The sequence below is a fragment of the Carya illinoinensis genome, chromosome 3 (genome assembly GCF_018687715.1).
Source record: "Carya illinoinensis cultivar Pawnee chromosome 3, C.illinoinensisPawnee_v1, whole genome shotgun sequence".
Lineage (NCBI taxonomy): Eukaryota > Viridiplantae > Streptophyta > Magnoliopsida > Fagales > Juglandaceae > Carya > Carya illinoinensis.
This window is the reverse complement of record NC_056754.1, coordinates 208,606-270,886: the sequence shown is the minus strand read 5'-3', so window position 1 is coordinate 270,886 and position 62,281 is coordinate 208,606. Positions and strand designations below refer to the sequence as shown.

At 35.0% G+C, this 62,281-nt stretch overlaps 2 protein-coding genes, 1 non-coding gene and 1 pseudogene across 8 annotated transcripts; 2 read left to right on the top strand and 2 right to left on the bottom strand.

Annotated features, from left to right (window-relative positions):
- The first annotated feature begins 9,604 nt into the window (after positions 1-9,604).
- Positions 9,605-10,051, top strand: LOC122305733. Its single transcript, XM_043118292.1, has one exon. It carries the CDS (start codon positions 9,605-9,607, stop codon positions 10,049-10,051), a length of 447 nt encoding a protein of 148 aa, XP_042974226.1.
- Positions 10,052-13,085: 3,034 nt separating this feature from the next.
- Positions 13,086-15,420, bottom strand: LOC122305730 (annotated as a pseudogene).
- A 3,597-nt stretch (positions 15,421-19,017) lies between these two features.
- On the bottom strand, positions 19,018-36,068 carry LOC122302215. 6 transcript variants are annotated; one of them, XR_006240407.1, is made up of 4 exons: positions 34,678-36,068; positions 23,074-23,283; positions 22,814-22,891; positions 21,963-22,067 (listed from the first exon to the last, which is right to left on the bottom strand). XR_006240407.1 is itself a non-coding variant. In XM_043113354.1 (3 exons), exons 1-3 carry the CDS (start codon positions 35,960-35,962, stop codon positions 19,781-19,783), a joined length of 2,592 nt encoding a protein of 863 aa, XP_042969288.1. In that variant the 5' UTR covers positions 35,963-36,064; the 3' UTR covers positions 19,544-19,780. The 6 variants fall into 6 exon arrangements, 2 of the variants coding, with proteins under 2 accessions (XP_042969288.1, XP_042969287.1); XR_006240405.1 differs by lacking the exons at positions 22,814-22,891; positions 23,074-23,283 and adding an exon at positions 19,018-19,538; XM_043113354.1 differs by lacking the exons at positions 21,963-22,067; positions 22,814-22,891; positions 23,074-23,283 and adding an exon at positions 19,544-21,213 and having other exon boundaries at positions 34,678-35,721; positions 35,848-36,064.
- A 23,189-nt stretch (positions 36,069-59,257) lies between these two features.
- Positions 59,258-59,365, top strand: LOC122305922. The gene has a single exon (XR_006241354.1). It is a non-coding gene; the product is annotated as a small nucleolar RNA R71 (small nucleolar RNA).
- The last annotated feature ends 2,916 nt before the right edge of the window (positions 59,366-62,281 follow it).

Below are 62,281 nucleotides of genomic sequence, written 5' to 3'. Positions count from 1 at the left end.
CACATGATCTCGAAGAAAATGATATCTTATTTCAATATGCTTTGTTCTAGAATGTTGTATTAGGTTCTTTGAAAGATTTATAGCACTTGTATTACACATTTAATTGGAATGTGATTATACATGAGTTTAAAATCTTCGAGTTGTTGCTTCATGTAGAGAACTTGAGCACAATAACTACCTGCAACAACATATTCTGCCTCAGCAGTAGATAGTGCAACAAAATGTTATTTTTTACTAAACCAGAAAACTAGTGCATGACTTAAGAAATGACATGCTCCACTAGAGCTTTTTCGATCTATTTTACAGCAGCATAATCTACATCTGTGTAGCTAATTAGATCGAATGATGTGTGTTTAGGGTACCATAACCCTAGGTTAATTGTACCACTAAGATATCTAAGAATACGCTTAACTACAACTAAATGTGATTCTTTTGGAGATGATTGAAAACGTGCATATAAGCACACACTAAATATAATATCTGGTCTACTGGCTATTAAATATAATAAGCTATCAATCATACCTTGATATATTTTCGAGTCAACTGGCTTACCGGATTCATCTTTATCAAGTTTAGTTGATTGGCTCATTGATATTCCAATTTCCTTAGCACCTTCTATCCCAAACTTCTTCAGTAATTCCTTAATATATTTTGATTGATTGATGAATGTCCCACTTTTTGTTTGCTTAATTTACAATCCAAGAAAGAATGTAAGTTTTTCCATCATACTCATCTTAAATTCTTCCTGCATAGTCTTAGCAAAAACTTGATACATATTTTCATTAGTAGCACTGAATCAAAAGAATATCATTATTTTCATATTTAATGAAAAGAGTTGTATTGATTTTTCCTCTTGAAAAACATTTTTCAATCAAGAAATCACTGAGTCTCTCGTACCAAGTTCTAGGAGCTTGTTTGAGTCCATATAGTACTTTTGTAAGTTTGAAAACATGATTTGGGGAAATATGATTTTCAAAACCTGGAAGTTGCTCAACATATACCTCTTCATTTATAAAACCATTTAAGAAAGCACTTTTAACATTCATTTGAAAAAGTTTGAAATTTTTATAACAAGCATATGCAAGTAGCATTCGAATAGCTTCTAATCTTGCGATTGGTACATATGTCTCATCATAATCGATTCCTTCTTCTTGATTAAAACCTTGGGCTACAAGTCGAGCCTTATTTCTAGTAATGATTCCGGACTCATTTTTCTTATTTCTAAAAGCCCATTTTGTTCCAATAATAGTATGATTTTTGGGTATAGGAATAAGTGCCAAACATCATTTTTTTCAAATTGATTCAACTCTTCTTGCATAGCTAGAATCCAAGATTCATCAAGAAGTGCTTCATCAATATTTTTGGGTTCAATCTGAGATAGAAAAGCAGTATAATTACAAATATTTCTAAGAGATGATCGAGTACTTACACTTCGTGAAAGTTCTCCCAAAATTTGTTCCACTGGATGATCTTTCACAAATTTCTACTGTTTAGTTGCATCTTGTATTAAATTTTGATGATCTTTCCTGATGGCTCCATATTGAACTTCCTCTATTGTGTTCTCTTTGTTGAGATTGAGACTTTCCGTTATTTATACCTTCTGTTTTTTTATCAATAGATTTCTTGGAGAGTGGAGAATTAGATTCATCAAATACTACATGCATAGATTCTTCTACAGTTAAAGTCTTTTTATTGAATACTCTATAAGCTTTACTATTAGTAGAATACCCGAGAAAGATACATTTATCAGATTTTGCATCAAATTTACTTAAATTATCCCTGTCATTCAAAATAAAATATTTGCATCCAAATACATGAAAGTAACCAATGTTAGACTTTTTCTCATTCCAAAGCTCATAGGGGGTTTTATCTAACTTAAACCTTAGCATAACTCTATTTATAACATAACATGCAGTACTTAACGCTTCGGCCCAAAAATAACTAGACAAGTTATTCTCATTAAATATTGTTCTTGCCATCTCTTGAAGAGATTTATTTTTCCTCTCTACTACCCCATTTTGTTGAGCAGTTCGAGGAGCAGAAAAATTATACACAAAGCCATTTTCATCACAAAATGTTTCAATATTTTTATTAACAAACTCTTTTCCCCTATCACTTCGGATACTTGAAATAGTATAACTCTTTTCATTTTGAGTTCTCTTGCATAACTTAGTAAGGGCATTATGTACCTCATCTTTATGAGTAAGAAATGTGACACAAGTATATCTAGAGAAATCATCAACAATAACAAATGCATAATATTTTCCTCCTAAACTTGCAACTCTATTTGGTCTAAAAAAATCTATGTATATCAGTTGCAATGGTCTAGTAGTGGAAATATGTTTTTTGATTTTAAAAGAAGTTTTTGTTTGTTTACCATTTTGTTTGTTTACCAAATTGGCATGCATCACAAATTTTGTCTTTAAGAAAATTTGTTTTTGGTAAACCTCTCACAAAATCATTTTTTGAAAGTTTGGAAATAAGTTCCATGTTGGCATGACCTAATCTTCTATGCCATAGCCAACTAGTTTCATTTTGAGCTGAAAAGCAAATAGCATCTTGTGAGGTAATTTTTTTAAAATCGATTGTATAAACATTGTTGCTTCTAAAAGCAATAAAACAAATATTATAATCATGATCATTCAAAATAATGCACTTATCCATTTTGAAAGTAACTGTAAATCCTTTATCATATAATTGACTTATGCTCAAAAAATTATGTTTTAAACCTTCAACAAGTAGAACATTTTCAATTATGAGAAAAGATTTATTACCAATTTTACCTATTCCCACGATCTTCCCTTTCGAGTTATCTTCAAATGTCACGTGTTCTTCTTCTTTAGATCTAAGATAAAAAAAATTTAGTCTTGTCTCCTGTCATGTATCTTGAATATCCATTATCTACAAATGTTTTTGCTTGTGGATGATTTCATGTATACCTATAAAAACAATTAAAATGAATTTTCTTGGTACCCAAGTTCTTTGGGTCCTTTATTTATTAGTATTAAAAGAAACAAAATTTTTAGGTACCCACATGGCCCTAATAGTCATTGTATGATTTCTTCTAATAAGACAAGTATAATAATTATGACCATTTCTATTACAAAAATTGCAAATAACATGTGGCATATATGAAGAACTTGAGTGATTATAATAATATCTTTTTTTGACAAAATTAAAAATAATTTTGAATATTAGATTTTGATGTAGAAGAATTATCAAAGAAGTTTTTATAAGATTTGTATTTTTGTTTTGTCATATATTCCAAACCTGCCTTATCAAAAACACATCTTTGACTACCAAGAAGTTTTTCAAAATTTCTTTTTCCATTTGTAAAGTTTTCAACAATATTTTCTAAATCAGTTTTCTTCTTCTTCAACTCAAGATTTTTATCTTTCAAAACAATACTTTCTTTTCTTAAAATATCAATTTCGTTTGTTAAAAAAGAATTTTTCTTTTTCAAATCTGTATACTTGATACCCAATTTTTCAAATTCCTCATATACCTCTTCTAAAACATTTTGCAATTCTTCATATGAAGGATTTTCAATATTATCAAGATTTGTTATCTCAATGTCATCTTTAGCCATAAGACAAAGATTTACTGATTTTTCATTGCTTGCTTCACTATCCGAGCTATTTGAATCATCATCCCATGTAGCTATCATTGCTTTCTTGCCCTTGTTTCGATCTTTCTTTAGCAGAAGACAATCTGACTTGATATGACCAGGCTTATTGCATTTATAACAATTAAAGTGTCATTTCTACGTGAATCTTTCTTGGAAAACTTTTTGAAAGATTTCCTCGGAGGAGTTTTATTTTTCTTTAAGAACCTTTGAATTTTTCTTGTTATCATTGCAACTTCTTTATCTTTGTCGTCATTTTCCTCATCTTCATCACTTTCATTTTCATGAGGAACAACTTTAAGTGCCAAGCTCTTCTTTGGCTTTCCTTTTTCTTCTCCTCTTTTCAATGTATACTCATGGGTAATAAGTGACCTGATGAGTTCATTCACTTCGAGCTTCTTGAGGTCTTTACCTTTAAGAATCGCTGTTACTTTTGATTCCCAGCGTTTTGGTAGAGAGTTGAGAATTTTTTTTACTATCTCCACCTTAGAATAAACTTTGCCAAGAGCTGTCAAACTGTTTATGATGTTAGTAAAACGAGTGTGCATACTAGAAATAGATTCATCATCATTCATTTTAAACATTTCATATTCATGGGTAAGAATATAAATTTTTGATTCCTTAACTTACGAAGTTCTTTCATAAGTAACTTCTAAGTTATCCCAGATTTGTTTTGCCGTAGCGCAAGTCATTATTCTATTAAACTCATTTTCATTGAGAGCATTAAATAATAAATTCATAACAGTTAAATTCAAAGTATAAAGTCTATCGTCTTCACGATCAAACTCTTCTTCTTCCTTTTTGACCTTTACTCCATCAACTACTTTTGTTGGAATATAAGGTCCATTTACAATGCATTTTCAGATTTCTCGACCTTGAGCATGAAGAAATATTCTCATTCTAACTTTCTGGAATGAGTAATTGTCTCCACAAAAGAGTGGAGGCCGACTGCTAGATTGACTTTCACCAAATGAAGCTGCAATGTTAGCTATAAGATCTTAATTCAAAAGATAGTTAATCTTATAATAGAGCTCTTAGCTCTGATACCAATTATTGCCCAGATGACTAAAACAAGATGTGGTGTGAATTGAGTTGTATTTAAAAAAGTAACAATTATAAATCAAATATACAATATAAAATATAAACAAAATACAAAACAGTAATAAATATAAAGAGTAAGGGTAAGAGATAAGCAAACTCAGTATGTTAACGAAGTTCGGCCTCACTGCCTATGTTCTCGCCTCAAGCTACCCATTGAGGATCTCCAAATTTACTATTCAAACTCATTCAGGTGGAGATAGAAACCTATTACACTTTTGAACAACACCGCTACAAAGGATTCATATAAAACACTCTCTACACTTGCAATCACCTTACACGTGGTGATTCAACTATTTCCTGTGTAGAACACTTTCTACATGCACAAGGGTTATACACATCCTTTTACTGATACAAGAGTTGATAGTGGGTAAGTTATCAGAAAATACTCATTAATGAGTGAAATAAGAACAATACAGCGCAAACTATATTTCTCTCAAAATGAACAAGGATTAAAGCTCAATGCATAGAGAAGAGAGAATGAAAGCTTTGAATGACTGTTGTATGCTCTGGATGTTGTAAATGTGAAGCTCTCAAATGATCTATTTATAAGCATACGAGACTTCATATTTAAATTTAAAAAAATTCACATGTCTAAGACAATATTATTCACTTTTTTCAAAAAATTCAAATAAAAGGTTCTTCTTTTTCAATTATCAAAAATAACATCATTCATTTTTAAAAAACTTCAAACCTAATTTTTTACTTTTGGCATATGACAAAAGGAGCACACTTTACTTTTCAAAAAATTCAAACCTAATCTTTTACTTTTTGCATATGACAAAAGGAGCACACTTTACTTTTCAAATTTTTCAAACAAAATTATCTACCTTTTGCATAAGTCAATAAAAGTATCAATTACTTTTGAAAATATTCAAATAAAACATACACATGTGAAATATGACAATCAATCATCTTTAATATTTTCAAAATTCAACCATTTAATCAAGGCATGCACATGTGAAAGATGACAATCAATTATCTTTCAAAATTTTCAAATTTAATTTTCAAAATATTCATGCACATGTGGAAAATATATTTTAATGCTTTATGATAAAATATTAATTTTGAACCTTAATCCTAATTTTGAATTTTTAAGAGATTTACAACATTACTCTATGATTTTAATGTAAACTTGTTCCCTTCTTGCTTATATTTGTTTCCTTGATGTGCTTGACTTCATTGTATAGACAACTTGAGTTTGAGATTCCTTTATTCTTTGAATTCATTTGTTATCATCAAAATTTATATGTAGATATATAATTATACAAATCTTGAAATATTAGGTTCAACAGAATTAGTAAAATCCCAAGGGCCCTGTCGGCCCATAAACCACCATGATTACTTCAGTTCCTTAGTTTAGGGTTACTTAGTCCAACTTCACCCTTCACTTCAGTCCCAAACCCTAGGTCCCCTATTTCTTTGGTGGTACCTTGGTAACCCCTAGCGATGATGGAGCTTTAGAGTGTAAGAATGCCTCCCCCTTAAAACATCTTGCCCAAGTGTTTTAACTTTCCCATGTCGCGTCTTCTAGCCCCTACCCTTGCCAATGCACCAACAGCTCTGTCACGGGTCTATTGTTGAGAGGCCTCATCCTTCTGCTCAAAACGTCCTCAGTGTCTGGTTGAATGCTCCTTGAGTGTTCATTGAAGGTATGTTGTTGCTGGTACCACCCATTCTCCTAGCTTCCTCTTGAGTTGAGAGATATGGAATACATGGTGGATTTGGGAAGTCGGGGGTAACCTCAATCGATACGCCGCTTCTCCAACTTGCTATTTCACTATTTCACCACAAAAGGCCTGTAATAATGCCAGGCCAGCTTTAATTCCCGACGCTATGACGATGAAGTTTGCTTATATGGTTGGAGCTTGAGGTAAACTAGATCCCCCACTTTAAATTCTTGATCTTTCCTTTTCTGATTAGCATATCGTGCCATTCTGTCTTGTGCCTTTTTTTGATTACTACGTAGTAATTGAGAAATTTATTCCCTTTTTTGAGTTCTGTGTCTACTGCTTCTACTCTAGTAGTCCTTGGTATGTAAGAAACCAACCTTTTTTTTTTGGGGGGGGGGGGGGGGGAAGGGGGATAATCATAAAGGGTGTGAGCTTAGTTGCTATATGACGGGTTTATTATACCACCATTCAGCCAATGGTATCCACCTAACCCAGTCCTTAGGCCTACCTCAACAAAGCATCTTAGGTAGGTCTCTAGGCACTTATTCACTGCCTTAGACTGCCCATCAGTCTGATGATGGTATGCAATGCTGAACTCTAGCTGTACACCTTGAGCCTTGAAAATTTCCCTCCAAAAAAGACTCATGAAAGTACCATCCATGTATGAAACTATGGACTAGGGTAGTCCATGCAACTTGAATACATATTTGATAAAGAGTTGAGCTATTGACTTAGCCGTGTAAGGATGTCCCAAAGTTATGAAGTGGCTATACTTGGTCATTCTATCAACTACAACCCTCAGAGTACTGAATCCATTAGAGGTAGATAATCCCTCAATAAAGTCCATGGTTATATGAGTCCATAGTTTTGAAGGAATGGGTAGGGGCTGTATCAATCTGACTCGCTCAAAATTGAGTAGCACAAAGACTTTCCTAAGTGCAGGAGGATGTCGCGTAATAATTAAGAATAAAATTTCAAGATCGACTCCACAATGAAAGCTTACTTAAAATCAAAGCCATATAAAATGGTGAAAATATTCACAAAGAGAAAATGAAAGTAAGAATGGTGATATATATAATAAATGGAAGAGTGCAACGGAAATGAAAAATATACTGGTCGTAAACTAGATTCATATTTTTTGAATTTTTGAGTGTCACGAAGAAAAGAAAAAGGCTAAATGTGGAGGAAGAGAAATGGGCAACAACAGTGTGGCCAAGGAGTTCTACAACTATGCTGAACGGTGGAATTTGGGGGTTGGCTGAAAACAAGTCTACAACCCTCTAACAAGCGTCCGTTCTCTCCTCTCATTCTCACAAAATAAACTGGAAAAAAAACTACAAATAGAGGAGGAAGGATGGGTAGCAATAATTGGGCTATGGGGCTCTACAACTGCGCTACCATCTCCCTTTCCTCACCTAAGTTCTCTAAAAAACTAAAGAAAAGCTTAGAGCTAAAAAAAAAAAAAAAAACAACTACATTACACTACGCTGTGGCTCTACTCGACCGAATGATCGAGGGCCCCTTTACACTACTCCTACTCTCTCCTTCATAGCTATTTTGCATGTGTGTCCGTCCAAAAGTAAGAGAGGGCTGCATCTTACGTGAACCAAGAAAATAATTTGCAAGGTGTGTGTCAGCATGGCTTTTTGCCTTTCATCAGATGTCTGCTTTGCGTGTGTGAGGTTGTGTCCAAACGAGAGCTAAAAAAAAAGTCTCCTGAATCCAGCTGAAAGCATGCTAAAAGCTGTAGCTAGTTGAAAAGGTACTGATTTATTCCCTTTCCGTGTGCAACATCCATCAAAGCTCCTGCTGCTCTCAACGAAAAAGCCAGTCAATCCAACGTCAAGTCCTTTTTTTCTTCTTTAGAGCCCTGCATTTCTTGCATACTGAAAGCCCCTGCAAAAATCTTTTCGTTTGTCAAGTTTTTTATATATTGTGCATGTGAGAAAATATTACCCAATTAAATCATAGGTTGTAAAATTAGACATAAATTATGATATTAATCAATTTAAATTACAACTCGTATTTATGCCTATTAACTATTTTTCTATCTAATACCAATAACAAAATAATAAAACAATTAAAAATATATTGACTTTTAAATATATAAAATATGCAATAATGCAGCTCAATCACTCACAACTAGTTTTTTGCTAATCGTTGAACAAAATAATAAAAATTAATTAAGATGAATATTACATAAAACTCAAAATTTAAACAAAAGCAATCAAACATAACTTTGAATTCTCATAAAATATGACTCATGACTACTCAAGACAAGGCGCTATATCCACCAAGACATTCTCAACAATTTTTTCACATAGAATTGAGGCAAAAATCTCAGAACTCGAATGTGTGTGTGGCTAAACAACTATGTGTTCCTCATTAATAACCATGATTTATCATAAGATTTTTAACATTAAGATTAATCATTGTTGATTCTAACTACCTCAAAGCCCAAGAGACTATAGGTTTCACGCCAACTTTGTTTAAAGGTTGAACATTCAACTCCCAAAGTTCTGGGTAATTGTTTCTAGCCATTTATTTAGGAAAGCTGCCCACTTTCATCTTCTTCTTCTTCTTCTTCTTTTTTTCATATTCTTTTTTTTTTTAAATGCTCGGTAATCCTGCAATTTACTTCTCCTGTGTTAAATCAATGAACATTAATGAGAAACAATACAAGTGCAAGCATGTGCAAAATGTTCTTTTAAAACTTGCAATTCATTCTATTTAAATCATACAAATTCTCATGTGGGCGAATTCTTGTAATGGGAGGTTTTTTGTTAAGAGTGCTTATTTCTTGGATTTTGATATGAGAATACACTCCCATGGGCAGCCTTCAAATGATGGGGTTTGGGATGGTCAATGGAAGAAAGTTTGGCATTTGCAGGTTCTTGGGAAGGTGAAGCAGTTTATATGGAGGGCTCTCAATGATATCCTACCTATGAAGGGTACACTAGCTAGAAAAAAGATTGTGAATGAGGGGTTTTGCCCTGTCTGTACCAAAGAGATGGAGACTGTTTTGCATGTTCTTTGGTCTTGTCCTGTTGCAACAGATGTTTGGGGTGAAGTAACTAGCCCTATGAGGGAGTGTCATACAGTATATGAAGATTTTTCTATCCTATGGAGGGATTTGTCCATAAGACTCGATGATGACCAGTTGGAATAGATTGCTGCAGTGCTATATCAGTTATGGAAAAGAAGGAATATGTGGGTTTTTGATAAAAAATTTCAAAGTCCATCTATGCTATACAAAACTGCTACAGATGATCTTGAAGTGTTCAAGCAAGTGGGTCAGATGCAGAAGCAGCAAATTAATGAGACAGAAGTTCAGCTGCAAGCACGGGTCAAGGTGTTATGGGAACTAGCTGTGGAAACTTTTTACAAGTTCAATTTTGATGCAACTTATATACAAAATGACAGAATTATGGGAATTGGTGGAGTGTTGAGAGACCATAGGGGTGATGCAAAGATGGTGTTATCTGCTCCTAAGGCACATGTTCCTTCTGCTTTTCATGCAGAATGTTATGCACTTATTCAGGCCATGCAATTGTGTCATGAGTTGAGGATCTCTAATATGATCTTTGAGGGTGATGCAAAGCAGGTGATTGATAGTATTAATAGTAATTGTGTAGATTGTTCGTGGAAGGGATAACTGATTGAAGATATTCAGTTCCTACTAGCAAGGCAGGCTAACTGGAGGGTAATGTTTGTAAAGAGAGGGAAATCAAGCAACTCATGCTGCTGCACAATATGCCAAGTTTTTAAATTCAGAAGTAGTCTAGATGGAAGAGGGACCATGGGAGATTATGTCTATTGTTTTGAGAGATAAAGATTGTATTGTTTCTTGATGATTAATGAATTTTCAGTTTCAAAATATATATATATATATATATAGCATCCCGGTGTTTAAAATCACTTATCAACAAGATATGATGCATCATAAATCATAATATATGCTTAGGCTTGAAAATAAATTTTTACAAAATAATTCCGCTCAACTACTCCACCAAGATGCTCAAATTTTACAAAATACTAGAAATGAAGTGTGTGTCAATCATGTGTCTATCAGTGCATATTGCATTAAGGCAAAGTATTGTTTCTCACATGCACACACGCTAATCACTTTTTTTTTGTTTAAAAATTAATGAAACAAAAACAGAAAAGAAATGACTCATTCAAAAGCGGGTTTTCTTATACTCAATATCCTTAAAGAAATATTGCCAAACAAATGGGATAACAGACAAGATAACTACTTTGTCACAGACAAGTCAAAGAAACAACTTAATTTGTGGGAGTCAGATAGCCTATGCAATCTGTTAGAGATGCCTCAAACTCTACCTTATACTCCTCCATAGAACTAGATTGTCTCAACCTAGTTAGATCCTCCATCGGGTTATCATAGGAGCTAGGTCTAAGTCTAACTAGGAAAGCCTTAACAAAAGACTCCCAATCTGTAATAACACCTGTGTTCTCTAGGTGTTGAAACCATACCATGGCCTTCCCCTCCATATGGAAGGAGGTCAACCTCATTTTGTGTTGGGGAAGAGTATTATAAAACAAAAAGAACTGATTAGCCTTATAAAGCCACCCTAAAGGCCCTTGAAAGGAAGAAAAATCAATTCACACTAACCTGGGTATTACCTCCCCATTCACTTCACCGTACCCTTCTTGCCTATGGTTCACCCTTGATGAAGACTCTTCATGATGAGGACTTTCATTTCTTTTTTGTAGCTCCACTATTAATGCTGCTTATTGTTGTACCATTGCATCAGATTGCCTCTTCAAGGCTTAGACCTCTATCTCTAATGTTTTTAACTGGGACTCAGTGGCCTTCTTCAACTCACTCAGTCCTTCCTGTAATTTGTTTTTGCGAGTCCCCTCAGCCATGGTGGTGGTGATGATGCCGAGGATTGACTGGCTCTAATGCCAATTTCTTACACGGCGGTGGGATTAAATGAATGAACAACTCACTTTGAGGGTGAGCATCTCCAGGAGATGAGAGAGAGAGAGAGAGAGAGAGAGAGAGAGAGAGAATTGGAAAAGAATAACCGTTGTATTGATTTTGCATAAGGGAAGAACTTCCCACTACACCTAACTATATGCTCCGACGTAACAAACTCGTAAAGAAAAAGAAAGTGTAGCTATGCTCAATACTTAAGGAAAATAATAGACATGTAAGTGACAACTATTTGCTAATGGGCTTATAAACCCAGAATCATGCACCTTGGGCCTAAGCCATACAATTACTAATTGGCAACCAATGAAAAATAAACAACAGACAGAATTAGTAAAAAGCCCAAGGGCCCTGTTGGCCTATAAACCCCCACGACCACTTCAGTTCCTCAACTACAACCATTTTAGTTCCTTAGCTTAGGGTTACTCCATCCAACTTCACCCTTCACTGCAGTCCCAAACCCTATGTCCCCTTTACTCTGGCGGAGCCCTGGTAACCCCCAATGATGGTGGAGCTCTAGAGTGTAACAAACTCCTGGAGAAATTGATGTTTTTGAGCTGAAATACCCTATATACTTGTTTTAGGTATTGTGACTGGTGCAACTTGTAAAAATTTTGAAGGTGCCACCACATTCGCCCTGTGTTTGAAATGATTTCTTCTACTTGTAAAACGAATGGCATTCCCATTGTTTCCATTTTTAGTAATGAACCGTTTCAGACATATTTGATTCTATTATGTCTTAATGACTTCATTTAGTAATGTTGTAGCTCCTTTTTTTGTCCCCCTTCTCCATCAGTGTATAGTGAATGATGTCTTAGAACTTAGAAGACAGAGAAGAGGTTTTGGTGCCCTTCCTTTTATTCGCATTTTGCTTGAAAAAATTATAATCATCATCTCCATACCATATACTATACATAATTTTTTTTCCTTATTAAATGTGTGATATATAGATGATAAGTAGAATAACTCAATTAGTTTAGAACGAATAAAACAAAAAATAAAAATAAAAAATAAAAATAAGTGTAGTATGTAGAATGATGAGTAACAAAACTTGATTGCTTGACTAGATGAATCTAAGACCTAATCTAAACCGATCTAACCTACTAGGCTACTACGAAGGCAAGGCACAGGATCTCGATGTTGAATTTTTGCTAGTCTATTTATTTACATATTTCCATTGTCCCTTTAACAGTGCATATTTCATAGCACATAGTTGCTTAAGATTCCCATATTTTTATTCTCCCAACTATCTTGTTGAAAAGATAATATACTCCAACTCGTCCTTTCCATTCATCAAGGAAATAGTACAACTTAATGGCTACAAAATGCAATATATGCATGCTGAGAAACTCATCCATGGTAAAACCAAATATGAAAATTCATTTACAATCTTAATTGTGCAACCACTAGTGGAATTATTTCCATAGTCACAAGATTTCATGTGTTCCACTCATGAACTACTCATTCAAGTCCAACCAGAAAGGGGGTAAAAAAAATCTACGAGATCAAAACTATTCTTCCTTTTTGTGAAATTTGACGTATGCACCGAATTTATTTATCTATACATAAATGTGCATGTAGGCATGCGTATGTTTCTGTGTGTGCAAATACAAATACTGCATTGTGGCGATGTGAACATTTTCTAAAAAGAGGTTTTAGACAAGGCAATCACCTCAATAAAAGGAATATCTTCTAGACATAAGTAGCTTTAACTTCTCACCATTGTCTAGTGCTAGTTATCCTCCAAAGTTTCATCTTTCAACTGTTTCAATTTATCAAGAACTTGCTTCATTGTCGGCCAGACATAAAGCGATTCTACTGTACAAGTTGACGCAATCCTTAAGAGTCCTAACAAATTCCCTTTTGGCCTTGCTTCCCATAATTCATGCAAGAAAATTTCTTAAGAACGGTCTTCCCTTATAAGAAACTTGGCCCAGGCCACAATATTGAACCCATTCCCATAATTGGAAAATGATGGATCAAGTAATTTTTTCCCTGACACAAGTTCTAACAACACAACACCAAAGCTATAAACATCTGCCTTGTCAGAAACTCTGCATGTGGTTGCATATTCCGGTGCTACATACCCAAAGGTGCCTGTACATTGGTTGTGGCATGGGTCTTAGATACTACTAGGAGCCTAGCCAACCCAAAATCTGACAGATAGGCATTGAGCTCCTCGTCAAGCAAGATGTTGCTAGGTTTGATATCACGATGAACTATATGAGGAACACAAGAGTAGCGAAGATAGGCAAGAGCCTGTGCTATGTGAATTGCTATCTTGTGGATAATCGGCCACTCTATATTTTGGCCTGATCTGTTATGTATGAAGGTTTCAAGGTTTCCACCCAAAAGATAATTGTAAATTAGGAACATTTCAGTCTCTCCCACATAATAGGCAATAAGAGTCACCAAATGCTTGTGTCGAATTCTTCCTAATGTTCTTATCTCTACATCGAATTGTTGAATGCCTTGAAATCTACCTACAAAGAGCCTCTTCACAGCTACAAGGAACCCGGGTACCAATTCTGCCTTGTAAGTTGACCCAAATCCACCTGTACCTATTAGATTTTGAATGCTGAAATTCCCGGTAGCTCTAACTACAATATCATAATTCAGTTCAGTAGGAGCATCCGCAAATGTTACTACTACTTTTCTTCTCAATCTAGCAGGTCTGCCAAGCTTTCTTCTTCCAAAAATAATTACAAAAGCTATCACTAGGAATATAAATAGTACAACAGAAGCGGAGGTTACTACAGCAATTATAAAATTCTTCAATTTTCTCTGTCTTTGTGATTCTTTAATTACAAACCTGGGTTCTTTGAGTTGTCAATCAAGAAAATAAAAATATAACCGTTGTGCATCCCTCTCTTCAAATAATTTTCTCATTTTGTTTCCTAAATAATTTTCGACATCCTTCCTAATACAACCAATATTGAAGTCACCACCTGATTCTTTACTCACATAATCTTCCTTGTCGGTACACCGAACTCGTTTAGAGTCATTATAAGTTTGTTTTGAACCTTAGTAACTCTTTTGTGTCCACGAATGAAACTAGTACTTTTCAGTACAAGTAGAACATGGTTCTACTCAGCCACAAACTTGTTGACTTCCACTTTTCACCATCTTTTTTTTTTTAAACCCATCAAAGCTTTACATCTAATCTTTATCTTGGCAAGTTCATGAATAATTCATTTTTTTTCTTTCCGACTTACCTGCCAAAATTCTTCTCTTATGCAAACATAGTTTACTGCACATAATTTTTTATCATCTTTCGACAACCGAGTATGATTCATCCGAATTGTAAAACTTTTTCATTTTGTATATACCTTGTAAAATGCTTGGGCATCTTCCTCATCATCAAATAACATATCAATGACTTGCTCTAGCGGACCACTAAACAGATTGACTCCTCCATCCACATTCACCCCATCTTCAACATTCATTCCATCTTCAACATCCATACCATCTTCAACTTGTTGACTATCATCTTTAACATTCACCCCATTCCAAAGTTCTTCACTATCAAACCAGGAAATTTGTTCCTTCCATAGAAAACTACAACATCAAAAAATCATTAGTTATACAAGAGACATTCTCTAGCAATGTGGGATTCAAACACTAACACAACTAACTATTCTAACACACACTAATGATAGATATTCTATTTCAAACTACTTTACATGCAAATCTGGCAATGATTTTTGCCAAGTTCCATGCCAACTGAAATTGCGCAAAGTAGTGAGAAAAATTCATGAGCATAGCAAATTAAGCAAAATATTCCTGGAACCTTTGCCGTCTTACGTATCCATTTCCTTCAAATTAAAAGGAATTTAAACCCTTCCTAAACTACTAAGGACTAATTGGCACTAAGGACTTCTCCTAGCAATGAAATCTGTTGTATATTTGTTCGCAATATCTCAGCTTATCAACTGACATCATCCACAGCAAGTTCAACCCTCTCCCCCCCCCCCCCCCCCCCCAAAAAAAAAAAAACATAAAAACAAAAAAAGCTTTAGAGGAAGTTAATATAAATGGAATAGATTCAATTACTTGGTTACACCCATCACTCCTAAAAGAAACTTTAAATTATTGAACTAGGAAAAAACAAGTTTTTTTGAAGACTGAATCAATGAAGACTAGGGATGTAACCGGCCCAATTTGGTCCTGTTTTGAACAAAATGTAAGACCGAACCGATATGTACCGATTTTACAATTTCAAAGATCAATTATGCACCCGTTATCCCCTAAACTGGTACATCCAGTTTTACCAGTTTTGGTCCGGTTCAGTCTGATTTTTCAGTTTTAATATATTAAATATATTAGTATTACTAATGTATTTATCAAAAGAAATATATTGAGAATTTATTAGGTAATAAAATGTATTTAATATATATATTTCATATTTATAACATATGATCAAATAAATATTCATGTTTAAGATTAAAATGTTATGTTATAATTTAGAATATATTATTTCATATATAATTATATATTATATATAAAATATATTTTATAATTATATATAATATATTTTATATAATATTAAAAATTAATCAAATATATATATAATATGTGAACTGGTCCCGTGTTGGAAAATGTAAAACCGATTTTAGATTGAACCAGTTGAAAATTGGATCGAATGAACTGGTCTCGGTCCAGTCCAAGCTGATTTTTCAGTTTTTCGGTTTATTTTTACATCCCCCTAATGAAGACCAACAAAAAAAAAAAAAAAGCTTACATTACTTCCTTTCCATATTTTGTCCAACCAATTTGCCATGAGAAATCACACGATTTTAGGGATGGGAAGATTTTCTGAAGATGAGAGTGTCGGCGTTGGAATGAGAGGTGGGCGTAGGAAAGAGACGGACTGAGGTGTGGGTGTCAAAATCACAATCCTGAGTATCGGCTTCAAGGAGAACAATTTTGAAATCAGAGGCACTTCTATCTTGTTCTAAGCATGAATGAAGGTTGTGATTCTCTGTGAGTGTATCTACTCTCTATTATGTATAATATCTGATGTGACAAGTTATTAGTGGAGGGCTGCTTTTATAGAAAAAGCAGTCGAATCAGCAAGAAGTGCTTCTATTTAATTAATTAGTATACTAATATATATTAGTATATTAATTACATTTTATGACCTAATACTAATAATATTAGTTATCCACTTTAAGTCTGTATATAAATAATTTTTATGAGACATTGGCACTTAATTAAAATTGAAAAACTGGTGTACTGGCTTAAGAGGGTAATGGGAGCGATATCGGTTCTTGAAAATGCAAAATCAATAATTACTGATTCGGTCTTAAAATTTATTCAAAACTAAACTAAATCGGATTGATTACACTCCTAAATGTGGGCCATATACGCTGCCACATAGGTAGTGTATGCCACAATTACCTATCAAATGGAGGTTGAATATTGGGGTGAAGTATAGGTGGATGGCCAAACTAGAGGAGAGGCATGTGGCGACTGCAGTGGGTGGGTGGACAACAACAAATATGATGTTTTCCATCTTAACAAAGAGTGGGAGAGGAACAGAAATGATGTAATAAAATGATCAAGAAAAGTACCCAAAAAGAGATTGATAAGTGATAACAAAGAATTTGGTTAAATGATGTTTAGAACCAACAGCTTGGAAGCAGCACTTGAAAGCCACGCGCTAGTGATTTGTATTAGTATTGGCTGGAAGTGGTGGAGCTAAGGTCGCAATTATGATGATAGGGGCATGTGGTGTTTTGAATCTTTGGTGGTAGAAAATTATAAATCTATTTGTAAAAAAGAACTACTATATATATAAAGAGATTATACAAAATAAATTTTTAAATTAATGTAATTTTATGACATTCATTAGATCCACTTTATAACAAAAGTAATTTTACAATCTGACATATCATATCAAATCATATCAATTTATAAGTTTAATTGTTTAATTTTTCTGTATTTAAAGTATTTCTCTCCGCAAAATGTTAAAAGGAAAATAGAGAGAGAGAGAGGCACTCGCTTTTATTAATTAAAACGGTGACCGTTGATGTCATATTGTTGTAAAAAAAAAAAAGAAAAAAAAAAGAAAAGAAGAAGTTACAGATTACTTTAATCAAAATGAGTGGAAACCAAGGGAAGCCGATCATTTCCTAGGGTACATAAGAGACACTCAGCCACGAATCGAGCTGAATGTTTGTCAGCTGCCAGTTTCTTTTTTAATTTTCTGCGTTAAGAATAGATAAACTGCCGGGGAAGCGGTAAAAGATTCTTACAACAACTAATATAGGCCTCTCATAGACTGGTTATCCAGTAAAAGCCTCAAAGGTGTAGACTGTAGATAAAAGGAAACCTTGATCCGCCAACGTTAACGGTCACGGACTACAATTTACAAATACGGATATAGATTAAAAGAAAAACACCGAATCTAATACAATGGATTTGGTTGCTTTCCTCCCTTCTATTTGGATTAAATAGTATCTAAGATACAAAAAGGAACGAAAAGATTAAATAGATATCTAAGATACAAAAAGGATTGAAGAAAGTAACAATACGTGATTATATCATTATATTTACGGTGTCAAATCCTGTTAACGAATCTTATTCGTATCATGTCAAAATATGTATACTATATCATATAGATAAATCTCAACCCGACTCGTTAAGTTTATCATGTCAAAATATCAAACCCTAACACGACCCATTAATATAACAAATCATATTATGTCAACCTGTCTATGCAAATAGATTAAATAGACCCAAAATTAACTGATTTAACCTGATTAAATTTAATATAATTTTATTTAAATGTTAAAATTATATTATTTATAAAAATTATAAAACTAAATACAAGTCTAAAATTACAATCCAAACAATAAAAATATTAAAATTAAAATTTTAAAAATGTTACTTTTAAGTATAAAAGTATAATTGTAATTTTAACTTTCTTAAGTAATAACTTATCAAAATGGGTTGACCTGTTATCAACACATTAAACAATTATATCTTAACAGGTTAACCGATATTGATCCAAATCTGTTAAGACTAAACTCAAATTTGCTATTATAATGTCGTATTCGCATTAGATTAATGCATTCTGTCATATATTACCACCACTAATTATATCTTTTATTCTATCTTTTACTAATTGGAACATAAAAAACAAAGGGCATCGCACTTCTTGTTATGGGAAATGCTCGATTCCATTTAATTTGAGACATGCCAGGGGGAGGGGGGCACTACCTATTAAACATTGACCACTTGAGAAAGCTCCCAAAGCAAGACCTACATTCATTCGAGGGTTATCTCTAAGGCTGCATTTGAATGGTGAAAATATTTTATTTCATTTTATCTCATTCTTATAATTTTTTTAAATTCTCATAAAATAGAATAAACAATTCAATTTTTTCAAATCTCAAAATAATAATAATAATATTATTAAAAAATAATATTTTAATAATATTTTATTTAACTTTTATCTAAAACCATCCCACCTCATTTCATTACTCAAACCGCAGCTCAAACTCTTTAATTCATCCAGATGAAACACCACCATACAATAAAGTAGATTTGTCAGATGACCAAAAAGTGAAAAGAAAGAAAATAAAATAAAAATATTCTTCACTCCTTTCTTTCTTTTTTTTCGTTTTTTTGAACTTTTCATTTGCAGATTTAGATGAAAATAGCATTAATCAGTAAACAAACAGAGCCATGGCACCTCAAAATTTAAAACCCTATGCAACCCTTCCTAATTCAATATCTTTGTACTCAAGAAGAGATCAGAAGTATCCACCGGATCAAATAGCACTTGAAGCCAGATGTAAGTGCCATTTACAAATAAAGCCGAGATTGCACTGGCACCAGCCTTCTCTTCTATCATTCGACAAAAAATATGGATGTTATTTACGCAATTATAAAGAAGTGGATCTTTGTTCCATAAACATCGATAATTCGTGAAATTTAGAACCAACGTTGACGCAAAACGAATCTCTTTCATTTCATTGCTCATAATAGAGACATCTTCCTACGACACAATTGGGCATCTTGGTCCATGAATGTTGTCAAGCTGATATATTTTCTCAAGCATCCGATGGTGTTATGTTACCACATGATTCACAATTAAAGGTCCACATACCAGATAATCAGGTGAAGGTATTCTCAGATCAATGAAGAAAATATCAGAAGAATCCCCTCATGGTTTCACCTTCATAGAGAAAACAAAACAAACCTTACCTTCTTTTTTTTTGATAAATAAACAAATTGTATTGATCAATAGCAAAGCCAGTATTACAACACTAACGCCCTAACTAGGTAGGCACATTAGAGATAAGAAAATCATGCATGGTCATGCCATTAAAATCCACAGCAATGGCCCAGCTACAAAGTGTTCTAAAAAATAACAGTTTAAGCTCCTCCACTGATCTTTCTTGATCCTCAAAGGTCCTCTCATTTCGCTCCTGCCATATGCACCACATAATGCATAGAGGGATCATCTTCCACATATCTTTGATTGGTTTTCTGCCCCTTATATTTTGACCAGCTGGCCAGCGCCGCCTCCACTGTTTTAGGCATCACCCAAGCCATATCCAGTCGCGATAATACCTCATTCCAGAGTACCCTTACCGTATCACAGTGTAAAAGGAGATGGTCTACCGACTCTCCCCCTCTTCTGCACATGCAACACCAGTCAGCAATAATGATCCTCCTTTTCCTCAAGTTATCTGTAGTGAGTATCTTCCCCAGGGAAGCAGTCCAAACAAAGAATGATACTTTTGGAGGAGCCTTATTTCTCCAGATTTTTCTCCAGGGACATATGGAAGTGGGCACATTGGTGAGGGCCTTATAGAAAGATCGAACTGAAAAATTACCTTTGTCTGTTAGAGTCCACCACAACACATCCTCTTGCTGGCTACTTGGTCTTATAGAGTATAAGAGGCTATAAAATTCTGCGAAGATGCTTAATTCCCAATCTTGTGCAGCCCTACTAAAATTAATATCCCAAAGTATCTGACCCCCCTCTAACTCCATAACATCTGCCACTGAAGCTTCCTTATCTCTGGCCAACTGGAACAAGGGAGGGAACATTTCTTTCAAAGCCCTACTGGCACACCATACATCGCTCCAGAATTTGATCCTTGATCCCGTGCCCATACAAAGCTTAACATGCCGGTTAAAGACTCCCCATCCTCTTCTTATATGTTTCCATAACCCCACTCCATAGGCTCCCCTAACTTCTCTAGTACACCACTCCCCCCATAGGCCACCATACTTCTTCTCAACCACCAATTTCCATAGAGAGTCATGTTCCTCGGCAAATCTCCACATCCATTTGCCTAGTAGCGCACGATTGAAAGTCCTTAGGTTTCGAACCCCTAAGCCTCCCCCTGATAACGGACGACACACCTGCTCCCACTTAACTAAGTGGAACTTGAACTCCTCCCCCAAGGCCCCCCATAAGAAATCACGTTGAAGTTTCTCAATACGTACCGCCACACTTGCTGGAATTGGGAAAAGAGATAGGAAATAAGTAGGTAAGTTAGAGAGTGTGCTCTTTATCAATGTAATCCTTCCACCTTTTGACAAGTATAACCTCTTCCACCCCGCCAATCTCCGTTCTATTTTTTCGATTACTGAATCCCAGACCGCAATCGTCCTCGAGGCACTCCCTAAAGGAAGTCCCAAGTAAGTCATAGGGAAGGAAGATACCTTACATCCCATTGTTCTCGCTAGGTGGCGGATATTAGAGACTTCCCCAATCGGCACCAACTCTGATTTTTCCAAATTCACCTTTAGCCCAGAGACGGCCTCGAAGCAGAATAATACAGTCTTTAACACTTGCATCTGATTTTGTTCTGCTTCACACAGAATGAGTGTATCATCTGCAAACAGTAGATGAGAAATGATAATTGTATCCCTGTTCAGATTACCGATCTGTACTATTCTTAAGTTTACAACACAAGTTATGCAACTAGTACCATGAAAAGACGTCACATTTCATTTCTTGTGGCTATGTCGCTACAAAATTACTCAATTAACAATTAAGCATGATAAGAATACCGAAGATTTCACTGGCTACATGAGAATAGAAATCACATGGATGTCAACATACGTTAAAAGAAGAAACGTTCTGAAATTAGGCTCCACAGAGAAATCATGTTCCTAAACTACAATTGTTTTGCAATCAGCATCCTAACTTGAGATCAACTTGCAACGTCAGCGCAGGCATCCAAATCAAGGGTCAAAACCAAGATATTAGTGGGGTGGGGTGGGGTGGATATTAAAAATAACTGTGCACTTATCTCTTAACTTTGATAGATCGATAAATTACTTGTCCACTAGTCAATTAATTTTGACACTAATTTGAACAGCAGGGTTGACGTTGTAAGTTGATCTCCAAGTGGTGTTGATAGCAAAAAATTAAAGGTCAGGCAGGACACTACAAAGGAACCTATAATTTAGGGAGGACAGCCAGAGTTTACTCAAGATATAATCTATTTCCAATGATTCTTCTCCTATTAATTGGTCAGCTTATTATAAAAATAATAATAATTTGTCAATCAATGAAAGGATTTCTCAAAGAAAGTTTAATATAGAAGGAAAGTAAGAACTTTTTGTTTGAGAAGAAAACCTTATCTGCATGGTTGAATCTTCCAGCCTGGACTGTATGCAAAGTTTTTATGAGAGTTGGCAGCTAGTTAGGCTTCTTGCCCATGTCTGCAATCTCTTGACATTACTGCCAGTAGGAAGTTAGGAACTATCAGCACCACAGAAAAATCTATCTTTAAGCCTAAAAAATAAAAAAACCATCTTCACCATATCAGAAAAAGGTGAAGAAGAACATTTCTCAGAAAATCTCGTCCACAATTCTCTTCTTAGAGCATGATAATAGCTTAATAACTCAAAAATATAGTTAATTATTATAATAGAAGTTCAAAGGAGCGCCCAAACCTCATGAATTTCAACTTCTCTAGTATTCTACGCAATTTGATGAAAGTGAAGAGTTGCCAACCAAAGTCTAAGAACCAACAAATTTTAAATTACAAGAACCACCAGCTGCCATCGGTTTTAAACAAGAAAACTGGCCTCTTTGCTAGGAGTGCATACTAATGTAACATAACCACAAAATCTGGGTTGGGGGGGACAGACCAAAATTCATGATCCCATTGCATCACAAAGTAAATTAATTACTTCTAAAAATATTCCTCAAAAATTAATGAAATAGCTTCTATTCAACACATACAATATAGCAGGGGGACAAAATGATTTAGATTAAATAATACAGTGTTATTTTTCATGTTTCAAATGATATCAAAGCAACTTTAAGACAAAAAATTGATGGTCAAAACCCCTAGGGGTTGGCTCAAGTGGTAAAGGCCTTGGACTTGGAGGTATGCTCCCCCCAGGTTGAAGGTTCAAATTCCCTTGGGCGCAAACAATCTCTAGTGGCCATTGGACTAGGGTATTTTCCCCTTGAATTACCCGATGTGCACTTGTGGAAAACTCCTTGCTGAGGGCATGTGCACCTCCGGGATTAATCGGGATGTTTCTGAACACTCGCTGCCAATAAGTAAAAAGATTAATGGTCGGAAATTTTTGAGATGTTAGTGATATAGGACAATAGCACTTGGAAGGAACTTTGAAGGAGCAGCCAAAAAGAAAGAGAAGGAATAAGAAGCCATAGCAAAAGAGAAAATAATAGAGGGGAAAAAGAGAGGAGTGGGATGAAATCACTTTCTCACATTTTTACTTCATTCAAAACCTGAATGTAGTGGAGTGCAGAGGAGACTAGAACTGGGCAACAGGCCTTCACATCTGGCCCACTTGGCCCCTGCTTGGGGTGAGCAAGGACACTCGCCTGCCATGTGCATCCGCTTGCACTCTAGGAGGTGCTTGGGGACGGGGCTCAAGCTGGACCCAAGCTTGCCCGTGTTTTCACCTACTGTCTGGCCCTATATATATATATATATTTGATAAGTAAGAGATATATATTATTGATATGAATTAAATAGACATAGTCCGTGTACATAGGAAGTATAAAGAGCCCTATATATATATATATTTAAAAAATAATTTTTTTAATAAAATGACGTCTTTTTATTTTAAAACACTCACCCCCTCATCTCTCTCTCTCTCTCTCTCTCTCTCTCTCTCTCTCTCTCTCGCCTTGTCCCCGGTCTCTCAGACTCTCTCCCTCTAGCTGTTGCCCCCAACCCCAGGTCTCTGGCACCCCTAGAGGAGACTTAAATAAACTCCTAAAGAGATAGATTAGAGATAAAACTTCTAAGAATTTCAAGTCTAACTTGACTCTTAACTTAGCCCAGTCCTAATTGGACTCTAACAAGCACATTTCTTGAATTACTCTTAAAATAAAAGATAAACAAAATAACATCCTAAATAAACTAAAATTCAACTCACTCATCCAATTATCCCGCATCATTCTCTCTTTCTTCGAAAAATTAAATCTAGAGCTTTTAAATCCCAAAAGGTTGAAAAATACCCATGGGGTCACTCCTTGGAGCAAAACACTGGACTGGGACCATGAAATGGACATGGGCTTGCATCTCTATTGCTTCGGACCTCCAAAAAACTGGTCTCACACTTGTTATTGGGCTTCAATGAAAGCCCACAAAAATGATGCCAAAGATAAATACAAATCACATGAATGCTAGCACCTTGAACTTTTTTTTTCTTTTTCCTTTTGTTCCAATTAGACCTACTAATAAAAAATCAAGGCTTCTTCATTGATTTTTTTTTTTTTGGCACATGCCCTTGGCAAAAAGTTTTCCACAAGTGCACCTTGGGTAATTCAATGGGAAGTTCCCCCAGTCTGATGGCCCCTAGAAATTGTTTGCAGCCAAGAGGATTTGAACCTTAGATATGCAGGGAGCATACCACTAAGACCAAGACCTTTACCACTTGGGCCAATCCCTAGGGGTTAAGGCTTCTTCACTGAATTCAACCTGAAATTCTCTCTTTCTCAACGAAAGCTTTCTCTGTCTCTAAATATAAGTTTTCTTTGCACAAATATTAGCACAGGAGAGAACTTGTAGGTGGCACGACATAAGGGATGTTCATCATGGATTGGCTGCCATGGTGGCGTCTGGACAGTGGGCTAACAATGGAGAAAGCTGGCTGGGATGATGGTACCTGGTACTAATGGTGGTGGCTGTTTTGGTTAAGTTTGTTTCGATTTGTATTGAAGAGTGATTTACGAGTTGAAGGTTCCAAAGTTTGGGGGGATAGTGAGTAGCCTGGTTTGGGTGTTGAGATGTTTTGTCCTTTCAGATTTTGGATTGCCAATTGGGTTGAAACTTGACAGGATGTGTTGTGACTCTGTTTGGGATCCTTTTTTTTTGGGGGCTGGGAAATGAGATATTGGGTGTGGGGGCTTTTAGGCCCCAAAAAGAGGCACCGGGGCCTTCAATGGGGGTGGGGTGGCAGTGTATGGGTTACAATAATTGGTTATTTTTGGGTCATTGGGTGTGGCTGTGGTGTTGAGGAAATCCTTTGTGTATGAGGAAGTCTATTAATGCAACTGGCCTTGAGATCTCATGGTGCTCAGATGCCAAACTGATGGAGGTTAATAACACTTGGAAGAAATCTCAAAGGAGCAGAGAAGCCAAAGATTGAGAGAAAAGCAACTTGGGAAAAGATAGTGTCATGGTGATAAAGAATTTAACAACTGGAAGAGAAAAGAAATAAATAGGGAATTTGGGATTAAATGAAAAGAAGTAAAACGTTAAGTTTTGTGTAAGAGAGTTTGACGTAGTGTTGCGTTTTACGTTTTGATTGTTGTGTTTTGGAATAAGTAAAACGGTGTGTTAGAAAAGGGTCTAATTTAGTGTTGCGTTTCATGTTTTGAATAGCTGCATTTTATTTTTATTTTTTTGTAGATTGTCTGACATAAAGGGAAGAAGAGTCGTGCAAGAGGATCATCAGTAAATACTAAGACGAATTGTGTAACTGGAGGTTGAGAGTTCCTCGAAAACTCTTTCCAAGAATAAAGAGTGGTTCTTGGGTTTTCTTGAATTTCTGTCTTGATTTTTCCAGTATTTGTATCTGTAGTCTGTGTGAAGAGTGGCTCATCCCTTACAATTGGTATTAGAGAGGATTGATCCTTTGATAGCAGAAGGTACACGTGCAGCAACTCTGAAACATGAAGGGGTTCACAAACAACTGGAAGATCATCAGCAGGCCATTTATGGCATTACTGAGAGGTTAGACTAGTTAACTGATATTCTTCGATCACTAGTAGAAAGTAGACATTGTGATTCTATTGAGGTAGGAATAAATGAACCCAGGGGGGGTATGAAGAGAGGAATCTTGTGCCTAGGAGAGTTCGGTTGGATTTTCACCATTTTGAGGGAACAATCCAACTGGGTCGATTTTCAAAGCCATCAAGTACTTTGAGTTTCATCAGACTCCCCCTAGTCAGAAACTTTCATTAGCTTCTTACCATATGGAATGTGAGACCTATATGGCATCAAGATGCTTTGGATGGGGGGTCAATTCAATAGTCGGGAGTCCTTTGTGAAATGTTTACAAGTTAGATTTGGGCCAATAACTTATGATGACCCAATGGAGGCATTGACATGTATGAAGCAAACTTCATTGGTAGCTTCTTATACGGCTCAGTTTGAGGTGCCATTGAATAGGCTTAGAGCCTGTTTGGAATTGAGTTTGAAAGTTTAAAAAGTACTTTTAATTATTTAAAAGCTCTTTTAAAGAAAAAATGATATGTTTGGTAAATTTATAAATAGTGCTTTAATCACCTAAAAAAGCTAAAAATCTACTTTTTAAAAGAACACCAAATTGAAACTTTTATCCAAAAGCTTCTGCAGATAACTGTATATTTTTAAAAAATTAATATAACTAACTTTAAAAGTACTTTAGAGACATGGTTACAAAATAGTAAATGACTTTTTAATAGGAGAGCTTGTTATTTAAGTTAAAAGCTATAAACCCTAAAGTTATAAGCTATATTTTTCACCGCAATCCCAAACATGCACTTAAAGGGCTATCAGAAATGCTTTCTTAAGTGGATTGAAGGATAAGATTCGTTTGCCAGTGAGAATACTCAATCCTATCAATCTCAGTGCTGCTTTTGGATTGACTAAAATCCAAGAAGATTATGTGTTGACATCAATAAGGTCTGGGAGGCAAGTTGGAAGTAATGTGGAGAAGGGGTCTTTTAAACCAAGTTCTGAAGTTACTAGATGACAGAAGAGTATTGTTCCAATTAAAAAGGTTTTTTCTTCACAGAAGGATGAAAAGAGGAAAAAAGGCATTTGTTACCATTGTGATGAAAAATGGAATCCACCCCATATTTGCAAGAATCCTAAAGTGTATTTCTAGCACCTTGAGGATTCTGTGGAAGGTGAAGAACAACAGGATGACTATGTGGAGACTCTGCATAATTGTAATGAAGATCAGAAACATGCTGGGGAAGATTTAGAGATTTTGATTAATGCCATATCTGGTTTTCCTAGTAACAATGCAATGAGATTACTTGGGAAAATTGGATCTTTTACATTGGAGATCTTGGTTGATTCAGGAAGTATTCACAACTTCCTGGATCCTTTGGTGGTGGAAGCAACTAAACTGAGAATTCAGAAGGATTCTAGTTTGTAGGTGAAAGTGGCCAATGGTGATAAGATTTTGAGTCAAGGCAGATTTGAAGAAGCAGTTAGAATACAAGGAACTAAGTTCTTGACTCCTTTCCATGTATTGACCCTTGGGGGGTGTGATGTTGCATTGGGAGTACACTGCTTAAATACTTAAGACTTCACTAATATGACTAAGTAGTTTGTAGTTCAAGAAAATGAGTTGATATTGAAAGGCCTTAACTCTGAGGAGATATTAATAGAAGCAATTGAAAAACAGCTGAAATCCTCCTTTGTGAGGAAACAGGCTTGAAGGAAGTGAGTCAATTGAAGCCTGAAATAGCAGAAGTAATCCAGGAGTTTCAAGGGGTTTTTGAGGAACCCGTGGGATTGCCACCACCAAGATCCTTTGACCATCAGATTTTGCTGAAGGAACTGTTACTATGTTAGTAAGACCTCATAGATACCCACATTACTAAAAAGCTGAGATTGAAAAGATTGTCAAAGACTTGTTGAATAATGAAGTGATAAGGCCAAGCCAAAGCCCATCTTCTTCACCAGTTTTGCTTGTTAAGAAAGCTGATGGAACTTGGAAAATGTGCATAGACTATGGGGCTTTAAATCAAGAGACCATCAAAGACAAATTCTCAATACCTGTCATTGATGAACTACTTGATGAGCTCTTTGGTGCAAAATGTTTTTTTCCAAGCTTGATTTGAGATCAGGCTATCATCAAATTAGGGTGAGGGATCAAGACATTCCCAAGATAGCTTTAAGAACTCACGAGGGCCACTGTGGGTTCTTGATCATGCCATTTGGACTCACAAATGCTCCAACCACATTTCAAGACTTGATGAATGAGGTATTCAAGCCTTATCTCAGGAAATTTGTATTGGTTTTATTTTTATGACATTTTGGTTTATAGCCAAAGTTTTTCTATTCATATCACACATTTAAGGTCTGTATTGACACTCTTAAAACAACATAGTTTGTTTACTAAAATGTCAAAACGTAGATTAGGGGTAAAATAAGTGGATTATTTAGGTCACATTATCTCGGGTGAAGGAGTAGGCGTAGACCTAGCCAAGTTGTCTTCTATGCTAGAGTGGCCTATTCCTAGCACATTGAAATCCTTAACAGGTTTCTTGGGTCTCTAGTTATTATAGGAAGTTTGTGAGCCATTATGGGGCCATGGCAGCCCCATTAACCGAGTTAGTAAAGAAAAATGCATTTGTATGGTCAGATGAAGCTACAACGGCATTTCAAGATTTAAAGAAAGCTGTCACCCAACCTCGTGTTTTGAGGTTGCTAGATTTTTCTAAAGAGTTTACAACCGAATGTAATGCATATGGGAAAGGCAGGGGGTTGTGCTTATGAAGGAGGGCCAGAACATAGCATTTTTAGTAAAGCCTTGAAGAGGGGAAGGCTTTAATGCTATCAACATATGAGAAGGAGCTATTGGCATTAGATTAAGTAGTAGCCAAGTGGAGACCATACTTGCTTGGTCAGACTTTCAAAGTCAAAACTGACCAGCAAGCATTGAAGTATCTTTTAGAGCAAAGAGCAGGCACTAAAGCATAATAGAAGTGGATTGCCAAGTTGATGGGGTACAATTTCAAAATAGAATACAAAAGAGGGAGAGACAATAAAGTAGCTGATGCCTTGTCGAGAAAATGGGAGGAAGAAGAAGCTACAACGAGGGCAGCGATACTTTTAAGTTTGAAAATATGTAGCTGAAAATTGAAGGCTTCGTGGACAGGGTCAGGTAATGGCAGTCTTCATATCAGATACACGGTACCCCTAGCCTCATCTTTGTAGGCAAGCTGAAAGCTCTAAAAAAAGACTTCGAACTTTGAAATACTCAATCTTTGGGTGACATAAGGGAACGCAAGAAAATCAAGTTGGAGGAGATTCAAGAGTTAGAGAAGATACAAGAGGATCGGGTCCTCTCCCCAGAAGAGTTATCCGAAAGACAGAGTTGGTTGCATATTTAGAGAGGGTTATCCTATTAGAGGAGATTTCGTGGCATAAAAAATCAAGAGCATTGTGGTTGACGAAAAGGGATCGAAGCACGAAGTTCTTCCATAGAATTGCTAACTCTCATAGGTGAACCAATACCATTGAGATGTTGAAAATTGATGGTGTGGAATGTATGAAGAGTCGGGTGATTAGAGAGCATTTTGTGGATTTTTTTGAATAGTTGCTTACAGAACAAGAGGGGTGGAGACCGAAGCTTGATGGCCTTGGTTTTGAATCTATTAGGCCGCATGATGTATCTTGGTTGGAGAGGCCTTTTGAGGAGACAGAGATTCATGATGTAGTAAGGAGAATGATCAAAGACAAGGCCCGGTCCTGACGGCTTTTCTATGGGCTTCTTTCAAACATGCTAGGAGGTAGTGAAGGATCCCCAACCTTTAATGAAGGTGTTTTAGGAATTGTTCTCAGCTGGAAAATTTGAGAAAAGCCTTAATGCTACTTTTATTGCAATGATACCTAAGATGGTTGGGGCTTTGAGGGTAAAGGAGTTTCGGCCTATTAGCCTTGTGAATGGGGTATATAAGATAATTTCCACGGTGCTTGCAAATCACCTTGGGGACGTTTTGGGGAAGATTATTATAAAACCCCAAAATGCATTTGTAAGGGATAGACAAATCTTTGATGTGGTCCTCATTGCTAATGAATGCTTGGACAATAGTTTAAAAGATGGCACTATAGGGATCCTTTGTAAGTTAGATATGGAGAAAGCCTATGACCACGTTAACTGCGACGTTTTATTGTACATACTTGGGAGGTGTGGATTTGGGGAGAGATGGAGGTCGTGGATCATATGGTGTATATCAATGTCAAAATTTTCAATGTTGATTAACGGCAACCCAGTTGGTTTTTACAAAAGCACCCGAGGTTTAAGGCAAAGGGACCCATTGTCCCCACTTTGTAATAAAGGCGCTTAGCACAATGATTTCAGCATTGGTTAATAATGGTTTTATGGCTGGCTTCTCGATTGGTGACTTCAATAGGGGTACTATTAATATTTCTCATTTGTTGTTCGTAGATGATACATTAACCTTTTGCAAGGCAAACCAAAATCAACTTCGGGCATTGAAGGCTCTTCTACTATTTTTTGAAGCAGCGTCTAGTTTGAAAGTGAACTTTGACAAATAAGAAATGGTACTAGTTGGAAGGGTCAACACCATAAGGTAATTGGCTAGCACACTAGGATGTAAGGTGGCTTCTCTTCCCATGAACTACCTTGGCCTTCCGTTGGGGGCTGCCTCAAGCGATATTCCAATATGGGACTTGGTGATCGAGAAGATAGAAAGGAGATTGACAGGCTGGAAAAGACTGTATTAGTCAAAAGGTGGCAGGATCACCTTAATTAAGAGTAAGTTGTCTAATTTGCCAACTTATTTCTTGTCTCTATTCCCTATTCCAACAAGTGTGGCATACCAAATTGAGAAACTTCAGCGTGATTCTTGTAGAGTGGAGTGGGAGATGAATTTAAATTCCATCTAGTTGGTTGGTACAAGGTATGCCCCCCAATCTCCTCTAGTGGGTTGGGTATTAGAAATCTAAGAATTTTTAATTGGGTATTACTTGGAAAATGGATGTGGAGATATAATCTAGAATTGGAAGCCCTATGGAAGCCGGTGATTAAGTGCAAATATGAAGGTTTTTTTTTTTTTGTTTTGGTGGTTTTTTTTGGGGGGGGGGGGGGGGTTGGTGTACTTGAGAGGTGAGTGGGGTTCACGAAGTGGACTATGGAAGCATATTAGGCGAGGATGGGGAGTTTTTACTTGAAACACAACATTCATTCTGGGTGAGGGGCTCTAGGATTAAATTCTGAAGCAACTTATGGTGAGGAAATGGTGCTCTAAAGGACCTATTCCCCTCTGTTTATTGGGTTGCATATGAAAAAGAATCTTTAGTTGTTGATCTCATGGTGATATCAGGGGAGCAAGTTCAATAGAACATCAATTTCAGTAGGGCGGCCCAAGATTGGGAAGTGGGTAGCTTTGAGGATTCTTTAGTCTATTGTATTCCACAAAACCGAGCAACTAGCGAGTTAATATGTTGTGGAGGATACCCGCAGGCAAAGGTACATTTTCAGTTTGCTCCTTCTATAAGACTCTTACACACTCGCCGAATGATCAGTTTCCATGGAGAAGGATTTGGCAACATAAGGCGCCTCTCAAAGTGGCCTTTTTCACGTGGACAGATTCCTTGGGTAAGATTTTGACAATAGATAACTTGAGGAAACACATGGTGATCATAGCAGATTGGTCCTACATGTGTTAAGAAATCCAATGAGACTGTGGATCATCTCTTACTACACTGCAAGACTGCTAGAGTATTATGGAATGAAGTGTTCAGCAGGTTAGACTTAGCTTGGGCCATGCTTGCTACGGTGGATGCACTTTTGGCTAGCTAGACAAATTTAAGAGGCATTCGACAAATCAAAGCAGTGTGGAAAATAGTCCCTGTCTGTATTATGTGTATCTATGGCAGAAGCGCAATGCATGAACATTCGAAGACAAGGAGTGCTCATTTGAGGAACTAAGAGTTTTTTTATTTATTAGAACTTTATGTACATGGGCCATAACTATAGATTTTAATGGCCTCGATTTGCACGACTTCCTTGTCTCTATTGATTCCACATAGATAGAGCATACTTTTGTATACCTTCTTGTGTACTTGGGCTATGCCTATCATTATTTAATAAAATTGTTTAATTATAAAAGAAAAAAGAAGCTATTTTGGCCTTAATTTCATTCCCCGCACCAGTTTGGATTGAAGAGTTGAAGCACAGTTATGAGTTGTCCACAGAGATAACTAATATTGTTTCTCAATTGTAGCAAGGTAGTGAGGGGCCTAAAGGGTATACTCTACAACAAGGGTTGCTACTAAAGAAAGGGAGATTGGTGATTGTGCCTTATCCCCTTTTAAAACCAAAGTTCTACAGTTTATTCACTATAATCCCCAAGCAGGCCATCTGGGGTACCAGAAGACTTTGCAGAGAGCAAGAAGGGATTTGTTTTTGGGAAGGAATGCATAGAGACATTAAGCACGTGGTTCAAGAGTGTGAGATTTGTCAGCTAACTAAACATAAGAATAATCACCCAATAGGGTTCTTGTAGCCCTTGCCCATTCTAGATTCACCTTGGGTGGACATCTCAATGGATTTCATTGAGGGTTTGCCAATGTCCAATGGGATGAGTAGTATTTTCAGTGGTGGATAGATTAACCAAATTTGCTCACTTCTTTCCTATGTCTCATCCATACACTACAACCAAAGTGGCTCAGGTTTTCTTTTTGGGTGTCTTTATGCTTCATGGTATCCCAAGAACAATTGTCTCAAACAGAGATCCTGTCTTCAACAATTCCTTTTGGAAGGAATTATTTCAATTACATGGCACTTCATTGGCATTTAGTTCAGCATATCATCCTCAACCTGATCATTAGACTGAGGCATTGAATAAATGCTTGGAGGGCTATTTGAGATGTTATATTGGCACAGACCAAAGGAATGGAGCAACTGGCTACCTATGGAAAAGTGGTGCTATAATACTACTAATTATTCTTGTGTCCATTTGAAGCACTCTTATGGTTATCCTCCTCCTACACTACTTGCTTATATCCCTAGCACCACAGCTAAAGCAGTTGAGCAGCAATTAAAGTCCATAGATCCGATTTTGTCTCTTTTGAAAGAAAACTTGCAGAAGGCCCAGCATAGGATAAAGTTATTTGCTGACAGGAAAAGAATTGAGAGATCATTTGAGGTGGGAGATTGGGTGTTCTTAAGGTTGCAGCCTTACAAACAAAAGGCAGTAGCAATAAGGCACAATTTGAAATTAGCTCCTAGATATTATTGTCCTTTTCAGATAGTTCAAAGGATTGGAGCAGTTGCATATAAGCTGGCATTACCCCTAATTCATAAATCATCCAGTCTTCCATGTGTCCAGTTTGAAGAGGAAACTAGATGATCAGATCTCTCCCTTATCTACTCTAACTCCAGTGGATCCTGAAGGCAATGTACAACCTGAACCTGGGGCTATTTTGGAGGGGAGAATGGTTAAGGTTGGAAACCATGCAGCAACAGAAGGTTTCAGCCCTGTTTGGATGTTGACCTAAGTTGAGTTCTTTATGAATAATTGAGAGTTCAGATGGTGGAGTGAATTTTGTGGGGCCCACTTAATATGTGTTTAGATGCATTTGGATATTAAGATGAGTTTAGATATATTTATGGAAAGTTGAAAAAGGTTAGGGGCCCCGCATGTAAAAAGATGTTGAGTTGAAAAAGGTTGTGGGTCCCACATGTAAAGAGGTTTTGAGTTGAGATGGATTTAATGATTTGAGAGTTGAGTGTTTGAATGTTAGATTTAGCTTAAAATTAGACTAAACTGAGTTGATCTCAGTTCAATCCAAGTTCCAAACGGGCCTTAATCAAGCGGTTGGGAGCACCAGCTGAGGACAGCACATGGGAGTCACTGTGGAAGCTGCGCAGCATCTACCCTCACCTTGTGGGCAAGGTCCTTTGAGGAAGACGGGTGCTGGAAGAGCTTGGTAGTGCATTGGCCTTGAGGACAAGGATTTTAAGGGGGAGAGGTTGTCGTGGTGATAACAAATTTAATGGCTGGAAGAGAAAAGAAAGGGTTAAACGGGGAGTTTGGGATTAAATGAAATAGGGAGTTTGGGCGAAATAAGTAAAACGGTGCATTTTGTGTAAGAGAGTTTGCTGTAGCATTGTGTTTTGTGTTTTGATTATTGCATTTTGGTATAAGTAAAACGGTGCATTAGCAAGGGGTTGGATGTAGTGTTGCGTTTCATGTTTTGAATAACTGCGTTTTATCTTTTCTTTGTAGATTGTCTGGTATAAAAGGAAGAAGAGTTGTGAAAGAGGATCATCAGAAAATACTAAGACGAATTGTGTAACTGAAGGTTGAGAGTTCCTCGAAAACTCTTTCCAAGAATAAAGATTGGTTCTTGGGTTTTCTTGAATTTCTATCTTGATTTTTCCATCGTTTGTATCTATAGTTTGTGTGAAGAGTGGCTCATCCCTTACAGATAGAGACTATGAGGAGGGGAGGGAGAAAATCACTTTCTCACAATTGTAATACATCCAAAATCTGAATCTATTGGAGTTATTACAAAGGAGGATTGAATAGACAAACAGGAGTCTTATCTAATTAGGACTTCAACTTTATATAAACTCCTAGAGAGATATAATTAGATATAAATTTCCTAGGCCTAGCTTGACTCATCCATTCATTCCGCATCATGGAGTGAAGTTTCATGAGAGCCAGGCATTAAGGTGAAGGCTTTATTAGTTTATTGGAGTCAGCAAGCATATTACCTTCAAGCAGAATGAATGCATATTGAGAATGGGAAGAAGAAAGAAGCAAAATCATGTCTAGAAAACATGCTAAGGCTTTACCTTGACCTTGATTGAAAAAAACAACGTAAGGCTTTGTGCCAATAAAAAAAAAAACAAAAAAAGAAATCAAGCTAAGGCTTTATTAGTTTATCCGTGTTAGCAAGCATATTGCTTTCAAACAGAACAAATACGTATAGAGAACGGGGAGAAAAAATAAGCAAAATCATGTGCAGAAATCAAGGTGAAGCTTTATTAGTTTTAGCAAGCATATTAGTTTCAAACAGAAGAAACACACGCTGAGAATGAAAACAAAATGGGGTAAAAAACAAAACAAATATTATGTTCGCAAAATAGGGGTAAGGAATTACAAGATTGATGACGACAGATCTCCAGGAGAAGACGCGCTCTGGCCCTATTGACGGTGTTAAAACACAGGCATATATGTTCTTCAAGATCTTGGAGCAGGTGCAGGAAATTGAGCTTGTTCTTGTGGAGTTGTTTGATTACCTCCATGATCGGATGTTTCTCCCTGCCTCTCTCTAGTCCAAGGCGAATGAGGAATTTGTCATTGTCAACCGCATTGTGCAGACGAACAACGAGGCGATCAATGGTGTCGAGCTCATTGTTTAGAACAAAAGTGCCCTTGAGAGCAGCATCAAGTTGTGCCACATGGGCAACTTCTTTGTGAGGAAAGTTTGAAGCTTGAGGAAGGTATGCGGTGCAGAAGGTTCCGGCAACAAAGGATACAAGGGTGTGAGCGGCTATAGCAACAGCGGAAACAGCGGTCCCAAAGGCGGCGCAAATACAACAAACGGCAGACGAAGCAGTGGCGCCGCGGAGGAGGCGGACTCGAGAGCGGGACTTGCGGAGGCGGCGATCGAGCTGTTGCTTGAGCTGGGAGAAGCAGCGGCGCATGTCATTGAAGTTGTGGGAATGAGGACAAGGGAAAGGATTGTCGAGGCGGTCGAATTCAAGGAAAACGTCGAAGGCGCGATTGCACTGGGATTGGGTGAGGAGGGAAGAGTGGAAGTCGGAGTCAGAGTGAAGAGGAAGGACTTCGAGGAGGGAATGGAGAGGGTCGTAGAAGGAACGTGCACGATAAACGCTATGGAGGAGGAGAAGGCAGAGAACGGTGGATTTCTCGCTGTGTTCGAAATAGGCTTTGACAAGAAGGGTGAGGGTGTTGGTCTTGGCGTGGCGAAGGGCGTCTTCCACGCAATCACGGCTGGGGTGAAGCACCTGTGCCAATAGGAGCTGGTGGTGGGAGTCTTCGTCGCAATTTGTATCAGTGGTGGGTTGAATTCGGGACCATATCTCGTGGTAGGAGTTGGTTTGGATAGTGAGGGTATACTCGCGAGTGAGGTTGACGGTGGGTGAGGGTTGAGCGCTCGAACTGTCCTCGGTCGGATTCCCTGTGGCCAACAGAAATAAAAGATTAAAAATCATATTAGCACCATTACACAAACAGGTTCCGCACAAAAAGAGAAAGCCCCAAAGAGCGACCAAAATAAACAAAATATAAGATATCCCAGGGTTGCCTTGGGAATTAGGAGGAGGAGGAGGAGGTGGTGGCGGTTGTGCCGCCAAGGAAGTCACTGATGACGACGACGACGACGACTTCGACTTCGACTTGAGGGAGAGGCAGTGCAGCATTTTCCTCCTATGTTTTACTTTGGAAAAGGGAATATACCAGTGAAAAGTGGCGTAGAAATAAAGGCACAGTTTGGATCAAACAGAGCTTGCAGAGAAGACGCATGTGTATACCGGGTATGCATATAGATATTAGATGAAGAGAAATGCTACACATCATCCCACACCACACACTTTATATATTAAAATATTATTTTTTATTTATTTTATTTTTTATTTCATTTTATTTTTATTAAACTAATTGAATTATTCTATTTATCATCTATATACTACATATTTATTATAGAAAAAATGAAAAAAAAATTAAAATAAGTGTGGTGTGTGAAGTGTGAGGATGATAAGAAGAATTTTCCTTAGATGAAATTCGAACTTAGACCTTCAAACCTCGGTCCTTTCATTTCTTCCGAGCCCCCACAATACTCATGTCACGTATATGTTCACATTCAGTTCTCATTGTTGGGTCTTCCTTAGAGCATTCACATTAATTTATACATATACATATATAAAATCATATTTTTTAAAGATTCAATTTATCATATAAACAAAATTTTCACATTAACTTATGCAAATTTGAGACAAAATAATAATAAAATATTATCTTTTTTTTTTTTTACTTTTTGTTTAATAGGTTTTGATTTTCAAATATGTAAAATATTTGAGTAAAATATTTTTTAGAGAGTGAATGAGTAAAATATGTAAAGGTAAAATATGTAAAAAGAGAGTATGAGAAGAGAAAAAAAATGAATAAAATATATTTTTGAGAGTAAATAGTAAATCTTCAAACATATAAAGGTACTGTTCATAGCTATACAAATATTTGAATATGCATAATCCAATGTAGATGAATTTAGGCTCATATTATACAAATATAACTTTGCATATGCATACGCATAGACCAATGTGGATGCTCTTATGGGAAAATCACACTCTTCAAATAGGAACACCTGTTCTTGCATTGTGGAATTTAGAAACTGTCATTCAGATTTTACAAGACACGAGAAAACCAAACAAAATTTGTTGTTAGCATTGAAGTAAAGGTATACGTTTAGGGCTGTAAACAAGTCGAACTCGAGCGAGCTTGGGGTGTGCAAGGTCAGCTCGTTCACAACTCGAGTTGAGCCCAAGCTCAACTCGTTTATGAGTCGAGCCAAAGCTAACACTAGAGCTCTGCTCGTTTACATGTAATCAAAACTCAAGCTCAACTCTGTTAATGAGCCAAGTCCAAGCTCGACTCAAGCTCGGCTCGTTTACCTATATTTTATTTATAGAATAATAAATATACAATTAAAATAAATGCATCAGAATAATAACATTTTTTTATGGAGAATAATAGCAACTTAAATTTCAATTTACATCATGAAGCCTTTTAGAGATACCCTTTGCATTATTATATTAAATGACATTTACTTCCTAATAGAAATAGTGAATGAAAAATAACTTTACAACAATAAGAAATGAAACTTAGTACATTAAACTTCAAAACAAAAAATAGGCTCTAAAATTTAAATTAGTGAAGTCCGCAGTCTTCATGAATGTAGCTTAGAACTAGATACATTGTTGTCTTGCTGCCTTCATATACTAATACACTAAAAACTTTGTTAACAGATTTTTAATCCCTTACTCAAGTACTGTTAACTTAGTATACTGTCAAGGGATGTCTAACAAGAATGCAAAACTTAATTTGCAAGAAAAATAAATGGCATACTCTACAGATATTAGATACACCAATACCAAAATCTTATTTCAAACAGGTTATAAAAACAGGTTAAAGCAGGTAGTAGCATTAGAACTAGCATATTGTAATACCACATACAGCTATAAAAAAAGTTACCAAAACAGACAGACAAGTTGATAACAAAATCATATTTCAAACAGGTTGAAGCAAGTTACCAAAACAACATGGCACAAGTCACACAAGAAGAATTGAATCTGCCAACTAGAAGGTAGCTCAACAACAGATTTACACTAAACTGTAATACCACAGGCAGTTACCAAAGAATTTGCCAAAATAGCCAAACAAGCCAGACAGATTGAACCAAGTTACCAAAACAACCAAAAGAGCATTACACAAGTCACATAAGAAGAATCAAGTCTGCCAACCAACAGGCAACAGTCCTGACTCAAATTCATCATCCAAGTGAAACAAAAGCCATACACTAATAAGTTCTCATGCAGTTACAAAAACAAAATCAACATGACACAAGAAGTCATATATAAAGCAGCAGGCTACAGTAGCAATAGGCATGCAAAAGTTCACTAATTTTTGTTAAACAAAATTAGCTTAGTTACCAAACTTATACAAAATCTAAGTTCACCATGACAGAAATCAACAAGTTCCCAAACTTGAACAAAATCACTATGACAACTTGCACACACTAATACAGTAAAAAACATTAATATAATTTTTATTCCCTTGCAAAACTACTCAAGTACTTTTAACTTACTAATATTATCAAGGGATGTTTGCAATGCAAAATTTAATTTGCCATTTAAAGAAATTTAGGAAATCTAGATGGTGAGGAGTTAGAACTTAGAAATTACCTAAACTGTCATGACTCATATCATCCCAAAAAAAAACCAGATAGAACAACCAAATTGTCCAAATATTATAAAGAAAATTGTCCAAATATCATATAGTAAATCATATAGATTAACCAAAATAGACCAGATAAAACTAGAAAACTGCCCAAATGCTCCATAGATTAAACATGCTAAAAAAACAAAATCTGAATCTATATGGGCATATGGCTGTGGCAAGAGAATCTGAGTTTTTGATGAAACATCCTTCTATTGATAAGAAAAAAACAGTAGTTAGTATTGTTGTAAATAAATTAATAATAGTAAGTATAAAATACTAAAATAGCAATAGGTAGTTAAAATAAATAGATTACATTTACAGAATTTGTTGATGATCTTTTAAGCCCATATAATGTTCTAACCCAATCAGACCCACATAACAACATTTGGACAGTTTCAGTTAACAATGAAGCTCAATGCGGATCAATGACTCTGCCTCCTATGCTGAATGCTGATTATGAGCTAACTGTGGTAATTGGTGTAGCCAATATATCTCAGGCCAATTTGGACAAAATTTGAAATTTGAGACTATTTGTTTTACACCAATCTAAGGCATCAAAACTTGCATCTGAACTCTCTTTACAGATATATAAACTCTCTTCTAAATAATTGTCCAGTTCTGATTTACTAGGTTGCAGGGTATCAACACTTCTAACAAAAGATTTAAATAATGACTGGTCACTCTGCATGCTTCTCTCAGTCCCTACACTTGAGGAAGAACCAGATACATTCATTTGAGCATTATCCTGCTCTCTTTGTGCCTCAAGAGTTGAATTGTATTCATGAACATACTCATCATATAACTCATGCAATACTTGAGAGACATGATCAATATTCTTAGCAGCATCCGGCTCTTGATAAATTACATGAAAACAAAACTGAATCAGGACCATTTTAAATCTAGGGTCTAACATTGCAGCGATTGACATCAATAGATTACACTATCCCCAATATTTGTCAAACTCAGCACTCATTTTCCTTGCTATTGATTTCATGTACTCATTTTCATTTCTACTCTTTTTATCTAAGATGTCCTTCATTCTCCAAACTTCAGAAAGAAATAAGATTACTGTTGAGTAATCACTTCCGGATACAATATTTGTGACTTAATTGAAAATAGCTAGTAGTTGACAAACATTTTTAACTTGCCCCTCACTCTTCAACTGTTGGAACTCATTCAAAATATCTATCTCTATCACCATATCTAGGAAAAATTCTTTGAACTGAATTGTAGCATCCAATATTAAATAAGTGTTGTTTCATCTTGTAGGCAGATCTAAAATCAGTTTCTTTGAGGGCAATTGCAATTATTTTGCAATTTCACTAAACTGTTTTAACCTGCTCTTTGATGCTACCAGATATTTTATACCATCTCTAACACAATCAACAATATCCCTAATCTCCCCAAGTCTATATTGTACAAGTAAATTTGTTATATGCGCACAACAACACAATGTACATGAAACAGTTTCCCACCTACAGACAATGTTTTCTTCAATCTAAAATCATCTTTCAAGATCTGAATGGCAACATCATTAGAATTAGCATTGTTAACAGTAATGGAACTAATTTTATTCTCAATTCTCCAATTTTGGAAACACTTTTCTAAAGCATCAGCAATAAGAAGGCCAGTATGTGGAGGTGGCACATTACAAAAGTTCAACACACGTCTCTGAAGATGCCAATCAGTATCTATAAAATGACATGTCACTACCATATATAAAAGTTTTTTACAAGAAGTCCACATGTCAGTTGTGATATGAACTTTATTAAGATATTTAAGCAAAGCCCTTAACTTTTTCGTTTCATTCTCATGAGTTCTCATGCATTCTTTCTTTGTAGTAGCCCGAGACATTTTTTTTCAATATGAAGTGTTTGCACTTATGAATTTATTAAATACCACATCCTCCATTAAAGAAAATGGATATTCACGATAAAGTATCATATGAGAGGCAATCTCTCAGACCCTACTACGATCATAGGTAAAGTTTGAGATAGTAACACAACCATCTGCTTCCTTAGACTCAACTACTAAGACTTTTTGTTTTTTCTTAGACCCCATGTATGGCAAATAGGTAAGTAAGTGCATAAGTAGTGTAGTAATAGAACTTGATCGAGAAGCTTTGAACAATGTTTTACACCACTTAAATTGAGGTTGTTTAACCCCATCTCTATCAACCTTAACAAAATTGTTTCATACATCAGAAATCCTCTGTCTTTTTTTTTTTCTTTCATAGGCTACTATTTGAACTTATGTGGAAGGGCCCTCACTAGACACAGTATTAGGGGTCCGAGTATTTGCAGTGTCTCCATCATTATCATATATGGGCTCTACTTAGCTAATCTCAATCAAGTTTTGATTTTCGTACTCCTCTACCGGATCAACTTCATTCACTGGATCACCCATTTACTAGGGTCTCATATTTTGTAAAAACAAAACCAGAAACATATAATAAGCATATAGACATTGACCAAAAATCAAAACAACCTTATCTTGGTGTCTCAAGGTGCCTCCAGAAGCAAGGATACTAAAAGATGTTAAAGTCAAAATAATATGACTCCAACAGTTTTGTTATACAGCCTTCCCTTGCCTTGTTAACTTCCACAATATCTCAGTTACGAGGAATATGAAGAAAAAGAAGCAAGATGCTCCATGATTTATTCTTCAGATCAGTGGTATATGTACTTATAATTTGATACACAACATTATATGTACGGAGTAAAAGATTCATTTGATCACTTTTTCCTTTTCTAAACTTGAATATTAAATTTCAAACTTTATAATTTTTTGAATATCAATCAATTATGTGAGTAAAAATTATAAATTTAAATAACAGTTTTCTACTAGTATTACAAATCAACTTCACAGGCATCATTCACAACTAATCATATTGCATTCATTAGATGGGGTAGTCTTCACAAGAAACTCTTCAAGGTGCAATGACGTTCATGAATTTCCTTTTCGCAAAAGCTAGCTACCATTTATTTGGAGTTCTGTTAGGTCTATATGTAAATCTAAGGAGTGTGATCATAGCAAACAGTGTACCTCTTGGATTGCACCATCTCTATGATGTTGGTTCCCATGGGGGTATTGGTTGTGTTCCTTATCAATGATTGTGCCCCTTACCAACTAGTGCCTTGTGGTCTATAAATAGAGACCATTTGTGCACAATTTGTTTGTTTGCAATTCCTCTATTCATTACCAACTAGTGAGACAAATACACTCATAGCAGTGTCACCATTTTGCCAAAACACCGTTCATTTTCATTCTATAAATTTCAACAGTGGTATCAAGAGCCTAGTAATTACAAATGGGTTGTTTTCTCTCATAGAGAACCATTAATATGCAAGTGCATGTTTTGACAACCACACTTTTTATATTACAATCATTTATGTCTACTTTCAAAACCTATGAGCAAGTTATTTCAAGTCACGGTGGGAGGCCTCAAATATATTGGAAACTTGTAAAATTTGGTTTCTAGTTATTACTTTGAAGAAAACTACTAGAGAATTTTCACACAAAGAGGCAAAATTTGTGAAGCCAAAATAGTGAATATTAAAAAAATTTCAAACACTATTTCGACTGGTCACTGGTGTTGCTCACCATTGTCGGGGTTGGAGAGTGTCGATCGAGGACACATTGGAATAGGGTGGTCATTGTCCAAATCGCCAAATAGAAGTGAAGATCCCACATTTACAAAATTGATGTCCACCCAGTGAGAGGAAGAAGAAGAAGACTACATTGGTCAAAATACGTTTCGACCAACGATAGAGAGAGTTCAAATCACTTTTGGCTAAATAATATTTGAGAGAGGAAAAAAATGACCAAAGCCTATAGGGAATGGTGTTGTTTAGTTTTGGCCGCGTCTGAGGATCCAAAGCCTACAAGGAACAATATAGTTTCATCCAAGGAGCCAAATGACATTATTTTGAGGACTTTGGAAGGAGCTCAGAAGAAATAACACGACGCTGTTTCAAACAAACTGAACAACGTCATTCATCTAGACCTAAGTGCCATCAAACAAACAAGCCCAAGCCCAAGTCGCTAGCCTAGAAGTCAACCTATCTTCTAAAGTCGCATGCTGAGCTGCTATCAAAGAAGAAGACCATTGGTTTTCTACACCTAAACTACTTGAACCACTTGAGTCAGGTTTCTAAACTAGTTCGGACTAGTTTTGGTTTGTTTTTGCCGTTCTACGTCATTTCAAGCTCGATTTGGTCCGTTCAAAAGTCATTATGCTTTTGGTTTTGTGCTAGATCATTATAGGGCACGTGTCAATCGAGAAAACTGCCAAAGATTTCTTGAAAGGGGAGGAATGTCAAAAAAAAATTCATGGCAACACTCGATCGGGGCATCACTTCCATTATTCTTCTTATTTAAAATACAACATGAGAATTCTAGGCTGCCACCTTGGATTAAAGCCAAAGATTATTATTATTATTATTATTATTATTATTATTATTATTAAGTTTGTAATGATTTAATTTTCTCATAGTTTGAACTATGTAATTTATTTATTTACAATATAACACATTTCTTATTTCTATATTTTGTTGTTAACTTTTAAGATTTATTATTTATGATACCAAAGAAAAGTATTGATCCCTTAAAGATCGAAAAATTGAATGGAAGAAATTTTTTGACCTCGAAAATGCGTACAACTTTTCTTCTAACCAATGAAAAGTCTTTATCAATATTAACAACACCAAAACTATCTAAAAATGTAGAAAATGACCCGAATGAAAGCGGAAGCAGCGTATGGACCAAAGATGAATGGGAAGAACACAATTCTTGGGCAAAAACTTTGATCTTACATGATATGAATAATGATATCGTTCATTTTTTAAAGACTATGAAAATGTTAAGGAAATTATAGATGCAGTTGAAGGTAAGTGTGGATCAAGATCTGATATTTACATACAGTTATTGTTGGATAAGTAAAACCAAATTTTTATGAACGAGAATAATGATATTTTTGATCTTGTACTCTAAATGAAATTGGTTGTAAAAGAATTATATGATGTTGGTCATCCTCTTATTGATAAAATGCAAGTTACAACCATATTAAGTAGTATTCTTTTATTTTGGGATCATATTGTGACTTCTTCAACACATAATGAAAATAAAATAACAACGACGTCATTTCCAATACTTTTGGCACTTGAAGGAGAATAGGTGAAGAGAATGAACAAAGAGAGTGAATTATCCAATTTATTGATGGCTCAAGATAAACGTTCTATATAGAACAAGAAAAAGCAAAAACAGTTTTCTAAGTAAAAGAAATGGTTGAAAAAGAGGTAAAGTAATTAGATCATTTATTGGAAACTATTTTAAATATGGAAAGAAAGGATGTTCTAAATCACAATGTCCTAACAAGGAAAAAGCAAATGAAAAAAAGTAAATTGTGATGACAGTTTAAGAAATAATGCATGTGGAACCAGCATCAGATTCATGGTGGGTTGACTTTACAATAATAAGATATATATGCAAGAATAAAGAACTGTTTGTCAAACTTGAAGAGAAATAAAGAGATAAGCACATAGTGTACATGGGCAACAACAAATATTGCAATGTCTTGGTGCAAGTTACATGCAAATTTTATGTAAATGGTTCTGCTATTTTGCTTACTGATATATTGTATGTACCTAGTATTCGTAAGAATCTAGCATCTGTGCCTGTATTAGATAAAAAAAAAAAAAAAAAAAAAAAAAAAAAGTCTACACAATTGAGTTTGAGTCTAGAACCATTGTTACTAATAAGGATTATATATTAGTGAAATGTGTTTAAAAAAAAAAAAACAATATATATGTGCTGAATATTGATATTAATAATAAAGTATCCATTTATGAAAATAGTACATATTTATGGCATTTAAGATTAGGTCATATAAATAAAATAAAATGATCAGAATGTACAAAAGTGGATTAATACCATAAATAAACTCTGATGATTTTGATGTGTGAACCATGTATCAAAGACAAACTAAGTAATAAGTCTTTTTCAAAAATTTGAAAATCCATATATTTACTTGAAATAATATATTCTGATATTTGTGGACCTTTTAGAACTAAAACACATAAGGGAATGGAGTACTTTATTACTTTTACTAATGATTATTCAAGATATGTGCATATCTACTTACTTAGACATAAATTAGAGACAATTGAAAAATTCAAAGAATTTAAAGTAGAAGTAGAAACCCAGTTGGGTAGGCCTATTAAAATTTTGAATAGTGATAGGGAAGGAGAGTTTGAAGCTTTGGATAATTTTTGCAAATTGGATTGTATAAGACATATTTCTACATATACCATATAAGGTTAAACAAAATGACATTGCAGAAAGACGAAATATAACTTTATTAGACATGATAATATCAATGATTGCATATGTTGATATAAAAATACGATTTCAAGGAGAAGCATTGTCAACAGTGACATATATATTGAATAGAGTTGAAATCAAAACAAACCTCTTACACCTTAAGAAATATGGATAGGTCATAAAATAGATTTAAGAAAACTCAATGTGTGGGATTGTAAGGCACAAGTGCTCAACCTAAGGTGCTCAAACCAAGGCCATTATATGATAAATTAAAAAGTAAAACCTAGAAATGCTGGTTTATCGTTTATGTAGAATGAAAGTGACTACAAATTTTATCACTTCAATAGAGAATTGATAGAAAGTGGAGATGTCATTTTTTTAGAAAATACAAACCTAATTACTCTAGTTGATCAAAAAGATTTATGAATGATCTTGAAAATCAACAAGTTTTCATAGAATCTGACAGTGAAAATCCTGACATTAGTGGACATAGAGTAATAAAAATAAAAGAAAGTAAGACTGAAATCAATTTTCAAGAATTGATGTTAGAGTCAATGAGAGTAAAAGAACCAAATGACCATTAGTATTGTTTTAAGATCATTATACTTTAAATACTAGTTTGAAAAATTTAGAAAATGGTCCTAAAATGTTTTTTGAGGCAAGCAATAGTGTTGACATTCAGATAAGTGGCTTGAGACCATGAAAAATGAATTAGAATTGATTAATAAAAATAATTTGGGGGTTAACTGAACTTCCAAAGAGTAGAAAAGTTATTAGTTGTAAGTGAGTTCTCTGGAGAAAATTTAATGTTGGTGAAAGTTTGGAAAGATATAAAGCAAGATTGGTAGCCAAATGATATACTCAATAACCAGGTAAAGACTTCCACTAGATCATTGTGTTTACATATAGAAAAATGATAATAATTTAAAATTATTATCATTATATGTTGATGATATATTACTAACGAGTAATTCTCTAGATATGTTGGCGAAAACAAAAGAAATTTTAATATCTAAATTTGAAATGAAAGAAATGGGTAAAGTTGCTTATGTTCTTGGTAAAAGAATTTCAAGAGATAGAAACTCAAATGTGTTATGTTTAGATCTAGAAAAATATTTAGAAAAAGTATTTAAAAGACTTAGTATGGAAAATTATATACCCTTAAGTATACATGTTTGTAAAAGTCATACTTTGAGTAAAAGTATGTTCCCAAAAGACAAGGAGGAAACAAGCAAAATGCTTAAAATTTTCTATGCACTAGCTGTGGGAAGTCTTGTGTATACAATGATAGATACGAGACAAGATATTTGTCATACAGTAGGATTGGTAAGCAAATATCAATCTAATCCAAGTAAAAACAATTGAAAAATAGTAAAACGTATATTAAGGTATTTACTAGGGGTGAGCTTTGGTTGGTCCTGACCAGAAAAACCAACTAGACTAGCCATTTTTGGACCGAACCCGGTCTCAGTCTAGGGGTTTTTCACCTAAAACCGAACCGGATGGATTGAATGAAAAAATATATATTATTTATATAAATAATTATATAAATTAATTATAATTTTTTTATTATTTATATAAATAATTGTATCAATTAATTATATAATTTTTTTTATAATTATTTACTAATGCTAATATTTATAATTATATACTAATACTAATATTTATACTAATGCTAATAGTCTAATACGGTAAAAAAAAATTATTAATAGTTTGATATAGACTACAGTTATACTAATATAGTTATACTAAATCACTATAAGTAATACTAATATTTAGGCTTATAGCTATACTAATAGTTTATTATTAATACTAAATTTATACTTATCATTATAATTAATACTAATATATAACTATACAGTTATACTAATAGTATTAGTCTAAATTCTAATATAGGTTATATAGCTATAACTAATATTAATATTTATATAATACTAATACTCTAGTCTCTAATATAGTAATGTAGAATATAGTTATATTAAATCACTGATTCACCATAATTAATATTACCAATATATAGTTATACTAATAGTCTAATACTAATACTATTATATAGTTATACTAATCATAATAACTAAATCACTATAAGTCTATAACTATATATATATATATTTAGAATCAATGTATTATTATATTATTTAATGTATAACTATAATATATAGTACTAGTATATATATATTAATATATTAACATATTATAAGAGTTATAGTATAAATTATAATATATAAATTTATAATAGTATTAGTATAGTTAACTTAATATGTTACTATTAAATCACTATAATTACATAGATTATTAGTAATAAGAGTATTACTATTATTTAATATAATATTACCAATTTATCACTAACATTGTAATGTCCCGTTCTCGGAGTTCCAGAGAGTTAGCTCTTATTACTTAATATCAACTTCAATAACACAACTATAAAATCCAAAAAACTCCATAAAATATTAATTTATTCACTCAACCTAAATATCCATGTTCCTTCATAGGGACTACAAAGAAATTCTCAATAATATAAATTAAAAACTCTCCAAATACTCGAAATATCCTTAACTCATTAAATCAACATATCCAAAAATAAATCAATTTACTAACTACAACTCTCAAATAAGCACTTATACCCTCAGACACTTATTAGTTATACTACTTTAATCCTCACACCTTGCTAAAACTTCCTACTTTTGTTCTCCAGTTGAACCATCAAAATTATCTTAAAATTATTTGGAGGTAAGGGGTGAGTTATCAACAACTCAATAAGCAAAGAACATATACTAGTGTGCAAACATGAGCATTTACAGAGTTTAAAATATAGAACAAAATAATTTCACTTTCAGAATGCAGAATCAGAACATGTTATCAAAAATATCAGAGCGAAAGTTTCAGGAAAATATTCTTATTCAAAGTTCTTTTGGCATAGCATAACTGAAACATCACATCAAAACAAAATTCCATATTTAATCCCGTGGTAGGGTTGTGCAAGTCCTGGCAGTCAATCTAGCAAAAACAGAATATGAATCTTCCCCTTATCATTCTTGGAGCCCCAAGTGTACACATAAGAAAGACCATGCAGAAACCACCTTGCTTCCAAAGTGGGTGCTCTAGAAACAGAAAAGTTGATACCAACCCGAACAGAGGCCACAGTTTTACACCTGTGGTAAGGTTATAACAGAACAGAAATATAAACAGAATGTCATGCCTGAGGTTTTCAGAAATCATATCATATCATATTAGAGTATAAAATATTTTCAAAACATAACAGAATCAGATCATAAAAATATGATTTATGTACAAAATTTCATATTCGCTCTCTTTTGCACAGTTCATAAATAAAATGCCAAAATAGCTCATGTATACACCAGTCATGCCAAAAAATACTTTATTCTTATACAAAATTTCATAAGTAATGCAAAACAAATCACTGAGGTGTTTCAAAATTATTTTCATAACAAAACATGCATACTTTTCTAAAATCAACCTCAATTCATTTCTTTTATGCAAAGTTTAATATAGGAACCCCGCTTACCTGAACTTCTTAATGTTTCAAAAATTTCTTCAACCATGCCGAACAAATATTAAACACCACCTATAAAAAATCACGTAATTTCTGTAAATTTCCAATCGAACACTTACTTCAATATTCGAGCCTAAGATGCTAAAATAACCTATTTTAATTCCTCAATAACCTAAATTCTCAAATTTTCTAAAATACCATCCTTTCCCAAAACCATCAATTATACACTTAATATTTACTTAACCTAATTCCCACTTATTCACAAGTTTATTTTAAAAAAATATATACCCAACCCATTTAACAATGAAAAGTCTTTGAAATAAAAATAAAATATTACTCAACCCAAAATAGTTTTAGAACCCGAACTCAACCTAAAAACATTTTATTTCAAAATAACTTAACATAACACACTAAAAAATAAAAAGAAACCCAGCAGAGAAACAAGAATAAAACCCTAAAACACCAAGTTATAGAACTGAGGGCAAAATTGTCATTTTTACTGAAAGCAATTCTTCCTACCATCTCTACGTCAGGCTACGAAAACACTATAACCCAAGTTTTGTTTTGTTTTGTTTTGTTTGCAGGGATGTTATACAGTCACATGATCAGGGTCATGCGAAGGAGGCTTACCGTGAGGACAGCTGCGAAGCGGTGGAGACAAAGACGGTGTTGGGTAGTTGATCACTAAGAGAGAGAGAGAGAAACGGAGAATGAGAGCTGGCTAAGAGTTGCCCGACGGCACTCTTTGTGCAGGTGGCGACGTCGTGGCTGGTTTGTGGCTCACGGGCAATGGGTTGGTTGAGCATGGTTGTTCGGGGTGGAGCAAAGGCACCGTTGGCCTGCTGTTTCCCGTGGGCTTTGGATGGCTTTGGGATGCTCTGCTTTTATGCATGCAAAACAGGGGCTGTGTCTTGGCTTGAAATGGAACACGAGAGGGCTAGGTGGTTCGGCTAGTCACATGGTGGCTGCGCAGAGGGGTGTTACGATGGCTGAGCAGTGGGCTACAGTGCAAGAGATTGCAGTTTACGATTGGATGTGCGGGAAACATGAGCAGGGGCTCGAGGAATGGTTGTTTCTGCGTATTGGTGGTGAGGCTGGCCAAGATCTATTTGTGGTATCGGGTCCCCGGTAAAATGGCGACTGGTATAGGGGTGCTCTTTCCCTTCGATGGCTGACTTCACTACACTATGGAGAGAGACTTGCCGTGGTCTGGAGGAAAACACTTGTTGGTGAGAAACCATTGGAATAGCTGCGGCAACCCTAGCTCTAGGTTGAAGATCCTGAGTTACATGCATAAAGGGTCAAAGCGTGAAGTGTGTAAGGTTAACGTGTGAATATATAGGTGACGAAGAACAAAAACAAACCCTAGAGAGATAAGGAATAAAGAGATATGCAAGCATGGCTACGTGAGTGGTGAAGCCCTGCATGCAAAGGAACCTGCACGGCAGTCCGATAGCTGGTTCTCACGGGAATGAGTTTGGGCTCTTGGGTGATCGGTGGTCCCTTTCAAATATTTGGGCACACGGTTTTGATAGTGTAGAAAATATTTATAAAATGGTTCTTCTATAAATTTTTAGACCTCAAATAAAACTTAAAATAATAATAATAATAATAATAATAATAATAATAATAATCCAACTTGTTGAAAAAAGTATCTCGGCTCATAAAAGATTTTTAACTTAAATATCAAATCCAAATTAAAATCATAATATACCAAAACAGAAATTTTAGGCCCGTAATCTACTTAAAAAGAAAGAAGAAAAAAAATATTTAAAAACTCAAATGGGCTTTTCACACATATAATATAACAAAAATTCTATGTGCAGTCATTTTTGTGCACTCTTTTGTGCACTCCAGTGATATGATTGGTTGGATATTAAAAAAAAATTAATCCAGCCAATCATATCAGTGGAGTGCGCAGGGAGTACGCAAAAGTGACTGTATGTAGCATTCCTCATAATAAAAATCTAAAAATTATTTAAAATAGTGTAATAGTGTATTATTAATTTATTAGTTACAGTAAATAAGTTAATAACTATTACTATATACTAATAGACTAATAGTATTATATTTATAATTTTATATATTAAAATTATATTTATGATTAATTTTATTTTTCTTTCAAGTTCTTTTTTAGTATTTTTAGCTTAAAATTAGATAAATTATTAGTGGACTTTTATTGTTAGGCCGAAAAATATATGATATAAAAATTTTGGCCGATATAGAACAAGGTGGACCAAACGGATCGACTGGACTGGATTGTCCTAAATAGGACCAAACTGGCGCAGTCCTGGATGGGAAAACCCTAGACTGAATATGTAACGCCCGTCCTTGTGGTGGGTCCTTTAGAAAAAGATTTTAAGAAAATAGACGGGAATTATGGTTCATTTTCAAATTTCTTTTTCTTCAATGCCAGGATATAAAAGACTCCATGTTTATAAGTAAAACATGTTTCTTAATTTAAAAAATTATAGTGGAAGACATTAAATTTTATAATTAAAGTCTTTCGTACAAAATATCGTACCTAGGCTTTCGTGCTCTTTCCTTTGGGCCGTGTTTGTCCTAATGTGTCATGCTCATCTTGTCCCTGAGAGGGCACATATAAAAATTAAAATGAGTCGATAACTTGTAAGCATTACTTCATATAGTTAAAATATAATAACATAGGTTTTCAGTCATGCATTTATCAGTCCATACATATCATACATAGACATTCAATTCATTTTAAAACATTGCGAGGTAGGGTTTTTCTTTAAAAATGGTTTTCTTCTTGTAAACAGTTCCCCACGTCTCGCTGTCTTCATTTTTTAAAGAGTCTTAGCATACATGCATTCGTTTTAAACATGTATACATTCTTTCTTATCATTTTCGTTGGCCGTTACACACTATTACGCCCTATGTGTAAGGGTTAGTGGTCTTTTGAACTTGATTCTGCCCATGGCCATGGGTTAGTGATCAGCTTATAATTTTGTCTTCCAAGTGTAGAAGCTGTCAAAATAATACAAGGATAAGTCCAGGATTGTATTCCACAGGAACAAAGGGTTATCAAAGCGTTTGTAAAAAATATCGAAGATGAGGTAAGAAAGAAATAGTGAATTCAATTCCCGCAAAAAAAAAAAATTAATCAAAACTGAAATTAAAGTTTCTAATCAAAAAGGCAAATTAACAAACACTTGGGTTGAGTATGAGACTCTCTTTATTTTAGATCCTAGATAATTTTCTCGATTAACAACTCAATCAAGGCATTGATAAACGGAACATAAAAGGTTAAGCTCAAGTTTTTGCAATATTTTCCTAAGGGATTTTCTACTTTACTAGCCAAACACACATTAACAAACAATTGAGAGAAGCCTTGATAATTTTCAAACTTTTGTTGTGCCTTACGTCAACAACAAATCAAGAGCAAGAGCCACAATCTATTTTCAATTCAAATCCGACTAGTAATATAGTAAAATCAACATTTATCAACAAAATATTGAATTAAACTAGAATCCAAAATAAATCAAATCTCATTCCACAACCCAAGCTTCAGAAATTAGCTGCACATGGTACTTCTAGCGGCAAAAATAAATCTAAGTTGAGTTATGACAAAATCTAAGAAAATATCCGAAAGAGATAAATCCTAGAGATGCTGCACGCAGGAGAACATACACTAAAATGAAAACTGAAAACGTAAAACTCAAAAAAATAAATCAAGAATCTCCGAAAACGAAAATGTAAAACTCATCCAAAGGAAACTGAAACTGCCGCCTAAGGTAAAAACTGAAAACATAAATTGTAGAAAATAAAATGAAGAACAATCGTCGCCTCGTACACAAAAAAATAAATAGAAACAGCCAAATGGAAGAAATTACTAAGAACTAAGAAATAAAATTGGGAACCGAACAAGAAAAAGCTAAGAACGTAAAGCAAGAAAGAAAATAAAAATAACTAGCCGATGCCGAGAAATAAAATGCAGGATGAGAGATTCAGTTCCGTCCGTCTCTCCTAAATGAAAACATATATAATAGAGAGAGAGAGAGAGAGAGAGAGAGAGAGAGAGAGAGAGAGAGAGAGAGAGAGAGAGAGAGCATAGTCCCAAGTAAAGTAAAACTAAGAAGATAAAAAAAAAAAACCAGACCGACAGAGCTAAGAACTCGTGCCATCTCCAACCAAAACTCCCAACAAGAAAAAGTAAATTTTGCTGATTAAAATCTGTCCGTAAAATGAAAAAAAATGAAAGAAGCAAAACCCAAATAAGAACTAGCAGCCTCACGGTCTAGAACTGAAAGAAAAACTAAGAACTTTAAAAACGAAAGGAACACCACCCAGATTTGAACCGAAAGGAAAAAAAAAAGAAAGAAGAGAAAACTCAACGTAAAGCCCGAAAAAAAAAGTCCCGCTCCAAACGAAAAATGAACTAAAAAAAATGAAAGTCCGTCCTCTTTTTTTTTTTTCTCTGCTTTTTGGTCCTGCTCTGTTGTCCATGTGTGATTGGCTCTCCTCTCTTGAGGCCACGCCATTTCCTCTGCTGTGTCTGAGTGCTCTGCGTGCAGCGTGATCTTCCAGCATGAGGCGTGCCTCTACTGCAGCCTGCTCCTTTGGCACTTATTTGTAACTTGTCAAGAATGCCCTTTATGATAATATTTCTCTATACTCAAAAGGGATGTCAACAACTCATATATGTTTTTATAAAAATAATTACCCTGCAGCATATAAACATGATATGAGAAGAGTAAAATTGAAATATTTATTTTGATATGAAACAATTGAATTATAAATCTTTTTAAGCACAAAAATATTAGAGTTTATCAATTGACTCAAGTATCATAATCTACTACATAATTGAGTACTTAAATCATTTTTTGTTAAACAATTTATTCACTTAAGTAACTTAATTATGTAGTTTTATCACTTCATCACACCCCCCAACTAGCTTTTTGCTAGACTCTAGCAAATAAAGCGAATAAATTCATGCTAAGGTGAAATTACCAACTACAATTTGAGAAAATCTGAGAATCACATGCCATGAAATAGACTTGTTGAGTTTAAGAACACTGGATATAGATTAATCTGAATTTTGTATCAACTGGGAGATTTATACATCATTTAGTTAATCAACCAAGGGAATTATATGTAACAAAGCTTACTTCTTCAAGTGCATGGGAATAAGGTTAGAATTCAAAGATCGACTACCAAGAGGCATTAACAGTTTCAATCACAGCAGCTAATCTGAGATAACCATAGCTCTTACTCTAAGTCAAAACTATTGTAGTAGCGGCTTTCACTCTATTGCACTTTAAAAGGCGCCTACTTTCTTATTTAGTAAGGACACCGGTAATAGGCAGCCTTTTCCAATACACAAATGTAAATCTTTTTTTTTTTTTTTTTAAGTTTTCCTATGGGGAGAATCAAGCCTATGAATGTGCGCCTACCCACACTTTCACAAGTCAGCCCTTACCACTAGGTAGAAGGAATTTTTTTTTGATCCATGGCTTGTCCCTTTTCTCATTTAATTCATTCCAGATTTCTTCCTAAGCCATTAGGATATGGTTCATTAGAGTTCCAAACAACCAAAGTGTAAATCAACAAACAATGACCCAATGTAGTCTTTCTAGGCATTCCGAATATGTGTTGTGTGTGTTTTAGCAAAACTTTTAACATCTTTTCATTAGTTTAACAACTAAATAAAATGGAGAAGTCTCTCTTTTGATATATACTCATATTTGGACTACATTCCACATGTTCCATGATCTCAACAAATCATTTTTTTCAATTCACTTTCTAGCATGTAAAATTCAAGAATAGGGCATTTAATCTGCTTTGAACTAGCACTCCTTCAAGGTGGACCAACATAAGTGTAAAGCATGCAAACAGAAAAATAAATTCTTTTCCACCCCCCAACTAGATTGTAGCATTGTCCTCAATGATGCAAGAGAAATGAAAGAGTTTACACAAAGAGAGAAATTAAGGGGCAAAACAACCAAAAGAAGAACTAAATATTCAAAGAAAAATTAAAGGAAAGAGGAAAAGGAAGTACCTGGACAGCTTTGAAACGAATGCAAATAAAAACTGAAGAACAAAAGAAAACAATGAAAAGAAATGGGTAGATCAATAACCATTAATTAGGATCAAGAAAATGTAGAGTAGATTCCTCAGGTGCAAAGTTAGAAATTAAAGGCTTGAGTCTTTGACCATTAACCTTAAAAATGTTACCATTGAGAGGATTTATTATCTCTATAGCACCATGGGGAAAAACAATTTGTACCACATAAGGCCCGCTCCATCGAGACCTTAACTTACTAGGGAACAAGTGTAACCGAGAGTTGTACAATAACACTTGTTGATTAGGCTCAAAAGTCTTACGTTAGATGTGTTTGTAATGGAAGTTCTTCATTCTTTCTTTGGACAACTTAGAGTTGTTGTAGGCATCCATCCTCAACTCATCCAACTCAAACAACTGCAATTTTCTCACACAACCAGCTTCATCAATGTTAAGATTACATTGCTTAATGGCCTAATACGCTCTATGTTCTAGCTTTACAGGTAAATGGCAAGCCTTATCATACACTAGTCTATATGGAGACATGCCTAAAATGGTTTTAAAGGCTGTTCTATAAGCCTATAAGGCATCAAACAATCTCAAAGACTAATCCTTCCTGTTTGGGCTAATTGTTTTTTTCAAGGATCTTTTTAATCTCCCTATTTGCTAGTTCAGTTTGTCCATTTGTTTGAAGATGATAGAGAGTAGAGATTTTGTGATGGATACCATACTTCTTCATTAAGGCCGAGAAATGCTTGTTACAAAAATGGGTGCCATTATCACTGATTATGGCTTTAGGCATGCTAAACCTTGCAAAAATGTTTTCTTTCAAAAATTTTAAAACAACTTGATGATCATTAGATTTGCAAGGGGCTGCCTCAACCCACTTAGAAACATAGTCAACAGTAAGCAAAATGTATAAATAGCCATAAGAAGAAGGAAATGGTCCCATAAAATCTATTCCCCAATAATAAAAAATTTCAATCACTACTATGGGTTGCATAGGCATCATATTTCTCCTAGTGATTCCTCTTAATTTCTGACATGACTCACAAGTTTTACAAAAATTAAAGGTATCCTTGAACATAGTTGGCCAATAAAATCCACTTTGAAGAATTTTGACCACTGTTTTGTGGACTAAAAAATACCCACCACAAGCTTCCGTATGGCAAAAATTTAAAACATCAGAAATTTCATTATTGGGCACACACTTCCTAATGATTTGATCTAAACAATACTTGAAAAGGTAGGGATCATCATAAAAGAAATACTTAACTTCGGCCTTCAACCTTTTGATATCTTGAGCATTCTAATGAGGTGGAGTCTTTCCTGTAACCAAGAAATTTACAAGGTCAGCATACCATGGTAAAGTCTCAACTAAAAATAATTGTTCATCAAGAAAAGAATAAGAAATTAAAGTAAACTCATCAGAAACTTCAGGTGTAAGGTGAGAAAGATGATCCGCCACCACATTTTCTACTCCTTTCTTATCTTTTATTGTGAGATCAAATTCTTGCAATAGGAGTATCCATCTTACCAATCTTGGTTTGGTGTCTTTTTTTGACAATAAAAATTTCAAAACTGCATGATCAGTAAATATTATGACAGATGAACCAAGGAGATATGATCTAAACTTATCCAATGCAAAGACTATAGCTAGTAATTCTTTTTCTGTGGTGAAATAATTCTTTTGGACAGCATTCAAAGTCTTACTAGCATAGTATATGACATATGACAGCTTATCTCTTTGCTGTCCAAGTGTAGCCCCCACAGCAAAGTCACTTGCATCACACATTAATTCAAAAGGAAGTGACCAATTAGGGGGCCGAAGGATAGGTGCCGTGGTGAGAAATGTTTTCAACTGATTAAAGCAATTTTGATACTCTTTAGTCCATTCAAACTTGACATCATGCATTAAAAGCTGACAAAGAGGTTTAGAGATAAAGCTAAAATTCTTTATGAACCTTCTATAAAAATCGGCATGCCCTAAAAAAGATCCAACACCTTTCACATTTTTAGGCGCATGCAAATTTGAAATCAAGTCTATCTTAGCTTTATCTATACAATATGCCCCAAAACTATCCCTTGTCTTACCATGAAATGACATTTTTCCTAATTTAATATCAATTATTTTTCTTCACATCTTTTCAAAACAACTTGTAAATTAGACAAACATGCATCAAATGTTTTCCCAAAAACTGAAAAATCATCCATGAAAACCTCTATAATGCCCTTAATCAAGTCGCTGAAAATGCCTAACATACATCTTTGAAAAGTGGCTGGGGCATTGCATAACCCAAATGGCATTCTCTTGAAGGCAAAAGTCCCAAAAGGACAAGTGAAGGTAGTCTTCTCTTGATCCTCAGGGGTTATTTTTATTTGATAATAGCTAGAGAAGCCATCTAAAAAATAATAATATTCATGCCCCGCCACTTTTTCTAAAATCTGGTCAATGAAAGGTAAGGGAAAATGATCATTTCTAGAGGCGGTATTTAATTTTCTATAGTCTACACACATCCTCCAACCTGTTGTCTCCTTAGTAGGCACCAATTCTCCTTTGTCATTTTCCACCACAGTTATACCAGATTTTTTTGGAACAACTTGGATTAGACTAACCCATTTGCTATCAGCAATGAGATAAATGATGCCTATGTCTAATAATTTTAAAACTTCCTTTTATACCACTTCTTTCATTGTGGGGTTTAGTCTTCTTTGCATCTCTCTAGAGGGTTTTGAGTCCTCTTCCAAATATATCCTATGTGTGTAGATGAAAAGGCTTATACCTTTGATGTCAGCAATGGACCAGCCAATGGCTGATTTGTATTGTGCCAAAATTTTCAGCAACTTACTTTCTTGGTTAGGAGTTCAAAGTGCAGAAATCACCACTGGAAATGACTTTTCTGGTCCGAAGTAGGCATATTTAAGCTCCAAGGGCAGCGGCTTTAATTCCAGCATTGGGGTCTTTTCATTGGAGGGCTGTGCCAAGGCTTGTAGTGCTGGTAGTGGCTAAAATTTGAGCTTCCATTGTATCTCATTTGAATTTCTTGTAGCACAAAGAGAAGAAAATTGATTAGTGGAATCAATTAAATGAAGGGAGTCTTCTAAATCCTCCCAAAGTTCATCACAATTGTAATTTAACAAAGAATTTTCAGCAAGTAAGGATTTCAATGCATTGACTTCTTCAACGTCTTCAAGTTCTTGAGATTGCCTGCACAAATTAAAGATATTTAGTTCTAAAGTCATATTTTCAAAACTCAATTTTAAAATACCACTCCTACATTAATTATAGCATTAGAAGTTGCTAGGAATGGTCTTCCTAAAATCACCGGTGGTGAAGAGTTTGAGTGGGATGACAATTTCATATCCAATACCACAAAATCCACAGGGTAATAAAATTTATCTATTTGGACCAAGACTTCCTCAACAATACCCTTAGGAATTTTTATGGATCTATTAGCAAGCTGCAAAATGATTGAAGTGGCTTTTAATTTCCCTAACCCCAATTGTTCATACACACTATAAGGTAGTAAATTAACCTCCAAACCTAAGTCTAGCAAGGTCTGACCAATCTTAGAATTTCCAATGACACATGAAATGGTAGGTGAACAATGATCCTTGTACTTAGGTGGTGTGTGGTTTTGAATAATGGCACTAACTTGCTCAGTGAGGAAAGCCCTTTTTTACACATTTAGTTTGCATTTCACAGTGCATAAGTCTTTCAGAAATTTAGCATAAGCAGGAATTTGTTTAATAGCATCAAGAAATGGAATGTTAATTCTAACTTGCTTAAAAATTTCTAAGATTTCAGCATGCTGTTTTTCTTTATGCAAAGAAAGCAAACGATGTGGAAAATGTGCAGGAATGAGACATGCATCATTATTTGAATCTGAAGTGCTTGGCTCACCACTAATTAGAGGAGGTTTAGCTTCTTTACATGATTTTCTTGTACTATGGGCAGGGATATCCATGACCTTACCATTCCTCAAAGTTGTAATAGCTTTCACTGATTTCACATTGGCCTCTTCACCATTATTCTGAGATGATTGACTTTACACTTGTGGATTGGGTTGGGTTTGGGTGGAAATTTGCCTTTCTCTTGGTTACTTAGAGTAGTGGTTACTCTAGTAAGGGTCCATCTGATGTCATTGATGGCTTGAGCGTTCTGATTGTTGACTATGGCTTGATTTTGTATAAACTGTTGTAGGGCAACAATTAGTTGCTGAATGGAAACTCCGCTCCCTTTTTCTGCATTAGAGGGGGCTGATTTACAAAGTAAGAGGGTCTCGACCCTTGGCCAGCTGCTCCATATGGGGTATACTAACTTTGTCCTTGTGTTAGATGGCCAGGTTGTTCATTCTTCCCGTTGAAATTTGGATGACTTCTCCAACCTGAATTGTAAGTATTAGAGTAAGGTCCAGAAAAATTTTTAGAAATCATATGCATAGGGTTGGATTGATCAAGCAACACTTCTTTAAAAGCAGGAATTGTTGGACATGCATTAGTCACATGCCCTGGATCTTCACATATATTGCATTTTTCAATTAATGGCAAAACATGTATTTCATTGACTTTCTTAAGCTTAAAGACTCTAACTTTTTAGACATCAATGCAAGCTTAGCATATAAATCATCAGATTCTTTCAAGTGGTATTTACCACCCCCACCAACATATTTTTGATTTTCAGATCCATCATAAAAGTCAGAAACATCCCAAGATTAATCATTTTTCAGCCAAATAGTCAAAATATTCAAATGCTTCCTCGGCTATTTGTTGAAGAATTCACCATTGCACATGATTTCTACAAATTGCCTCATTTTTTGTTGCAACCCCTCATAGAAAAAACCGATGACCTTCCAATTCTCATATCCATGGTGAGGACATGCATTTAGGAGGTCTTTGAATCGTTCCCAAAAATGGTAAAATATTTCCACATCCTTTTGGCAAAAATTCATGATTTGTCTTTTCAAGACATTGGTTCTATGCATGGGAAAAAATTTCTTTAAAAATTCAGTTTGCATTTCTTGCCAAGTTCCAATGGATCTTGGTCTTAAGGAATTCAACCATGTCTTAGCCTTGTCTTTCAAGGAAAATGGAAACAATTTCAATCTTATGACCTCTTCAGTGCATGTTCTATCCATAAATGTGGAACACACTTCTTCAAACTCTTTGATATGCAAGTAGGGATTTTCAGAGTCCATACCATGAAAGTGTGGTAGTAATGGAATCATCCCAGATTTGAAATTAAAAGCATTTGCATTAAGAGGTAAAATGATGCAAGAATGGGTGCTAGTCTTAACAGGCTGAAGATACTCTTTAAGTGTCCTGTTTTGATTTACCATTTCCCTATCATGATGTTTTTCTTCTTCAGCCATGTTACTATGAGTGTCAAATAATGATTCAAATGCTGAATTAAGAGAAACAGATGATGCACTTGATGATGAAGTTGATGATTCAGTCCTAGCAAGTCTATATGTGCTATCTCTAGCCCAACCGGACATGCAAGTTCAGCACAAAACAATATAAAAGTAAACAAGTAAAATGAGAGGTAAAGACATCACCTAGGCTGTGAAGAGGTTCACAACTCCATAAACGTCTTCTCAGGAAAAAGAGAATGCATTGACAAACACTTGTTGTCCTTGGCAACGGTGCCAAAAACTTGATCAGCTTATAATTTTGTCTTCCAAGCATAGAAGCTGTCAAAGTAATACAAGGATAAGTCTAGGATTATATTCCACATGGACAAAGGGTTATCAAAGCGTTCGTGAAAAATATCGAAGATGAGGTAAGAAAGAAAATAGTGAATTCAATTCCCACAAAAAAAAAAAAAATAATCAAAGTTGAAATTAAAGTTTCTAATCAAAAAGACAAATTAACAAACACTTGGGCTGTGTATGAGACTCTCTTTATTTTGGATTCTAGATAATTTTCTCGATTAACAACCCAATCAAGGCATTGATAAACGGAAGATAAAAGGTTAAGCTCAAGTTTTTGCAATATTTTCCTAAGGGATTTTCTACTTTACTAGCCAAACACACATTAACAAACAATTGAGAGAAGCCTTGATAATTTTCAAACTTTTGTTGTGCCTTACGTCAACAACAAATCAAGAGCAAGAGCTGCAATCTATTTTCAATTCAAATCCGACTAGTAATATAGTGAAATCAACATTTATCAACAAAATATTGCATTAAACTAGAACCCAAAATAAATCAAATCTCATTCCACAACCTAAGCTTCAGAAATTAGCTATACATGGTATTTCTAGCGGCAAAAATAAATCTAAGTTGAGTTAAGACAAAATCTAAGAAAATATCCGAAAGAGATAAATCTTAGAGATGCTGCACGCAGGAGAACATACACTAAAATGAAAACTAAAAAGGTAAAACTTAGAAAAATAAATCAAGAATCTCCGAAAACGAAAATGTAAAACTCATCCAAAGGAAACTGAAACTGCCGCCTAAGGTAAAAATTGAAAACTTAAATTGCAGAAAATAAAATGAAGAACAATCGTCGCCTCGTAAAACTCAGAAAAATAAATCAAGAATCTCCAAAAATGAAAATGTAAAACTCATCCAAAGGAAACTGAAACTGCCGCCTAAGGTAAAAACTGAAAACGTAAATTATAGAAAATAAAATGAAGAATGTAAAGCAAGAAAGAAAATAAAAATAACTAGCCGATGCTGAGAAATAAAATGTAGGATGAGAGATTCAGTTTCGTCCGTCTCTCCTAAATGAAAACATATATAAAAAAAAAAAATAGCAAAAGAAAAAAAAGTAAAAGCAGCCCCTCGTTTTGTCTGGAACCGAAAAGCACTGAAACTAAAAAAAACAGTAAAAATGAAAAAAACAGCCGCCTGAAAGAAAAACTAAGAGAATAAAGAGAGAGAGAGAGAGAGAGAGAGAGAGAGAGAGAGAGAGAGAGAGAGAGAGAGCACCGTCCCAAGTAAAGTAAAACTAAGAAGATAAAAAAAAAAACCAGACCGACAAAGCTAAGAACTCGTGCCATCTCCAACCAAAACTCCCAACAAGAAAAAGTAAATTTTGCCGACTAAAATCTGTCCATAAAATGAAAAAAAAATGAAAGAAGCAAAACCCAAATAAGAACCAACCGCCTCATGGTCTGGAACTAAAAGAAAGACTAAGAACTTTAAAAACGAAAGGAACGCCACCCAGGTCTGAATCGAAAGGAAAAAAGAAAAGAAAAGAAAACTTAACGTAAAGCCCGAAAAAAAAAAGTCCCGCTCCAAACAAAAAATGAACTAAGAAAAATGAAAGTCCGTCCTCTTTTTTTTTTTTTTTTTTTTTTTTTTTTTTTTTCTGTGCTTTTTGGTCCTACTTTACTGTCCATGCGTGATTGGCTCTCCTCTCCTGAGGCCACGCCATTTCCTCTGCTGTGTCTGAGTGCTCTGCGTGCAACGTGATCTTCTAGCGTGAGGCGTGCCTCTGCTGCAGCCTGCTCCTTTGGCACTTATTTGTAACTTGTCAAGAATGCCCTTTATGATAATATTTCTCTATACTCAAAAGGGATGTCAGCAACTCATATATGCCTTTCTAAAAATAATTGCCCTGCAGCGTATAAACATGATATGAGAAGAGTAAAATTGAAATATTTATTTTGACATGAAACAATTGAATTATAAATTTTTTTAAGTACAAAAATATTAGAATTTATCAATTGACTCAAGTATCATAATCTACTACATAATTGAGTACTTAAATCATTTTTGGTTAAAAAATTTATTCACTTAAGTAACTTAATTATGTAGTTTTATCACTTCATCAGTCAGGAATCCATTCCGTTAGGGTGTAGCACTGGGTGTACTACTAGTACTACTTACCCGGCATTACAATTTGCCCAGTCCAGTTCTTCAGTACCCTTATCTGTTC

What these genes read in the sequence shown, in the direction of transcription:
- LOC122302215 (XM_043113353.1), bottom strand. Translation starts at nt 35,962, where the DNA reads ATGCTGCACTGCCTCTCCCTCAAGTCGAAGTCGAAGTCGTCGTCGTCG. An exon ending in GATCTGTCGTCATCAATCTT is followed by an intron (nt 21,214 to 34,677) that starts GTAATTCCTTAC and finishes TACTGTTTGCAG; the next exon opens with ATGATACACTCATTCTGTGT.
- LOC122305733 (XM_043118292.1), top strand. Translation starts at nt 9,605, where the DNA reads ATGTGGGTTTTTGATAAAAAATTTCAAAGTCCATCTATGCTATACAAA.